This window comes from Nothobranchius furzeri, chromosome 15 (genome assembly GCF_043380555.1).
Source record: "Nothobranchius furzeri strain GRZ-AD chromosome 15, NfurGRZ-RIMD1, whole genome shotgun sequence".
Taxonomy (NCBI): Eukaryota; Metazoa; Chordata; class Actinopteri; order Cyprinodontiformes; family Nothobranchiidae; genus Nothobranchius; species Nothobranchius furzeri.
In genome coordinates this window covers 42,130,572-42,191,452 of record NC_091755.1, presented here as the reverse complement: position 1 = coordinate 42,191,452, position 60,881 = coordinate 42,130,572, and the positions used below count along the sequence as shown (strand labels likewise).

The window sequence follows — 60,881 nt, the reverse complement described above, 5'->3', positions numbered from 1 at the left end:
ACTAGAAGAACATGAACGCTCTCTAAGTTTGGGTGAAGATGAAACCAGCGACAACGATCTAAGTGTGAGGCATCATCGTTTTAATCTGCTCCAGCAGCTAAATAAACTGTTTAAGATAACGTTAGCTTGATATGTTAGCTTCCATTGCCACCGTTGTTATCAGCTAATGGTGCGTTCGCTTTCTCCTCGGAAATTCTAACTTCCCAGTAGGAAAAATCAAATGAAAAAGGACGGTAAAAGGAATGAAGATACACAGTAAATTTAGTTCACAGTAAAGATGTTTGCTTCAGTTTAATCATCAGCTTATAAAACTACAAGAACGATGTTAAAATACAAACAGTTGTATGTTATTTATCGTGATATTTATCTAATATTGTTATATATTGAGAAAAATATCTATTTAATTATAAAAGAGAATTAAAATAATAAACACTCAAAAGTATCTAAAATTGGTACCGTTAAGTACCGGTATCGATTCCTAGGTACTGGGAATTAGTACCGGATCGATTCAAATGTCAAAGGTACCCATCCCTAACAAAAGGCCATATGCAGGTCTGCAGACGCGTTTGTGCTCGGCTCTCTAAGCTCCCACTGCGGCGTTCCAGACAGGTTCAGGTCTAGACAACACCTCAAGACTGCTGCTGCTGCTGTTTGGAATCATCTTCCCACTCCATGACCCAGTTTAGTCCCAGCTCCAGCTCTCAGAAGGACTCACATTAGACTCTAGAAGACTTTGGTCTACAGACGAGTTCATGGTGCCCATGTCATCAACCCTCCACTACCGTGTCGACGTTTAACCAGGCATGACTCTGTGCATTATGGGTAAACATCTCTACACTGGTCTCATCTGCCTAAAGGACCTTCTTTTAGTCTTGTAGTTCATTCAGACACATCTTTGTGCACCTAAGGCCCGATTCAAGGGCAGGATTCAAAACATGAGGTCACACACACGGTGATAGAGAAAGCCACAGGTGTTACAGGTGTTGTCCAACAAGAAAACACTGATTTCACACACGAACACGCTGCGATTTCAGGCCAGGACAGTCCAACGTGTTGAAATTTACAAACTTATCAGATCGGTCCTGACGTCCTTCTGAGCAGACCAGAGCACTCTAACACACCACACACAGCAGGAATAACTGATGAGATTATCTTTAGAGGTGTTACAAGAACCTGGGGTGGGGGTGTCTGAAGATGGCTGGAGGGGGAGAACTGGGCGAGCTGATCCTGACATGCTCTGCTGTGACCTTTCCCAACTAGTCCTAGGCCATCCAGGTTGATGACCTTTGACCTCCCACCTGTTAACTGGGGGTCTGTAGAGTCTGAAGTAAAGATTCAGGGATTGATCTCAGTTTGACCCTAGGGTGAACTTGACACAGCCACTCCTGGGATGTGTTCGATGACCTTTAACCCTTCTCACACCGATGGCAATGGTTCTTTTATTGCACGGTTAACACACAGCTGTATGCTCCAGACCAGCACACTGCCTAAACTCCTGCTTCTGGCACCTACCCTCCTACATCCTGTAGATACAGTGTGTGTGTGTGTGTGTGTGTGTGTGTTTTAGTTTCATAACTCTGGTGTATTTTTTACAGCTCAGCGGAGAAGTGAATCGTTTCAGAACCTGGTAAAGTACCAGGGGTCTTATTTAGAAGACATTGCGTAGAATCCTTACTAAAACCGTACTTAAGCTCAGCAAAAACGCCAAGTAGGTTTGTGATCCATCAAACATGGAGTACGCACAGCTGCACGCAATCGCCACTTCATAAATCAGAAACTGTCTAGAAAGGTTCTCAGCTGCTTTTTAGTCGCATCCCGCCCTCACCACGCCCACTTACTGCCATAAATAGTCAAAGTGCCCTGTGGAGCTCATGCATTTAGGTAAGCCGGCTGTTGCAGCGCTCCGCCAGTGACGATAGCGACCGTAGATCAAGGCAGATCAAGGAAGCGTTATTTCACACAAGCAGAAGTTGAGGTACCTGTGGGTGAGGTGGAGAAATGTAAGGAAGTACTTTTGCAAAACAAATAAGAGAAAATCCACAGAGTGGCACAGCGTTGCTGAAGCCGTCTATGCTGAGCTCTTCATAGAGATCTGTGGCGGAGATAACAAAACGGTCCAATCGGGATTCGATCCCCAGACTCCCAGGTGAAAGTCACGTGCACTAACCAGTCACCCAAACAGAGATCTTCCCTGTACAAGTAGCCAGGGCGCATGATCAATCGGGTCACAGTGACAGGACACACACACCGTCACAGACACATGATGTTCTGTCTCACTCTGCCCCCCTGCTGATATTCTGCACTTCAGGCTGTGTGCGTGGGGGGTCTTGTTCGGAGTGTGCACGAAGCGGTACAAGTGATAATGCTGCAATATTTCATAATTGTATCTTCTCAGCAGCAGCACTGCAGGTGCTCTCCATGTCCAACATGTGTGTAAGCCAGGCCCTTAGTCAACTTAAAGTTGTGCACATGTTTCCGCTAAGCTTTCTTTCATAAATCCCAAAGTTTACGTGGAAAGTTGCTTACGCAGTTTTCCAACCCCGTTTTGTGTGTAAGCAAGCCTGATAAATGAGGCCCCAGGTTGTTTTTATTACGGCCGATTTTTAAAAATGCTAAATCCAAAGAAGGAGGACGGTCGTTCCCCCTTACCGAGTCCTTTCATAGCCCCGAGCAAAAAGCAGCTGATTCACACCGAAGGAGAAGACGTAGAACTGAACACACATTTTATCAACAACTCCCATGTAACACACACACACACACACACACACCTTTGTGATTTCTGGAGAAGAGGTTTGAGTCAAACTATAAACTGGTGTAAAACGATGAAAGGTGATAGATGTCAAACAAAGAGATTATGTGAAGTATAGGAGTTCTGTTTCCAGGTGTGTGTGTGTGTGTGTGTGTGTGTGTATCACAGTAATTTGAGCTTATTCTTTAGAAACCAAAAGCAGCAGCTTCTATTTCTGCCAGGGGTTTGCCTGCAGCACACTGGTGCCATTTTCCGCTCAGATCCCACAGCAGGTAGAGGGGAGCCTACAGGAGCAGCTCAGGGAGACCACAGGGGCAACTGGAAGGCTGCTTACCCACGCAGGCCCCTTGTCTGAAAGACATGAGGGGGCAGAAAATGCTGTGAATGTGCTGAGATCCATGTTGGATGGGGAAGCTTCTCTTCAGCTGGAGTGTTCCTTCGTTGTCTACCACCCTGCCGACATGAATGTGGTACAACAAATGAAATAAGGGTGTGTGCATGTTTTCGTGGACAGCAGTAGTGAGCAGACCCACCTGTACAGAAGCAGCTTGTTGGAGCAGGCGTTGACCAGCAGCGACGGGTCTCTGGCCTCCCGGCTGATCCAGGACCGAGCAGATATGCTGCAGATGGAGCTGCCTTCATTCACCACCAGTCGCTTGGCCTTGGTAAGCTTCCCTGCAGGGGGGGGGGGGGGGGGGTGGCATCAAAAGGCCAACAGCAACACATCAGCTGTGTTCTCCCTCATTATTCAGTGAAAAGTCCATTAGAGTTTGTAATGTAGTCTGCAGACACTCTGGCCTCGTCCAAATGGAAATGTTCAGGCTGTACCTGTCGCCATGTCGAAGAGGAAGGAAAAGATGCTCCCCCTGTCATCTCCAGCCCACAGGATCCTCCCCGGAGCATCAAAGGAGAGAGACAGCACGCAGCCTGTCAGCTTACTGGAGCCCCCCTTCACCTTCTTCCCAGTGGAGATGTTAACCACCTGCAGGTGGTGCTTGCTGTTCCCCACCTGGAGCAGAGGACCAGGAGTGAAGACCTTCATCACTTCCACAGTGAATCAGAGAAGCCAACTGCTGAAATTTAAACGCACGTGTGTGTGTGTGTGTGTGTGTGTTTTCATAAGGTGTGAACTCTGATGAGTGAAGAACAGCCAAGCAGGTTCAGTCAAAACCCATCCACACGTTTGCTGCTTCAGCGTTTGTGTCCACAGCTGACATTTAATTCACCCACTCGTGAACACATGAGGTTATCTCGCTCTGCGTGCTTGTAGGTACACCTCACTCGCAGGAATATTAAATAATTACAAAATAAAACACGTTACAATTCATGCCCATGCTAACTTCCATCTAACCCTCCAGCATTGTTAATGGGGTCGGATGGACCTCTGGTGTGTTTTTATTTTAATATTTTTTAAGGGATGCATCACTTCACCCCTGCCAAGGCGTAAACATTAAACCCCGTTTAACCCCCCCCCCTGTCCTGGCGGGGTCAGCTGATACAGGGTAACTGCAGGTTTAAGGGAGCCAATTTTAAGACTTTTTAAGACCTTTTTTAAGGCCATTTTGACCAAATGTAAGCAATTTTTTTTAATTAAAATTTTGCTATAATTTCCAGCTATTGCCTGGAACCGGTGCTAACCACGTCGCCAACGTGGGATTAGCCATCCAGTTACCATTAAACTTTCACTTCCCCATGGCGCAAGCTCCCACTAGCTTAACCAGCTAATGTGCTCATCTAAAAACAGTCCCCTTTCACAACCAACTGAACGTGTATGGTTCTGCTTACGCCAACATCGTACACAACAATGCTGAACACTAACTAGAAATTTATGAAAATTTTATAGAAATAAAATAATCTTGTTTATTGGGGCTTTGGACATTTAAGACCTTTGGAAACTGTATTTAAGGATTATTTGTCATTTTTAAGGCCTTAAATTTGGAAAAGCAAATTTAAGACTTTTTAAGGACCCGCGGATACCCTGTGATAGGAAAGTGGCAGGGTGAAGATGACATTTCTGTGGGATCCAAAACCAATAACAGGCAGCATACGCTTACTCTTTAGTGACTAAATGAGAAGAGCCCGTGCGTACAGGACGGGTCCCCGTCTGACACAACCCCTGTTGGATGTTTTATGATAAACTCTGGAGCTGAACCACTTCTGGAATAGAGCCCGCTTGTGTTGGAAACATTAACAGCTTCTGGGGTTTAAAAACAAAGCCAACAACAACGGCAGTACTGTGCATCCACCCTCGTGTTTCAAGCAGCCAGACGATTTCCTGACCCTTTAAAATGGTGCTGATCCGTTTAATGGAGTTAAATTTCTTTAGTCCAGTACCTGACCGCCGTCAAATCAAGTGTTTTATGCAGATTTAACCGATCGAGCATATAAAGACCCTAAACTCAAGTGAGAACCGGTGTTGTGTCAACATCTGACAGAAAACCTAAAGGTGTGGTTCACCCAAAAAACATTTTTTGACGATTCTTTCTGATTAGAATCAGTCTGAGTGTTTCATTCAGGCTCAACATGAAAATAGTCTCCTACACCCATCTCCTGCAGTAGCTTCTGATAGAAATAGGCGGTGAAACTCTAGGATTAGAAAAGCCTGACGGATCTATGTCACACTGTCACCTAAAGGACTCACCCATCTCGACGCACGACGGGGAAGGCTGTTGTTGGTTTAGCGTCCAGGAAACAGCAGAGAACGTTTATGCTAGTAGAAGCTAACCGTTAGCGTTAGCAACTCCACCACACAGCAGAACTCCTCCAGGCTTTGTGTTATTTGTGGAGATAAAACATCAACATTGAAGAGCAAACAATCAGTGATAGAGTCGTGTTGCTGTTAACCAATCAGGGGAGAGATGTTCATATATCAGGAAGTAAGACACCAGATCCTGCCGTCTGAAGCTCTCTGATCCGGCTCACTTCTAGTTCCTGAAACAGGCGCACCAGAGCTTTTGTTCCCCAGATTACGACCTTTAAGGTGTTCATTCCTACAAGAGACCACTGCAGATGTATTGGTTAAACGGGTGTTCCACACCTTTAATAACCAATCCACAGTCCAAAACAGGATCTTAAGACCCTTTGTTTTCAGACACCTGTCAAACAGACTCAATAAAAACAAGACAGGCTGATACCTAAATCATTTTAAAGTGGCAGTGTGCAGCTTTCTGACACTAGGGGGCAGTACATACATACATTTCAGGGTAGTTTTACACCATATCGTCGTGACTGCCGCTAGAATAGAAAACATTACGGTAGATGTTACCTGTGGAGCAGACCTGGTAAATGGCTTGTTGATATAGCACCTTCTAGAATCCTGGAACCCCCCAAGATGCTTCACAACACAATCAGTCATTCACCCATTGACACTCTGGTGGGGATGAGCTACGATGTAGCCACAGCTACCCTGGGGTGCAGCTGCCAAGCACAGGCGCCACCGTCTGACCAGCACCAGCAGGCAAGGTGGGTTAAGCGTCTTGCCCAAGGACACAACAACAAACTGAGCGGGGCTTGAACCTGCAACCTTCTGATTACAGGGCAAGCTCTTAACTCCTGTCCCACTATCACCCCAAAGAAAGCATGCAGACTTTGATGGCCCTTCAGTTAACTCCATGGAGAGAGCGCCATGGCGATTGTAATTTTCTGGCGCTGTACTTTCCGGATGTGCTCGGGGTCCTGCGCCTGCCGATTACATCATACTACGATAATTCTGCTCGCCCAAAATATTTTGCATTTCTAGTTCGATTCTGCTCTTTCACATAGTTTTTGGAAAGAGTTTAGCAGGTCTGTTATTACATTTGTGTTTCTTACTACTCCTGCCCACGTTTTTCAACATGGTAACGTAACTTCCACAGGTCGTACATCCAGCAAATCATCTAGTGTGTGTGACCTCAGACAGGCGTAGGGTCCAAAGCTAGCCAGAAGGAAACATAGGGCGCTTACACATTAGCGTCAGTTTCTATCCCTTCCGGGACCAGAATTTGGCTTCACACACGGGTCAGGTTTGTGTTTTCTGTTCTGAGGCGACTCTTTTTTTTCCAATCAGTGGGAACGGGAGAAGAGAGTGAGCTGTGTGTGTGTGTGTGTGTGTGTGTGTGTATGCTGTCCTCACTAAAGTTTGTTGCAGGCAACGTCATTTCAGCTATACAGCTAGTTTAACAATCTTTGTTTCCCGGCACTTCATCCTCCAAGAAACGGGCCGCTTGTTGAATTTGGCAGGATTTATTGAAGAAAACAAAGTATCTTTATCTTGTAAAACCGTACAAAAATAAGAATATAAAATACAAAGGTCATCATTCTGAGTAACACTTTAAGAGAATAACTAACAGCCACAAGCTACAAATGTTATCTGATCAAAATACAAACTTCTTTAAAAAATAATTGAAAATGGTAGCAAAACTTAACAATATAAATATTAAATGTATAAGAACTTACGGATGAAGCCGATATTGTCGACATTAAGACCAAGATTGAGGAGACTGTCACAAGATTTCCCCTGAAGGAAAGGAGCACCCTACCATCTGAAAATGGCTCCCTATGTCCCATTACTTCCTGTTATATCACTTCTTTTACCCAACATATTTTCCTTAGCTACCACTAGGTGGAAGTAAAACTTTAAATAACAAAAATCAACCTGATTACAGGACACTCCCCGCCTGGCATACTATTTGCCACACTATATACAACTAATGAACAACCCTTAGTTCACTGATGAATCACTAACCTAAGGAGAAAACAACAAAACCACCGGAGAAACAGGTCTTGAGAAGACTCTTCTGTCTGGTTACGTGTCACTTTAACTTCTACTTTTCTGACAAGGCCATCTTTGCTGGGAACAACCTTGACAATAATCCCCATAGGCCACGGATTCCTCTATGTCCGATCATCCCTCATCAGAACAATATGTCCTTCTTTGAGATTGGGTTTCTGCGATTGCCACTTGTGCTGACTCTAATGTGCTCAAGTATTCGCAGTGCCACCTAGTCCAGAAGGTATCAGCCAAGGCTTCAACTCACTTCCACCGATTCTTGAGCAAATCCACTTTTGAGCGTTCACCCACAGCCGGAGGAGGAACACCTGTCTTCTGTGTCAGCAATATGGAAGGTGTTAGAATGAAAGGAGCCTCTGGGTCAGTGGAAACCGGTATTAACGGCCTAGCATTCACAATGGTGCTCAACTCGGCCACGAACGTGGTTAAGACTTCATGAGTGAGCTTCGCATGTGCGGCCTGAAGAAGCATAGAATCCAAAATCTGTCTTGCAAATTCAATCATGCGCTCCCAAGCGCCGCCCATATGAGAGGAGTGAGGTGGGTTGAAAACCCAAGAGCATTTTTGTTGAAGAAGATAATCCTCTATGCTTTTATTGCAGGGATCCATTTTCAGTTCTTTGAATGCTCCAGTGAGATTGGTTCCACAGTCTGAACGAAGCCGTTTAGCATAGCCTCTGATGGAGAAAAATCTCCAGAGCGCATTTATGAAGCTTGAGGATGTCATCGTCTCAATAACTTCCATATGTATAGCGCGAGTGGACATACATGTGAAAAGAACTGCCCATCTTTTGCCATTTGCTCGGCCACCTCTGGTACGTTGTGTCACCACTTCCCACGGTCCAAAAACGTCGAGGCCAACAAAGGAAAATGGAGGTTCAGCCTGAAGGCACTCAGTGGGTAGATCTGACATTTGCTGCTCCTCAGTTCTTCCCCTTAGCTTCCTGCATGTCACACGCTTGTGAATAAAGCTGATGATGAGTCGTTCAACAATCCACAGTCCACTGTTACGAATGGCACCTTCGGTGAAATGCCTTCCTTGGTGCTTCGCAGACTGATGATGCCAAACAAGCAAACTCGCTACATGGTTGCGTCCTGGTATTATCAGTGGATGCGCTTCGTTACTTTAAAGTTGTCCTTGACCAATACGTCCACCTATTCTTAACATGCCTTCGCTGTCAAGAATAGGATGAAGTTTGTGCAGAGTTCTGGTTTTGGGAAAGTTGCGTTTTGTTTTAAAGCATTTCATTTCTTCTGAATACATTTAGTCTTGAACACACTTTATGATGTGGTATTGGGCTTTGACAATGTCAGCAACGGACAGCCCATTCTTGCACACATGCCATCCAACACACTTTTGATTGGAAAGTGAGAGAAACATTGAGCAATATGACTCAGATGTGCCACAGTCTTACAGAGCGAAACCCAACTGGAAAGACGCTGAAAGCGCTCTGAACCAAGCTTGTCTTTACTAACTTGGGTGGAGTGTGACGTTGCCTCAGGATGTACATCAGCATCAGCGTCTGGGTTCACAAGGTGATAACTCAATCCATTCTCATGACTGGCAGCTGGTTTTGGCACCTTGGTTAAGAATGCTGGTCCCGTTAACCATGTTAGTAAGCTCAGCAGCTGGAACAGAACGAGACTCGTGGTCTGCTGGATTTCATTCTGAGGGAGTGTAGTTCCACTGCTCTGGTAGTGTTGACTGCCGAATGCGTTGCACTCTGTTGTTCACATACACATAAAACCTCCTAGTCTCATTGTGTATGTATCCCAATACGAGAATTTCACTGACTTGAGATCCAGGTCAAGCTCCCTAATCACTAGGTCAGCTATCTCAACAGCCATGACAGCAGCACACAACTCTAATCTTGGAATCGTAAGCTCTGGGTTGGGCGCAAGCTTGGATGTTCCAATGACAAAGCCCACTTCTTGGAGACCCTGTTCATTTACTGCCTTGAGGTAAGCAACTGCAGATATTGCTTTGACTGAAGGGTCACAGAAAACCACTAGTTCAGTGTGTTGTGCTTTGGAAACAGAGAAAGTTGCAGATGTTCGTGGAACATTAAGGCTCTTTAGCGCCGACAGTGATTCATTCCGTCTCTTCCAATCTTCTTTTATAGACTCGGGGAGATCGGTGTCCCAGTCTGCGTTCTCAAATGTTAACTCTCTAAGAATCAGTCTGCCGTTCACAGTAACAGGAGCTATGAACCCAAGAGGATCAAACTGTTTACTGTTGACAAAACGCCACGACGTGTAAATGGCTTCTGATTTTCAGGAATACTGAATGCAAAAGTAGTCATTATGTTCCAGATGACTCCAAGACTGCGCCGGACTGGTAAGCCATCCACAAAGAGATTTAGGTTTTGTATATTGTCTGCTCTTTGATCTGAATGAAATGCGTTAATCACCTCTGCTCGATCTGCTGTGTTCGATGCAGAACATCAGCGGCCTCAACTACAGTAGCAAAAGATCGGAGGCCATCATCTACATAAAAGTCTCTTTCGACAAAATGCTTTGCATCACTATCATAGTTATCTTCCTGGTGCTCTGCTGCTTTCCTCAGAACAAAGATTGCCACTGCAGGTGATGGACTATTTCCAAAAACATGCGCACGCATGCGATAATCCACCACATCCTTAGTGAGATCATTATCCTGATACCACAGAAAACGGAGGAAATCTCTGCAGTCTTCACGAACAACAAAACAGTAGAACATCTGTTGAATATCTGCTGTTATGGCCACAGGTTCTTTTCTGAATCTAAGGAGCGCACACCAACAAGACTATTGTTAAGGTCTGGTCCAGAAAGCAGCACCTCATTCAGTGAGACGCCATCACACCGGGCACTGGAGTCAAATACCACTCGAATCTTGTTTGGTTTTTGGGGATGGTAAACACCAAACATGGGCAGATACCAACATTCTGGCCCTTCCTGGAGTGGTGGTGCAAGCTCAGCATGTCCTTCGTCTAACATCGCTTGTATGAACTCTGTGAAATGCATTTTCATTTCAGGCTTCTTATCTAAAGTTTTCCTCAGTGACATCAGACGGCGACGTGCATAGCATCTGTTATTTGGCAAATGTTTACGTGGGTCTCGGAAAGGACGAGGAGCAACCCAGCCGTTTGTCTCATCTTGGAAGAATTCCTGTTCCGTGATCTGTAGAAGGACTGTCCTCAATAGAGGGTGCAAGCTGATGGTCCTTTTTGTGGTGCTGAAGACCGTTTCTCCAGGTTTTGTCACTGTTGTTACATTAGTGAGGTCTATGTAAGGAGTAGTTCTCTTTCCATTATCTTTGACTCATATCTTATTTTCACACGAGGCTAAGTGACTTGGTCTGCCATTTTCTAGAGTGCAGGTTTTCATGGCACTAACTGTCGTATTGTGTGCACCTCCTTTACACACCTCTCCAACAATGACCCAGCCCAGGTCCAAGCGTTGAGCATATGGAGCATTTAGTGGGCCATCGAACTGGTCTCGCACCTTATGAGCCCAGATAATGTCTCTCCCCAATAAAAGAAGGATGTTTGCATCGGGGTCGAGTGATGGAATCCTGTCTGCTACTCTTTTAAGATGATGGTGGTAATACGCAGCTTCTGGTGTCGGTATCTCGGACCTGTTGTTTGGGATTTCATTGCACTCTATAGGTGCACGCAAGGGCATGGTCACTTTTCCATCCAATGACTTCATTGTAAAATTGTGGGCCCTTCTTCCAGATGCTTCTGCAGTACCTACACAGGTTTTTAGCGTGCATTACATGGACTCTCCCTTGAGACCTAACGTGTAAAAAAAACTCAGATCTGGCAAGCGAGACATTACTTTGGTCATATAAAATCACCTTTTTCTGCTTATCTCACTATGACCATGTGGATACACACTAACAAGACAAACTCTAAACCCCTCCCTGCATACCTGTGCATACCGGATGTGACACTTGGCAGCTCTGCGTCAGACCTCTCCCTGCTGTTCTCTGTCGAGGCATCGGGAACGGTCTCTGTATGTGCTGCTGGTCCAGGGTGCAGAGCACATTCTGCACATTTAATGGTGGCTTCACAAGATTTGGCTTGGTGAGCAGTGGAGGAGCAACAGCGAAAACATATGTTGTGTTCCTTTAGGAACCGTTTCCTCTCTTCCAAAGGCGTTCTTCGAAAACCTCTGCATTTTTGAAGAGAATGAGGTTTGATGTGCGTGGGGCACAAGTTCTCTGGATTTCCTGTTTTTGCCTCTGAAGCTACTGAGATGTTTGTCTTGTGAACAGAAACAGGTCACCTGGATGTGACTTGACTTTTCTTTTCTGTAAGAATTTGTGGAGATTTGGAAAGTTAAAACTAGGGTCGCTTCTCTCATCAGCCTCTCTGCAGATGAACTCCCTAAAATATGAGAAAAGAAGAAACGCAACACAATAATCTCTCTCGTGTTTGCACCCATGGGACAGCCACTTGTCTTGGAGATATAAGCGGAGCTTTTCCACGATTGGCTGCACACCTCTTGCCGTATCAAGGTAGCCCAGTCCCAGCAGGTGTCCTTCTTGTTTAGCAACATCAAGATCAGTAAGCAGGTCTGCCAGCTCCTGCAGTTTTTGACCATCTCTGTTATGGAATTTTGGAAAACTCTCAAGTTTACCAAATAGAGCTCTTTCTATTACTTCTGAGGCACCATATTTTTTATTTAGTCTTGCCCAAATCATTCTAAGTCCAACAGCCGGAGGTCTGATATTTACAGATCGTATTCTGATGGCATGTTCACCAGATTTTTGATCAGCAGGTCCATTTCTTCACTCGCCGTTAGACCTAGGGCTTCGATTGCGCTGATGAAGGTTTCTCTCCACCAAACCCTTACACTCATAATGTTCAGGTAAATCGTCAAACTGTCAGACCTGAAGAAACCAGCTGGGATTTGGCGAGAAACTTTGAAGATCTGTTGACAAATCAATATTATTACAACAGCTTGGACGTAACTGCTTGTCAGGTGAGCTCACTTGCTGGCGGCAATCATCTTCTTGCTGTTGAAAGTTTGCACGAAGTGGCTGAGCGTCATTATGAGGTAAATTGGTCTTGTTGTTTATTAGCCGAGGCTGTTCATTCGGATTTTAATCTGGAAGAAGAGTGAATGTTGGAGGTAAAGTTGAATCATTCTCTCCTTTAAGGTTGCAGTGACTGCTGTGTGACGTAGGGATCGGTTCTTTTTGAGGAGTTTTCTGGAAACGGTAAGAAGTCAAATTCTTTGTTGTTGAGTTCACGGATGTCTCCAGCAGCTGCTTCCAACACCTCAGCTTCAACTAGGGCAGCTTCAGCTTCTCTTTGCTGTTTAATATAATCAACTTTGGCTTCTAATTTGGCTTTCTCAACTTTCAGCTGATCTTCTTTTTCAGTGAAGGCCAGTCTGGTTTGGCTCGAGCTCTGGCGGCATCATAGCTTACTCTGGAGCTTGTTGATGAGCGTGTCAAGCTTTTGAACTGCAGCGGGAGGAAACAGAGTCTGATTCTTTATCATCTTGAAAGCCTACGTTACGACAAAGCACCGCCGCTGCATGGCGCATGGAAAGAAAGAAAGAAAACGATTTTTATAAAGCGCCTCTCAACATAAAAAGCACGCGGCGCTTTAACGCAGCGGTCGAAGAAGCCACCGGTGGCTGACAAAGATGGCAGTCGCATCCATACTTTGTAAAGAAGCGCATCAGAGCTACCTGTAAGTGGTCTTTTATGTGATCGAAGTTCTTGAGTGTTGCTGGGCGGTTATAATAAGTGAAGTGTTTGCTTAAGGGAGCCTTTTTCGACCCGTGTTATATCCATGGGCCATGCAGCGGCGGCTTACAGCGGTGCTTTGTCGTAACGTAGTCCCAAGCCTAAATCGGCCCCTGGAATAATACTTCTTACCTTTCATTTATTTTGTATTTGAATCAGAAACATCCGTCAGAATTTATTGTTATTATTAATTCAGCAACATTCCTTTGTTAGAAAGGGGGTCGGCTGAAGTATAAACTTATATATCCCCACACATTCTTATGTAATATCCGTTTCTTGTGCCTTATGTCGTAATATCACACTAAATAAATAAAAATCTAAAACTCACCCCATCCAAAAAAACAAACTCACTTCTCAATCATCTACCGACAAACGATAATCAGAACACAGCTTCCTCAGAATAGGAGCAAACACACATCTGTTGTCTTCATTCTAATAATTTAAAATATGCGTTTGATCATTTTTTAAAACTGCTTTATGTTTGTACTTTTGTTTCCTCTTCTAAGCTATTCCCTAATTTAACTCCTAATACTGCTGTACCCATACTCTTTAGTGTTGTTCTAACCCTATGTATCTTTAGACTGGGTTACATCCATGCAGAGAATCTCTGTATATTGTTGGTAGTATGTATTTATTCCTAGCTTCATCTATAATTTTTGCTGTTTTATATCTAAGTTTTGAAATTTTATAGCCCTTGTTTTAAAGAAAAGAGCTCATTTGTGTGGTCCATATATCCTGCGTATGTTATTAATTTGACCGCCTTTGCAGTCGACATGATTACTGAGCTCACCAGGAATAATTGGTATTGTTACTGAGTAGGGATGTAAGAAAATATCGATATGGCAATATATCGTGATATTGTGTCCTGCAATATTATATCGATATTCAAAAGCCGTGTATCGACTTTTGGGAAGAATTCGCATGCAAGCATTTGTGTATTTTCATTTCCTTTGGTGCAATTCAAACGCCGACTGCAGTGGGTTTTGCTTCCACTATTGAAATGTAAATCTCTTTATTATGGTTCAGATACATCACGATAAACATGTTAAGTATCAGTTTGGACAGTTTATTGAAATTTCCTACAATAGATTCAGTCAAAAAAAAAAAATCGCTACTATTGTCTGGCTGAATGTATCGCAATATATTGTGATATATTGTATTGTCTCCCCCGTATCGTGATGCATATTGTATTGCCAGGATTTCACCAATACACATCCCTATTACTGAGTAATTTTAATCACTTTTGCACACAAATTGCTAGTTTCTGCTATTCACTTCCATTGTTTATGCTAAGCTAAAGCAGACGGACGGCCGCCAGACCCGGAGAATTGTTTTTTCTCACTTACCTAACTCTGGGGAATACGGCAAGACAAGCTTTCACTTAGGGGTGTAATTTCCCTTTAAGGTGAATAGATCGCAACATCACTGCACAAATTAGTCCGGTGTGACATTTTGGGCCACTGTCCTCTCTCAGACCAGGACTGTGTTGTTATATCAGCAGAATCAGGAAGAGTTTCCTGCCACAATTAACCACTGAACTTACTGAAAATGCTACATTTGGCTCAGTTTTGTTCCAGCAGGTCATATTTACACTTACGGATAACCAGAGAATACAACGTACAGCAAAAAGTGATGGCAGTTTAAATATGAATGAACCAATGGCACGGGTCGCTAGGACACGTCGGAGATTAGAGGCTTCTTAGGAGGTAGCAGGGTCCGAAATTAACACTCGCCACTCGCCAAATTGCTCCATTTGGCGAGTAAATTTTTGAGCTCTACCTGCCACCTGGCGAGTAAATGTTTGCACCAAATTAGTTATGTTTATCAGTCATCTTCCACGGATTTCTGATACTCCTCCCGCCTGCATGCAACGTACACAAACGTACGCGAAACGTGAGCGCCGCATCCAACGTCATTTCCACCTATCCCATTCAATCAGTTTATCAAGTTAGCCGTTAGCTTCGTGTTAAAACTAGCGGTGAAATGTGGCGGTTTTTAACTGGAGTCAGCCAGCCTTCCAAAAGAAAACTCGTCAAACTGGAAGAAAAACCACCAGGACCAGTGGCAACCAGAAGATTTTGTGAAAAGTGGCGAACTGGAGACGGCGGTGTCGTGAGACAGGCTACGTTATAATGGCCACGTAGCGTTGCTGCCTTTCACAGACAACTGTCCCTCGGCATTCTTCAAATATCCACAAAATGCCCGTACTTCCCACTTTGTCTTCGTTGAGGAATAAAAAATGTCCCGAGTGCTGCCGTCTCCTCTGGCCATTATTTCAGCTTTAGCTTCAAGAAAGTTTTGGTCGTAAACAACAAAGTGCGCATGTGCCGCCGGCAACTTCAGCAGATGAAGACGGTTATTATTATTATTGTCAACTTTTTTACCGGGGTTTACCGCTACACCGGTTACCGTGACAACCCTAGCCCTGACACACTTTCAGATATTCTCATGCTGCAGCTGTGTTCTCCAGAGATCAAGGACTAGGACCCAAATGAGGCTGTAATGCTTTGGCACAAAGACGGTGTCAGAAGCAGGAGGCCAGACTTCATGGACAGAGAAAACAAGGAGTCTGACTAGATTTCAATGAAAGAGTTCATAAAAACATCTCTAAAAATAAATAAATTGTAAAAATGACAAAAGAGTTGTTTTTCTTATTAATTGATGTTTTAATTATTTTGTCACTCTGTTTGGAATCAACATAATATAGAATTACATGCTTTAGGTGGATCTAAATCATTTAGGATTTTGGCCGGTAAAAAATATGCTTGGCCGGTAGATTTTCATCATCTACCGGCCAACTTGGCCGGTGAGTAAAAAATTTAATTTCGGACCCTGGGAGGTAGAAATGACCTTTGATCTACAGTCAAACTAGCTGCCAGCACAACAGTCCTGAAGAACAAAAACTTCAGTTTTCTGAATGGAAACTGTCCAGGAAGCAAAATATACCTAAAATAATAATTATTTCAAAAATGTAATGGGTCAGGCCAACAGTATAGTTGAGTTTTGGCCACAAGCACAACAAATATTAGTGTGTGACTGAAAGGGACTCACCACCGTAAGGTTGTTGTTCATTGGCTGGAAGGTGCAGCAGAGCAGCTCGCTGGATTCTGGGTCTCGGACTTCCCGAATACACCGACCGTCTTCCGTGTTCCAGATGCGAAGAGTCCCATCTAATGATGTAGACACAATGATGTCGTTGCTCAGCGACCAGGCGAAGTCTGTGACGGGACCCCCGTGTCCTTTCAGGATCACCTTCACACTGGGAGGAGGTGGGGACAGTGTCATGATGGACAGGGTGCCATCCAATGAGCAGCAGGCAAGGAGGTGCTTATCATCATTAGCAAACTGTAACCGTGGAACTTAAAAACGAGAGGAAGACAAAGTGGGAGATGAGTTCACTTCAAAAGGCACAAATTAAAACTAAAAGTAAATATTTATATACCAGCAGAGTCAACATGTTGATCAAATATGTGGTGCATGCCAGCAAAAGCATAATTTTCACTGAGCGTTGTGTCCCCTGCCATGGCACGACTGGCCTCTGCAACCGAGGTGGGCACCAGACTGCCCGGAGGCCTGCAGACAGAGCGAAAACACCCAAGAAAGACTTCAGACCTCTTTTTACGCTGGACACTTTATCTCAGGGATCATTAATGACAGGGTTTAAGAGAGGCGGTGACAAAACATGACAGCTTATGGGGTAAACGACTCAAGGAGCTTTGAAACAAGACAACAACAGTTTTTTGCAAACCTCTCATCATAAACTGCTCTGTTCATCTGGGCCTGTAGCTGATAGGAGCCCCTGCTGACAGAGCGGCGGTGGCCACGAGCCCCCTGGGCGCGAGGATCCTCCTCAAAGTCCTGGGGGAGGGGATGCACAGAGGAAGAGGAGGTGAAGGTGGAAACCAGCCAACAAATAACTGAAACAAGCATTTCTTCACATTTACAGCTAACTGGCACTAGCATGCATTGTGGATGCAGCACCGGCCATTTCAACCAAGCTGCCCAGCATTGTATGTCTAGCAACTAAAGAGATGTTCGCCTTGCTTTTGTGTTTCAAGTTCCAAATCTCTTCAAACACCTCCACCAGTTTCTCCCTGTCCTTTCTGTTTCTCTGAGTCTGACCTCCATGCGGTCCAGTGTGGTTCTGGAGCTGCGCACACTGCTGGCCCTGAAGCTGCTCTGCTCGGACAGGGGCCCGTAGCGCAGGGCCAACAGCTGGCTGCGCAGCCTCAGGTACTGCCTGCGCAGACCTGGCTCAAAGCCACCCTTGGCGTTCTCTCTGAGCAGCTGGCTGCGTCTGCGGATGTACTGAGTTCGAAACTGTGGGAACGTAGGCGTGCGGTAAGCATTGTACCTGGAGAGGAATAAAAATGACACACATAAATAAGTTCTTTATCATTCTGACAACAGGAGGTGTCCGTCTCACAGAGTCTCACCCACCTTGCGTCCACTGCCAACACCTGCTGCCAGACTGCTGCCATTCCACAATCACGCTGGGAAGAGAGAGCCACGCCAGAGTCCTGGCCAAACGCACACAAATTCATCTTTCAACAAACGGATGCATCTTCACCCCAAACCTCCTGTTCTTACGTAGCACTACAGAAGTAACGAAGCAGCACCCTGCACCACTGGAAAGATGTGAAGTTGATCGGTTTAGTCCTACGCTGCGCGTTTAAAAGGGATAGAATATTACTAAAATGTTTACTGAAATTGTCAAATGACGCACAATAAATGTGTCGGCGTGTATTAATTTTCCATTAAATCCCAGAATAGACGCCACCTACCTTAATAAAACAGTCGGAAAGCTAACTAGCGTCAGCTAGCAATAAGCAAGAGAAATTTTGCGTTTCATATAAGTGAAGCCTTTCGGTATAAACATGTTTGCCTTTAAGGCCCCAGCTAGATATGAAGTAACTTTATATGACATATCAAGTTCACATTGCTGTATTATATCGATTAGATATGCTAATATTCATTTGAAAGAGGCTCACCTTCCTTAGCTTTCCTCCATCGCTGCGTTTCCTGGCCAGTCACGTGACCACGGTGACCAATCAGCTCAATGATGCAAATGACTTCTCGTGACGACAGCACAGTTTATTCTTCACTGCTCCAGGGACATCAATACATACATTTTATATATGTATTAATATATATGTGTATATTAATACATATACATGTATGTATATATATATATACAAATATATATACATACATATATATATTAATACATATATATACACACACATATATATATATATATATATATATATATATATATGTATATATATATATATATATATATATACATATATATATATATATATATATATATATACATATATATACATATATATATATATATATATATGTTTATATATATATATATATGTTTATATATATATATATATGTTTATATATATATATATATATATATATATATATATATAAACATATATATATGTGTGTATATATATATACAAATATATATACATACATATATATATTAATACATATATATACACACATATATATATGTTTATATATAAACATATACATATATATATATATATATATGTTTATACATATTAGTTTTACAGTATTAATGCGTCAGGCTAACGCTAACCTCCCTGGAGCTCACATTATTGGGGAAAATTAATTGAAGTGATGAAAGAAGAAATAAAATGTTAAACAATCTTACCGTAATATTCTATTTTTATTTCCCATTGATGGAAATGATCAGACATGGACTTAAGACTACGTTTTCGTCAAAAAGTATAAACTACTATTGAAACATGAACAAAATGCAACACGCACGAGAAACCCATCTTGTAATCGTTGTAAAACAGTTGTGATGTTTTTGATCTTCATTTTAAGACAGTCAGAACAAAAATAAAAAGGTGTATGCTTTATATGACCAGTGATCCTGTTGTGTGTCCAAACTTTACTTTTAAGTCAAGCATCACATGGAAGACGTTGCTGTGGTCTACCTTTGATTGTTAGATTTTATAGTAAAATGAGGACGAGGAGTTAATAACTTTCTATGAATTGAGTTAGATCTTATTTAAGATATTTACTTGTGGTAATTTGGTTATAAAATCCCATTACTAGTGATCCACTTCCAGCCTTATAAATCTATAACAAGTCATCTCCAGAATAATAACTGGTTGGCCACCATGTGTTTTTTTGCTCAAACACTAGAAAACAAAAAAAATGTCCAAAATGAAATTACTTTTTTTAGGTTTTGGGCAACAAACCAATTTTATCTCATGTTATTTGATTAGAACTAATGTTACAAGAACAAATTAAAATTGAACAAAAATAAAACTGATATCCTCCTTTCCCAAACCATAAATGCTTTCTTGTCATGAACAAAAGGTGAACACGCAGTTCCAGTAAGTTCACAATGGCAGTGTTACAAGGTCAGCTCTGAGGTTTCGCCTGGCTCAGCAAAGACCCGCTGAGCTGACGGGGCTCTTTGCTTGTTCAGGGTGCTCTTGCTCGAAGGGGCCCCCGTGGCTGAACCATTCAGAAGCTCTGGCCATAAATGCCACAGGCAAGCAGCACGTTACGCACTGCATTTTCCCAAAAGAGCATCAACTTTGGATAACAGTCAAAATGCCAGGAACGAAAGGTAAGAAAATAGATTGTTGATTTGTCCAGATGTCTTGTGACATCACGAGCATCTAAATGAAGCTGAAGATGACCAAATAAACAGCAAAAGAAGTCGTAGCTGTTTGACAAACATATTTGACTATTTTCAGGTAATAAATCGGACAAGAAGTCAGCTACCAAGGTAGGAAAAGAATCTCTGCTGCACCAGTAAGAAACTTTATCCTTGTTTGTTACCTCATTCATTTTGCTTTTACTTCGCAGCAACCTCAGAGTCCTAAAGAACAGCCAAAGAAAGGTGATCAGAAAGGAGATGATAACAAGAAGCAAGGAGGTAAGCCTTTAATCGGACCCTGTGAACACCGCCTGTGGGACCTAGGACCGAATAACGTTAAAAGAGCTGCTGTTGATGTGAAGTGCGACGGCCGTGGTCCCAGTGAAGGTATCTGTGTGTTTTCTCCCTAAGCAGGACAGCCGAAGGGAGAGAAGCAGTAACTTCCAGGCCTTTGTGAAGATGGCTTTGGAGACGCTGCTAGGGTCCTGTCGTCGTAGACATGGGGGTCCCGGAGGGAGAAAGGGATGAGCGTCCCCCCCCCCCCCACCCTATGCACTTTCCCCCAGAACCAGCCGGCCGTGCTGCTGTGCAGCACATCTGCTCACCCCTCAGAAACTGATCTCCATCCATCACCATCTCTTGTTCCTCCCCATCTTCTGTCTAGCCCTGCTTCAACCCTTCCTCATCCTACTGTGGAAAAACTTGTTTTGTAAATAATAACTCAAATAAACAACTATTTACTACAGCAGTCTGTGTCCGGACCTTTACAACCTAGTTCCTCTTGTTCACGTGTGTCTGGCTGTGTCCGTTATGGATCTTCATGAAACCCTTCCTTTCATAATTAGTTTGCTTCTGGAGACCACACATGTCAAGATGGCCGCCAGCCACCAATAATCATCAACTGAGACTCGGGGTGTTTCTCAATGCCAAGGAACCTCGCCTTGATGTCTTGGCCCCGCCCCGGTTGCCTAGGAGATACGTCATCAGGAGCCGCCAAGACGTGTTCCAATGTTCATGTTCTACCGAGGCGTCTGTTCTCTGTTGGTTAGCCGTTTAGCTAGCTGAGCAAGGACACACGGGAGGTGTCTTGTAGCCTAGGCTTGGTCAAAAATTACCCACAATACACCACGGTATTTTAAAAGTAAGTCAGCTAATTTAAAATGTTTATTTTTTTTTAGATCTAAAGAAGTTATCTGTGGTTGGTTAGTCGGTGGCTAGCGGGTAGTAACTGGCTTATATTTTTCATTTAATAAACATGTACACAATTTAAAAAATAAACTCGTTATATATTTATATTGAAACTAATACGCATAAAATATAACGTTATCTCCCGTGTCACATGACCGCTGTGGAAGCCGCGGTCACGTGATGCAAGTCTGTTCCATTTGACCGTTTTCTTTGACCAAGGAAGGACAGCGTCCTCGTAAGCAAGGCGCCTGGCCTCGCAAGACATCGCCTCGCCAGGCCAGGCGCCTTGACATTGAGAAACACCAACAAACTTATATTTGGTGTTATTTAATGATGAGTCAGACGATTTGAGCAATGGTGGCTCAGGGGTTAGGAGTTCGCTCTGTAATCTGAGGGTTGCAGGTTTCATACCCAGACTCAAGCCGTCATGTCAGTTGGCGTGTCCTTGGGCAAGTCACTTCATCCGCTGGTGGTGGTTGGAGCGACCGGTGGTGCCTGTGTACAACAACCGCCAGGACAGCTGTGGCTACGACGTAGCTCATCACCATCGGAGTGGATGAGCAAAGCGCTTTGGAGATCTCTCTCTCTGAAAGGCGCTACACAAGCCGAGGTCTCCAAAGCGCTTTGCTATTGTAGCCACAGCTGCCCTGAGGCGCACTGACAGAGGTGAGGCTGCCAAACACCGGCGCCACCAGTCCCTCCGACCACCACCAGCAAGCAGGCAGGGTTTAAGTGTCTTGCTCAAGGACACAACAGCAGCATTCTCTGCCAGGATCAGTCCTACAACCCTCCGATTACCGGACAACCCGCTCTATCTCCTGCTGCTGCCCCCACTAAATGAGGGATGTGATAAGCTGATCCAACTTCATCACACTCGTGCAAATCAAGACTGCATGAAGAACGGATTTTAATTAAACTGGTGAACATTACATCTCATCAACTTTTACAGTCGGCCCAATTCAAGACCGCCACCACAGAAGAATGGCTATGGAGTCAGTTTTTGACCCTAAAACCCCTGCATGGAAGGCAGTGGGTGACACTGATCCCTCCGAGGAACGCTAGGCTTTCGACACAACGGTTATCTGTAAAATTTTATTTTTAAAAAGTTCACAGGAGCGTCAGAGCTTCACATTTACAGGGATGAAACAACGAAAAAGCACAAATCTGAGGAGGGTATTTACAACAGCTTTTGTATTGAGTGGTATCCGTGCGCGCCTGCAGACACGGAGCACATGAGCTAACAGGTGAGCTCTAGAAGCTCACTTCCACCAGGAAACACACTCATGTTCTTAATGATCACACTTTATCCCCTAAAAGCAGCTGTGTAGTAAAAACCCGTAGTCTTTTACGTCACATACTGTACTAATTCATTCTGTACAAAATGTAGGTTTAGTACCTTTGCTATGCAGTAATACGTGTTCAATACCCCGATTTTAAGAGTAAAAATACAAATGGGATATATTTTTAAGGAAATAAGTTCATATTTTAAGAAATTATCAATATAGCACATGACAAAATCCAAACACTAGGATACCGCACTACAAAAGTCTGTTTAGGTTTCTAAAAATCACAGAATGTAATTCATTACAGTAACATTTCTGCCTCACAGCCGGCTTCCTTCTCAGTCTTTTCTTCACGTTTGTCTTCCCGATGAGAAGAATCTGCCACAAAGAGCTGTAAACGGAACGAAGCACCAAACCAGGTCGCCGGGTACCGGCAGAGCTCAGGTGCTACTTCTACACACACGATCCAGACTCACAATAAGGTTTCTTTATTCCTCCTTCGCTCACGCTCCACCTGTCTAGCAGCGTTGACAAAATCCAATATCACGACTTTTGATTTGGCTTTCTCAAAGAATGACAAACAAGCAGCTGAGGTGAAATACTCTGGATGTCAGAATGGAACACGTAGACAAGACGGGCGGAAACCATCAGACGGTACTGAGGGACAAACAATGGCAATTATTGATTTTGGTCGTTCAAGTGGATTTGCTGCCTGTGAGACTTCAGACAGCCATCAGTGTGCCATCCTTCAAACATAAGTGTGACTACACACAGAGATGAGAGGAGCAGCACATCTGGAGAACATCTGCAGAGGAGCGGGCCACCTCCACTGCACTGATAGCTATTGATGGTGAGTCACCGAGACAACAGGAGGGCTCCACAAGTGTGGCTCGGATTAAAAGAATTTGAAATGGAGAAAAGACGATCAGAAAGACGCAACAGGTCCCAGAGCAGGTTAGAAGGACCATGCCGATAACTGATGCAGCCTGAGCTCTGCAGGTAGCTTCATTAGACTGACGCAGGGTAAAGTCACAGTGCAGAAGTGGAAAACCTGCTCCTTGTTATTGCTTCCTCCTCCTCTTCTGCTCTCCGTTATTAGAGAACGAGCCGGTAGAACACCCAGCATCCAAATGTGACCCAGTGGCTCGTCCAGCTCAGCTCCGACCACTTCTGAATGGTGTGATGGGTGATATCGTCCTGCAGAGGAAACCATGTCACTTATAACACTGGCAACATGACGCACAACAGCTAGAGGACCAGATATTATCTAGAGCTCCTATAGCACATATGTCAGACTCAAGGCCCACGGAGCATTTTTATGTGGCCCGCGAGATAAATATCAAAAATATATTAAAACTGGCCCGCTGGCCGATTTTACCGCAAAGACTTCAACTCCCATGATGCTTTGCGGCGTCAGCGCGGAGCCGACGCGCCCCCTCCTTTGTGTTTTTTCCAGCGCCTGCTGCCGGGTGTCTGCAGCTCCGCTGTCTCGGACAAACTACACTCCTCTCACTCAGCGCCGAGTTCACTCAGCTGTTTTCTGACGTTGAAGCCCAGAAACGGAGATTCTAGCTGCTCAGTAATGTGTTCACGACTTAAAGAGAAAGTTTTCCAACTAACGTCCAGACAGAGCCGATATAACTCCAGCGAGCAGCGACACGCTCAAGTCAGCACGACTCTGTGGCTGCTGTAGTTGTTATTTTTCCTCCCCGACACACAACAACGCGGTCAAGCTGCTCAGACATGTTCATCAGCACAAACCTATGTGAGCACCTGTTGTCATCTAATGTTGTCATTATTATGATGAAGATGAACAAAACAACAGGAGTCTCCTCCTCAGCTCAGATCAACCCCATGATGCAGGTATCTGGCTGGAACAGGTGAGCATCACAGTAAACCAGTGGAGCAAACTGAGCTTTAAATATGTTGGTTTTATGCTCGTTTTCTGCTCCAAAACGTGAAAGTTAACAGGTGAGATGTTGCATTTTCATTTAAGATAAAATGATATTTTTATTTTGTTGTTGGCCCGTGAGAGAAGATTTAAAAGATTTTAAAAATGCTGATTATACCACAAGTAATGAATACCACTGATGTGTTTTATTTAAAACTGACTTGCTCGTGTGTAATTTGGTTATTCCACATTCAGTGTTAATGCAGAAATAAGTTTGTTTCCAAATTAAAAGGTTCAAAATTGCATATATGTTGATAAAGAAAATGTGCAAATTTGCCGTCACTTTTTCAAAAAATATTAAGTTTGGCCCTCGACTCCGTCCCAGAGTTTCATTTCGGCCCCGTGTGAGTTTGAGATTGACACCCCTGTCCTATAGGAATGTTTTGTACATTCTGAAAAGTGTTTCCGTGATCAGGGCTGTGCAATTAATCCCTTTAGTATTTCAGCACTAAACCACTGAAATCACATGCTTCTTGTGGTAGGTAGGGTTTTACAGGCAGTAAAGAGGGCAGAACAAGGGCAAAACACACAGACACCATGGGATGCATCAAGATTTGACTTGATTATTTTGAGTCCTCATGCTCTTGGACACAGGGTTCAGCCATAAAGTTGTCAACAAATTACTCCCTGCTTGGACATGCAGGTTTCCATAGCAACCCTCCCCTGCCTTAATAACAGCACCACTTGTCTTTGTTTTATTTTAATTTTCAATAAGTGAATTATCAGGTTTAACTAATTGGTGTCAACATATGTTTGAAACTACTGTTTAAAAGCTACAAAATACCTTTATCAGAATCAGAAGGTTTTATAGCCACATGTGTGAGAAATCACAACATTAGGAAGTTGCTGCGGTACTTGGTGCAAAAAGACAGAAAAACAAGAGATAAGCAAATATATAAAATAAGAATATAATCATGATCAAATAATAATATGAAGTGGCAATACTTAGAGAAACAGCTACTATATATACAAGACAGGTACTGATCAGAGCAGATCAGTTCAGGTACAAACACAACACAGGGTCATGGGACGGTCCTACTATTGTTGTTCATGATCATAGATAGGTCTGGTCTGGTCTTAGGCATCTATGGTGGTTTATGAAATGTAACTGTGACAAATGACAGCTAACATTAATCCACTGTCCTAATGGGTGTGACCCCGCGAGGAAAGTTGATGGTTTATCCCTTGGGTCCACATGGCAGGGGTGAGGAGTGAGCACCACCTCACTCCTGCCACGTGGACCTCAAGGGATAAACCATCAACTTTCCTCGCGGGGTCACCCATAAAGACTGGGAGGGTTAAAATGTGAACTCTGGACAGCGCTCCATCTGAGTGTAACCGGTTATTTGAAAGGTAAAAAAAAAAATAACCACAATGTTTTTTCTATGATCAAGCAGCTCTATAGCCTACACACAGTCATCTGAATGGCCTCTGTTTAGATAGATAGTGTCTCTATATGACTGACGAGGTTACTGTGGTTATTTAGTGTGGGGATGCTTTCACACCAGACAGTCCAGGAAGAGCAGGCAGAAAACCTGATCTCTGTTTTAATTATCCACACGTACCCACCTACTGCCTCCAAATCTGTTGGTCAATAATCCCTGCTTCTCCAAGCGTTGTCCTTGTTCTCCTTTCACACTGTGAGCGAAGCACTCCGTGTTTTCAGGAGGACCAGCGATGACTCGTTTGGTCCGTACCAAAGTTCAGGGAGCTTTCACAGCATCCTACATGAGGCCGTGAAAGCTCCCTAAATGTCACCACCAGCAGCAACACGTAGAACTTCTGGTGCTTTTCAGGCTTTTCTACCCAAAAATCCTCAAAAGTCAAATTTGTGGCAACAGTGTATAAAAAGTGGAGATTGGAAGGCGGCAGATATTTGGCCTAGCCTTTAGCTTATCATTCCTGAAGGACTCAAACTTTATTTCCCATTAAAGAGGCAAAAGGAAAGTTTTTCTGAGAGATTAAAACATGCAGTTACGGCTTATGCCTGATGTTTTCGACCCGACAGACGTCTCATCTCACCTCCTCCTCCTCCGTGTAGTCCACGCTGGAGTTGAACACCGAGCCCAGGTATGTCAGGTGAAGTACTGCCAAAGCGCTAAATGCTATGTTGATCAGATACACCCACCGTTTCTGAGGGTAAAGAAAGGATAATAGTTGAATACATAATCTAGACTGAACAGGATGGGACTCCTGATAAACATTTAACCCAGCCTCCAAAGCTCGGAGAGATAAACGCAGAAAATATGAAACTGCAATAAAACGGTTTCATGCAGCCTGATCTTCACTCCCTGCTGCTCTGATGTGTGGAACCAACGCCCAAGATTTGGTTTCCAAACATATCATTTAAAGGGACTTTACAGAGTTTTGAATTTTTATGCTCGCCATTGCCCCCTCAGGCCAAAAGCGTAACAGCAGCTTCAAAAGTAGGCTCGTGCACGAGGCGTGCATGCTGTACGTGCACACTCCTTAACGAAAATAACAGCTGAGACAGTCCTGTGTGTGTGTGTGTGTGTGTGTGTGTGTGTGTGTGTGTGTGTGTGTGTGTGTGTGTGTGTGTGTGTGTGGCCCGGAGGACAGAGGACAGGAGAACACGCAGCTAATTAATGAAATAATGTGGTTCTGTACCTTTCTCTTCAGCACAGCCGACAAAGGTTTATGATGGGTCAGTCCTCCTGCATGCTCAGATCATTCCCTTCCCTTGCTTGAAAAATTGTTCCAAAATGAAAGTTGAACCCACATCTTTTTTATCTGTGAATTCAATGTCGTTCGGCGAATCTCAAATAAAAATTTGGGCATCTTACTGTAAAAAAAATATACCATTAATGTAAAAAATGAACTCTAAATAAACTATGTTCACACCCAGAATCAAACCCGGGTCTTCCACACGGGAGTCCGTCTTCTAAGTGAGCTAAAGCGCCGGTAACGTCTTTCGTATCTGTAACATTTATATCCTTGATGACAGCTGAAACGTCAAACCAAAGAACGGTTCGGAGTGAAAATGGCTATTTTGTTGCTAATTAGCAGGAAATATCTAGAAGAAAGTTCTACAGAAAGTAGCTAAGGGTCCTCAGAAATGTAGCTAGCTTTGTCACTAGGCGTTAGGAACAGCGACAAAGTGGCACTGCCTCTCTCTCTGCTGCTAAAGCTACGGATAGCAAATGCTACGGGCGATGCCTGAGCGTGAACGCGCATGAAGCAGCCTGCTCGACCCGAGCATCTCTCTTTTTCTGTGATTTTACAGAAAAACAGGCAATCACAGTAAAAATGCCAGGGCTCATTCTACAGGACCAGGGCATTGCAGGAGAACGTATGAAGAAGACATTTAATATTTCTATACATGTTTTGGCTGTCACACTTCCATAATGCCCCTTTAACAACCTGAACATAAGGCTGCTGTTTAACTGAAGCAGATGTGTAGATATTAAAAAATAAGCTCCATGTTTCCTTAGTGACACCAAACGTAAAAGGTCTCATCGTTCCCAGTCAACCGGGTATTATTATGGTTTCACTAAATAAAAAATACTTGTTTGAAAAAAACTTCCAGCTGTGACAGGAATTGCCTAAAATTAATTGTAAAATAAAATAGTTGAAAAGAAAAACAAAATCACAGCTTGTGGTTGGAATTGGAATTTCTTTCTTGCACAGCGGGACCGCCGGTTCTGTCCCAAAAAGCACGCCAAGGCAAAAGTAAGAACAGGAGAGGATAAAACACAAAACGGAAGAAGCAGGAATGACGTCTAATTAAGCTTTGGCTACATGGCAAGAAGGTCATTAATTCAACAATCAGATTTATTTCAGTTATCAGTCCAAAAACACACAGTGTCAACAGGCCTAGTGTGTGTGTGTGTGTGTGTGTGGTCTCTGTAACCGACCCTGTGACCCTGTACAGGGTCCAGCAGGGACAGATGGCAGGTTTTAGGACATTCCTACCTAGAGACTGAACTCCACAGAGTCTCCACACTCAGATGAAAAACAACAGATGACCTCCCCTTCATATGAGGGTAAGATGTATGAAATATTAAGTGTTAACCAGTTTTGCCGAACTGCTTCTTTCTGTGAATTTATCCCATAACCCTCATTACCTTTTTGTTTTGGTGACTGCAGCCTGGAGGACACTTCCTAGACAGAATGCAGGCACTAAAAATAACGGCAAGCCTCTTACGCAAAACTGAAACACAAAAGAAGGACACGGCGTTGGAATTAGAGGAATGAAGGGCATTCGTTCCAACCAAGAAAATTAAAATCACTGCAGTGAACAGAAACAGCGTGTCAGAGGGGGGTGCAATTAAGCATTACTGCTGAGATCAGCGCTTTCTCCGGATGGAAAGGTTCTAATGTGGGATAACAGAAGGAGCATTAGGAAGACCCGTACCGTGCTCGATGTAAGTAATGAAACCCAGAGATATCAGCACTGCGCCCAGATGAAAACTCAAACCCTGAAATCAGCCAAAACGTGATTCAAAACAAAACACTTGCTGATAAGAGAGCATTTAGTTTTAAGAATAAACATAAGAGCGCTCACATGGAGGAGGGCGCTGGCTGCGTACGTCACCATGACGGCGGAGAACACCCCAAACCTGAGCGCGCTCCTAAACACATCTGAGAGACGAGAGCATCAGCTTGCATCAGACTCAGAGGAAATCAGCTTTACCAATCCGAGCTGCTCCTGAGCACCGTTACAACTCACAGGTGTGCAGAAAGCGAGACATGGGGAGATTCCAGGAGGTCACCACCTCCACCATGGAGCGAGGAAACTCCACACAGAGAGGCTTCGTTACGCTCATATCCCTGAGAAGAGAAAAGGTCAACAGGCCGGTTAGAAATGTGGAAAACAAGAGGATGATGTTAAAGATGCATGCGTCACGCTGACCATTTCAGGTTTTCTTTCTCCTCTGTGAAGCCTGCTCCAGCAAGCGTAGCTGTAGTCTCGCTCAAGTAGCCAACAAAGTAGTTGCTGAAGTGGAAAGACATGGTGTTCTCGTACGCCAGCAGCCACCTGAAGCAGGGACAGCACAACAGGAAGTCTCAGTGCGGTGCAGCTCTAGTCTAAGGCCCTGTCCACACGTAGCCGGGGATATTTTTCTACGTTTTGGCCTGTCATCCACACGAAAACGGAGTTTTTTCACACGAAAACGGATCTTTTTAAAAACTCCGGCCAAAGTGAAGATCTGCGTTTTCTCCGTTATGGGTGTCTGCGTGTGGACGGACAAAACCGGAGTTTTAAGGTCCGCAACGTCACTTTCCGCGACAAAAAAATGCTGACATCACGTGTGCGACCTGTGTTTACACTAGCTGACATCATGGACGCCCTCAGAGCTGCGCTCGCTTTATCAATCGTCCAAGCGCTTTTTGCTTGTTTGTTTTTGCAAGCGGAATTACTGCTCCTTGCGGAAGACCACAGACGAAGGACGAGGTTAAGAACGGGGGAAGTACTGCCGCCTACAGGTCTGGCATGTCCTTAACAACGTATTTATCCGGGTACGTGTGGACAGAGTTTTGTTTTAAAACGAGGTGGTGTGGATGCAAGTTTTTGGAGGGGCGGATATTTGTTTTAAAAAAAAACCAGCTACGTGTGGACTAGACCTGAGTGTATTCCAGCTAAAATACCTACTTTGACAGCATTCCTCTGAGAAGCAACGAGATAAAGAAAACATACGTTACACTTCCACACGTTTTACTCACTACTGCAGATGAACGTCTCACCCGGATGTTCGGTGTGATGAAATGGTGAATGTGAGGGTGAGAAATGTGTCCCGCTGCACAGAAAGGGAGGGGAAGGATGCATATGCACACACACACACACACACACACACACACACACACACACACACACACACACACACACACACACACACACACACACACACACACACACAGGAAACAAGCATGCTGCAGCAGAGGGGTGAGGATCAATGTTTACGGACATGGATACGTTCAGGGTCGTTTCAGATCGTTACTCACTTGATTTTCCGCCGTTTTCTGCTGCGAATAAAACAGACGTGAGGTGTTACCTCCCAAGCCTCAAACAGGGGTTAGTTTGGTGCTCTCTCTGAACTCCATTCACCTTCGTAGCAGCTTGTCTCCATAGACGGGTATGAAGTAAGGGAAGAGGTAAGGAGCCACACAGTTGGAAATGACAAGGCAGACCTGGCTCTTCACCCAGCTCACAGACACTTTCCAAAGCCACGCTAAGCTCTGACAGAGAGAAAGACAAATGCGGCGTTAAAAGCTTGTCTCGGGATCTGCTCGTTCTTTTTCCATATCCCCTCATTCCTGGTCAGTCGTGAGGGACTCGGGAAAAAAACTTGAACAGGTCTGTCTCAGGACAAACTCAGCGTCAGGAAGTCACCCCTATGTGACTACATCACACCTACCAGCTTACGTCCCTCCAGAGCTTCTTTGTAGCTGTTGAAGCTGATCCAAGGTCCGAAGATCACAGTGCCCACAAAGTAAATATAGCCCATGAACTCAATGGGCGAGGGAACGCTGGCCACAACTCCCCTGTCCAAATCGAAGGCTAAAGAGATGGCTTTCATGGCGACCACCATCTGTGAGCCTGGATGATGGAGAATCCACATTAGGACTAGAAATATCAGACCAGAGCAGCTGCATGAGAGGTGGAGTTAGGACCCACCTCTCATCTTGTGCCAGTTGGTGGTATCCATCATATGAAGCTCTCTGATCAAAACAGACAGGAACATTTACATCTTCATGTAGAGTTTTAATAGCCACCAAGCAGACTGTGAAGACTTCAGTGGTGTGATTTCTCTCTCTTACCCCAGAAGCAAATAGATGAGCACAGTAATGGAGAGGAAGGTGCCTCGGATGGTGGAATGGCGGCACAGGAAGAGGAAGAGGTAGCAGAGAAGGCTGAGAAGGACCACCCAGATCATATGGAGCTCAAAGAATAGGTAGAGGGTGTAGAAGCCTCCAGCCACTGTGCTCAAGTGTTTCACAAATGAAGGGAGACCTGATGAGGCAAGATCAGAAAAAAACACCTTGCAGTTTGTTTAGGCTGGACAACAAGACAGGCAAGGTAACCCCAACATAACGGAGCTCCTACCCAACATCCAAAGTAGTCGACACAGCAGGCAGATCACCAGCAGCTGCCACACCTGCTCCAGGCCCTGCTGGGCTGTAGGCAGCAGGCAGCCGTGAGGGAGCTCCTGGAAAAACCTCTGTCGGCTGAAAGCCCCCATCACTGGGAGGAGAAGGCAACTCCTGCATTACCATGGTTACCACGGTTATCTGACACATGCAGATGAATGAGCACCAATCACAACATGCAATATCTCCACGCTGTAGTATTCAAACGTCAAGTCCCAGCATGCAATGTGTCTGACAGGCATATCTCTCGAATACACGTTTGGTAAACAAAAGATAATTATTGTTTTGATTTAAAAACAGCTGACAGAACATTTGAGTTATGGGTATAAACGTGAGAAGGCGACAGCTCAACGTGACAAAATCACCTCTAGATAAAATCCTTAGACCAGCTCTGTCCGCAACGCAGTCGGCCCACCACGAGCACGATTAGCAGGCAGCTGCACTTCCGGCGCACTTCAATGTTTAATGTGACGACAGGTCAGAAAGGAAGCATACGTCTTCATTAACTGAGGGGTACTACCTGCTTTCACAACAGCCTTGTCACCCCCCACCCACCAACCCCGCACTCGCCGGGCCTGTCGGTGTTTCCGGGGTCAGACTTACTCTGGCCACGCAGCGGAGGGTTCCTCCTCGTGTCTTTGTCCGGCTGCCTCTACGTCCCTTCTGTCACACTCAGGTTAGACGACGCCCTCTTGGAAGATTTCCATTGTCACAGCATCAGCACCACTAGCTTATCGGCTATGAAGGAACGCGAGGAATCGAGGATATGTCAGCTAACCTGAAGCAACGCTCCAGAGAAGTCAGCCAATCACAGGGTTGAACGCTTTAGAGTGACCGCTAGAGCGTCCAATCAGAAGCGCCGCCCACATCTACCGGCGTAACTGGACCAATGGGACGTGTACAGCGTTCAGATGCTGCTGCTGAGGAGGAATGCCCTCTCCAGGCATCAGTAATAACTACGATCTTTGTAATGATAACATGCCACTGAAAGAACGTATTTAAACCATGTCAGGAGTTAAAGCTCATTGTTCTACTTTCACCACATTATCCAGTGTTTAAAAGTAAATGGTACTGTATGTGATATAGCGCCTTCCATGGACGTAATTTTCACTTTAGAAGTGGGGGGGACACGAGGGGGGTATCTTTACAGTAATGGGAAACAAGCCTCAACACAAACGGTTGTTTTCCGCTTGGTCCTAGAGCTCAACCAGTGTCAATTTAATATAGATGGTGCAGCTGTGGTCGGGGCTTTGACTGGACCATGACCATACAGGCGGATTGGTTCGGCATCTGCAGTGATGCGGACGCTGAGCCGATCTGTCGTGGGGAAGAGGGAGCTGAGCCAGAAAGCCAGGCTCTCGATTTACCGGTCCATCTACGTCCCAATCCTCACCTATGGTCATGAGCTTTGGGTAATGACCGAAAGAACGAGATCGCGGATACAAGCGGCCGAAATGAGTTTCCTCCGTAGGGTGGCCGGGCTCAGCCTTAGAGATAGGGTGAGGAGCTCGGACATTCGGGAGGGACTCGGAGTAGAACCGCTGCTCCTCCGGATCGAAAGGAGCCAGTTGAGGTGGTTTGGGCATCTGGTCAGGATGCCTCCTGGACGCCTCCCCGGGGAGGTGTTTCGGGCATGTCCTGCCGGCAGAAGGCCCCCGGGTTGACCCAGGACACGTTGGAGAGGTTACATCTCCAATCTGGTCCGGGAACGCCTTGGGGTCCTGCCGGAGGAGCTGGTGGACAAGGCCGGGGAGAGGACGGCCTGGAGCTCCCTAATTGGGATGCTGCCCCCGCGACCCGGACCCGGATAAGCGGAGGAAGACGAAGACGACGAAGATTGTTTTTGGATGGTAAAAAGTGCAGGGGTCAAAACTTGAATTTGGAAAGGGGGGGGGGGGGGGGGGGGCAAAACATTTACGTCCATGGCGCCTTCTAAAGTACTGGAATCCCCCAAGGCGCTTTACAACACAATCAGTCATTAACCCATTCACACCCTGGTGGTGATGTGCTACAGTGTGGCCACAGCTGCCTTAGGGTGCACTGACAGAGGCGAGTCCGCTGTACATGGGCGCTTCGAACACCACCAGCAGGCAAGGTGGGTTAAGTGTCTTGCCCATGGACACAACGGCAGCCACTGACCAGCAACCTTTCGATTACAGGGAGAGCACTTAACTCCTGTGCCAGCGTCGCAGCAATGTAAAAAGATGGTGCAGCTGTGGTCGGGGCTTTGACTGGACCATGACCTTGATTTCTTTTGCACTAGTTCTGTTGTAGAAGACCAATTATGTTTAGGTTCATTGTTCTGCTTTAAGACCCAATTTGGTCCAAAGTTCTGCTGTGTCACTCTACAGTACTTTGGTATCCAGAGGTCATGATCATGACCTCCTCTGGATACCAAAGGAGTGGACCATAAGTCATCGTCCACTCGATGATTGCAAGGTGCTCAGGCTCTGTGCCTGCAGAACAAGTTCAGACCATCAGCCTCCCACTCACTAGCTGGCATACGTCAGGTGTTTGTGCAGATATAGATTTGGTTTCCTCCACAGTAAGTTATGCGCATTATGGGTAATCATCTCAACTTAAGCCTCATCTACCCAATGACTTTTGCTCCAACTTTCTTCTGATTAATTTAGATCCAGCTTTGCATACCTAAGTTGTGTTGGCTTGTCCTCCTCAGAGAGGCAGAGCTTTCTCCTGAAATCCTTCCAAACAATCCTGACTTGATTAGGCTGGTTCTAATTGTCCTGTCATGAACCTTTACCTGCTAACCGAGGCCTGTAGAGTTTGAGGACTTTAGGCGTTTCGACAGTTTCTCCAAGTAATGCATGTGACCTTGGATTGAGTTTGTTGACACATCCACGCCTACAAAAACTGTCTTCTTTTTAATAATCTCTCTTTTGAGTCGTGGACTCCATAAATTGTTCGGATACGACCATAAATCCTTCCCAGACTGATGGACAGCAACTTGACATAAGCCTTTCTTCAGTTCAGAACACAGTTTAGGAAAAGCAGACAAGAACTACACAAGCCAAGATGCATCTTGCAAATATAGTTTTTATTTCAGTGTAGATTTGTTAGGAATATAAACTATAACACAATGCACAACTCATTTATTTCATGTTCCAATGGCCTTTCGAAAGTCAGTGAAGTTGTAGAAAGTAGGGTTAGCTTATTTGTACTCTAGCAGGCTTATTTTTTAGGATGTAGGCAGCTAATGAGACACAAAAACAAGATATTTAAGATAATAGCTCTGGTAGCTGTATCCTGTACAAGAATAAAGGTGACGGTCAAGATACAAGATTTATAAAAACAAAATAACTAGCAGCAACAAACACATCCAAAATAAAATGGTGACCAAGCTACTGTCAGAATAAAAAAGTTCAGTTAACAACGGTAGAAGACAGAACAGTCAAGGAAGTCGGTGGGTCAACAGCAGTCACAATACAAGCTACACATGTCTGAATGACAGTCTCTCCTTCCAATGCCATTGCTGTCTTTTGCACCGCAACACAACAAAAATAAATCTACAATGTTTGTACTAAATACAAAAGAAGTAGCAAGTTAGTGCACAATATGCATAGATCAAGTCCAAATGTAGCAAACCTGTGTAAACAAGCAAATGATTCCTATTAGCTGAGGTAGAAAAACTCCAATCAAAGGTAACTTGTATGATAAATGAAGTCATCGTTAGGTGTCCTCTAAAGATTTTTCCCTCGAAATGCAACAGTGGTGGAGGGGTTGTTGAGATGTATTTCACATGCTACCAATTAGCCAAACGGTGGGGACGAAAAGTTCTAAGCTAACTAAGATATGAGTCACCCATCACAGGTGAAGAGAGAAGTAAAATCCAACTAAAGCAGAGAATACCAGTGAGTTTGAGCTAAATCTTATCACTAAAAGTTCCAAACACCTGCAGCGCGCGCGCACACGCGCACGCACACACACACACACACCCTACAATGAGATGGATCAAGACTTCATTCAAAGGCTCATCTTGGTATTCCAGTACTATCAAAATGTAACCAAGAGACAGTGATTTCTTGTCTGCTTTTGCATAATAAGCACCTGTCCTACGATGAAGTATTTCAAAAAATGTACATCAGTGACTCGGTGAGTGGAGTGAAACTGCAGCAGTTTTATCAGCAACACTTAGATCATGGTTTGCATCACAAGATTATCTCCAGGTCATAAGCAATTTTTTCCCCTTTAGCCGGCTTCACCGGTGTCACAACTGGACAAATGAACACTGGTTCATCCGGGTCCTCTGGTTCCTCCTCGACAACGTTCTCAACCTGAACAGTCTTTGCCCTGTTTAAAATATATTCATAATTTCTCTCGACATCAAGCAGCGCTGAGGTGAGGTACTGAGGTGAAAAGACTTTCAGCGCAGATGGGAGTTCTTGATGATGAGGTAGACCGTATAGTCCTAAATCAGGTGTGTCGTTGGGCATCGACGTACATTCAGTTGAGCTGTCTCTGTTTGTCTGGAATGTGGAGACTAGAGGTGGTGGGCAGGGTGCAGGAGGGGGTTGCACTGACACCAGGGAAGGCTTTATGATTTCTGGTAACTTACAGGAGGTAGTCAGTACAAGTTCAGGGTCTGAGACCAAAGACTTATCAGTGGACGGAACTGGTGGTTGAGTTTCGGCTGTTTCTGACATCTTTAAGACTTGTTCAGGGACTAAGACTGAAGGCTCATCAGTGGACGGAACTGGTGGTTGAGTTTCAGCTGTTTCCGACATCTTTAAGACTTGTTCAGGGACTAAGACTGAAGGCTCATCAGTGGACGGAACTGGTGGTTGAGTTTCAGCTGTTTCTGATACCTTTGGGACTTGTTCAGGGACAATCACTGAAGGCTCATCAGTGGACGGAACTGGTGGTTGAGTTTCGGCTGTTTCTGACATCTTTGGGACTTGTTCAGGGACTAAGACTGAAGGCTCATCAGTGGACGGAACTGGTGGTTGAGTTTCGGCTGTTTCTGACATCTTTAAGACTTGTTCAGAGGCTAAGACTGAAGGCTCATTAGAAAGAGAAGTTGGTGGTTGTGTCTCAGCAGTTTTGGACATCTTTGGTGTGAGTTCAGAGACTACAACAGCATGTTTATCAGTGAAAGAAACTGTTTCAGCCATTTCTGACGACTGATCAGGCTCCATCTTTTTAGGACTGTGGTCTAAACTGTCCGCCTCAGCACTCAAAGAGTCTTTTTGAACCAAGGTTTTCAGCTCGGATCGTGGCCAAAACAAAAAATGGTTGTGGCGTCGACAGAACATAGTACCACACCGGAGGCACTTCCTGCAGTCTTTAACATGAAGCAGTTTGTGACGCTTGAGGTTGCGACTTGTCGTAAAAAATTGATCGCACATGTTACAGGGAAAAGATGGCTCCTGGTTAGGGACGGGATGGGGCTCAGTCAAACCTGCTTCACTGGAATCAGAGGACTTAGGTTCTTCATGCTGCCGTCTGTGTTTCACAAGCTGTGACGCACTGGCGAAGGTTTCATTACACAGGTCACAACGAAAAGCACCATTTTGCATAATGAGAGGCTTTAGGGTCACAACAGGATACATTTCAATTACTGGTAAAATGCCTTTTGGTTGTTCTGGTAATGTTTTATTTATAATGGATGTTTCCTGCATTTCCATGTTTTCGATTTCTGGCACAACTTCTTTGGTCAATGCTTCTTCCTAAATGACAGGAACAGAACATGTAAGTAAGACCAGGGATTACATGTTATCTGAACTGTTAACAAATAGGAGCTGCTACCTTTGGCTTTGACGGTGACAGGCATGGTGTTTCTCCTGAAATCTCAATCTCCATCAAAACAGGGGGGTTGGGGTCAACAGGAGGCTTAGCTTCAGGTGCTTCAGGAGAAAATGGTTTCTCCTCCAGTTCGTCCTTTTCTCTTAGACCTCTTGAGCGACCCCTTCTAAGACCATTCCTTTGGGAGAAAAAAGGTCAGCCCATTTATCTGGTAACTAGATGAATAATTAGTCTTTCAACCCAACATAACAAACCTCTATCAATAATGTAGCATACCAAATGGCCAGAAGTTAACTTATGGGCCAAACTTCTTCATACAGGTCAATCTGACACTGCGGTGTCAATATGATGTCTATGAACTTGAGCCAATGTTCTTAACTTATCCTCTAGTAAGTCATGAGTCCTCGAGGCTGCAAGAGACGCAGGACCTCTTATCTTTCCTCTTTGAATAAAGCTCGTCTTCCCTGGCTCATAAATGACTATAATTTCATATGTGTTATATAATCATATTTTGTTGAATGAACATTATGTTTAAATCCAAAGTGTTCAATAATGTGTCCTATCCCTTACATTAATGAATGATAGGTAAGCAAGTTATTCCTGTAACCATTTATTTCAGATCTTAAATTACACCAGATAAGCCTTTGTTGATTTTAATCTTTTAGTATGAACACAATAATATCCCCTTATTATCATGAATGGTTAAAACCTTTTTACTTCACACTAAGAATAACCTCTCTAAGTATCTGGGAGAAGGAGTGATTGTCTGAGGTAGTTTGGCAACACCTTTAAACTTGGCAAATTCTGATTTGTCTAAATCTGTAAACAGTAGTTAATATAGGCTAGCTCACTAGGCTAGTCAGTTCTTAGCCAGCTTACTTGGTAGGCTGACCGGGTGAGCAGGCACTTGGGACCATCCTCTCTTTTGACCTCAAGGTCAAAGCCTCTCTGCAACGCTTGCGAGTGGTATCAGACGCTACAACACCCCAGACGTGGAACATCTAACTAGCAGGCCCTGGTATCATCTTATGGCCGGTGACAAGTGAATCCAAATGGAGCTGCGACTGAGATTCCAGGAGCCACTGCGTTCGGAGACCTCACCGCCCTGGCTGCCTCTCCTCTGGACCGCCAAGAGCTACCGTCCAACACAAGGGTATCGTAGAGCTGCACACTGGCATCGGATGGGTTTATGAATAATCTACAGCTTGTTAAACCATACAGTCAAACTGAAGTCTCAGATACTTAATAAGGTTTTGCTACAAAACATCTTAGCTTTTCTATCATTTCATTCATTGTCTGTTATCTTGTCTAACACCATTCATCATAATTTGTCTTGTATAATCATTAGTTTAGAAATATAGAATTAGAGAGTAGGGTTGTCACGGTAACCGGTATAGCGGTAAACCCCGGTAAAAAAGTTGACAATAAAAATAACTGTCCAGTTTTTTAAAAACTAAATTATCTCGGTGGGTTTACCGTGGCGGCGGTTTAGGCGCGGTGACCCTTACCAGCCACCGTCGCTTCAGCTGAAGTTCCCGCGCACACGCACTTTTTAGTTTGCAACCAAAACTTTGAAGCTGAAATAATGGCCGAAGGAAGAGACGGCAGCGCCCAGGACATCCATCAGCCCTCAAAGAAGACTAAATCGGAAGTATGGGCATATTTTGGATTTCTGAAAAGTGCTGAGGGACAGTTAATAGAAGACTGCTATCCCGTTTGCAGAACGTGCAGGAAACAGTGTCTGCAAAAGGCAGCATCACTTCGAATCTAAAGGCACATCTGTGTGACCATCACCCACGGCTCTACAGCCAGTGCAAGGTAAGTTAACATTAGCATTTTAGCTTAAATGCATGACGTGAGGACTTCTGGTTGAGGGAGAATGCAACGAGTCACTACATACTGCAGCCGCAGCGCCCTCTGCCAGCATTTAAACCATGTCACGGACACCCTGTTGCTGCATGAAGCATCTTATTTGTTGATAATGAAGAGAAATATGCAATTAGTTCCTTGTCATTGATTTGTTTACTTATTCAATGCCATTTATACTTGAACATTTGGATATGATTACATAGTGTAGTAGTTATTTTAGTAATTTGTTTAAAGTGGATATTTATTTTAAATACATCTTTTTTAAGGTTGACTTGTACAGCGCTCAAGTCAAGTGTGGACTGGAGTTTTAGATTTTCATTTTGATAATGAAGAAAACAAGTGGTGTTTCTTTGATTTGTTTACATATTGTTTATGTTTTGAATGTTTGGATTTGTATCATTTAAACCTGCACTGACTACTGTAACATGTTCCAGAAAAAGAAGCTATTTGTTCCTTTACTTGTGAAAAGTTGCACTTTTGCTAAGGCTTTGTGTTATTTTAGGTTTAATAAACACTGTTAAACCTTTTCAAAACTATTTCGGTTTGTGTAGAACAGGACTATCAATGCTTTCTGAACATATGCAACACCGTTTAAAAAATACCGCGATAATACCGAAAACCGTGATAATTTTGGTCACAATAACCGTGAGGTTAAATTTTCATACCGTGACAACCCTATTAGAGAGAGAAAAGAAAAAAGGGATGATGATATGTATTTTTCCTGTTTGTGTTATTTTTTTTTTAATTATGTACGTTTCCTTTGTTTGAAATAAACTAAATAAATAAATAAATTCATGTTTATAAACTATATAATTGACTCTGTTTGAATTAATATGAAGTATGTGTTCCCTAAAAAGTCCAAAGACCCAAAGGCAATATTAAATCAAATATTCAAAGACCAATCAGACTGATAATTCATATTTATATGGAATTTCACATCTTATTGATCCTTTAATGAGTGTAGCTACATCCATCGTGCTACAATAACAAAGGGAGAACGTAAGTTAAACTGCCTCTCCCTTAAGTGGTATAACATTTAGCACCATACAGAAAACATCTTAGCTTGTAAATGATAAAACGTCCCACATTTAAATTTCCTAGCATGAAAATAATGAGATGAGCCTCAAACATGCCTTGAGGGAGAAAACAACCTGATAACCATCGCGGAAAACAAGAAAACAAACAAAAGCTGCTTCAACAAGTGGCTTGTCTCCAACAGTCCAGATTATCAACAAATAGCGCTGCGGGGGTAACGGAGGCAAATGTTTCACATAAAAAGTGTGGCTGGTAGGGCTGCACAATATATCGTAAATATATCGTTATCGCGATATCAGCATGCACAATATGCATATCGCAAAGATCAGATAAATATTGTAATGAATGGTCAGCTCAAATGTTTGCCACACATGACGCTAGAGCTGAAACAACTAATCGATTTAATCGATTATAATCGATTATTAAAATAGTTAACAACTTTTTTAGTCATCGATTAGTTGTTTAATAATCATATTTTACCGCATAAAGTCTATTTTTTACCACAATCTGACATCGGTTACAATCTGTTAAATTTGCCACCAGTGTGTGGCAGTAATGAGCCACTGATCTACCAGTGGGGCCGTAGAAGAAGAAATTAGCCAATAAGTGCCCTCGGTTTTCATGACGTATCACGTTACTGACGCGCATCTTGCTGTGAGAGATGGCGGATCAACAACAAATACGGAAGAAAAATAGAAGCGACAAAACAAGAGAAACCCCGGACAAAAACCTCACGAGTATGGGAGCACTTCACTCTAGATGCCTTGAAAAGACGGGTGACCTGCAAAATATGCAAAAACCATCTAGCATGGCACGACGGAAGCACGACGTCCCTAAGTGAACATTTGAGATGAAAACATGGGGGCTGATGCAGCAGAGGAAAGTCCGGTAAGTAACAGAAAATAAACAAGCTAACGCAGATCACATTTGGGACTTAGTGTTAGCTGAGTTCGTTATAGTGGATGTTAAACATGTTTTTTTTTTTGCCGCGTCAGTTTACGGTGTTCTACTTCTGATTGACTAGATGCAATCGTGAATCTCCTCCGTGTTGTGAATCATGCACTTGCCAAATTTAGCACGTCTGTTTATAAGAATGTTCTCGTTAAGAGAAAAACGGCACAAACCCATAACTGTGTTCCTCATTCAAAAAAGGACAACTCCGCGGAGAAAAATATACAGACGAGCTGTGTCCAGGTGAATATAACGCGGCATAGTTGTACGCTTTCAATTTTTAAATACAGGAGAAATTCAGAAAGTCCTTTTTTTAACTATTAAAAGGCTGTTTTACTATCTAACGCTGTAAAACGCCTCACAACACATTTTTGTCAAAATAAATGATCACTGTATATTGTTAATTAATTCAAATAATGTAATATTGATTTAGTGTTGTAGTGTGTGTGCTGCTTTATTTTATATGTGTACTTAATTCAGTTTATTTGTGTTTCTTATGCAGAAAAAAACAAGCAACGATGGACAACTACATGGGGAACAAGACACTCACCCCCAGCAATGCATACCACTTACAAACTCTATTCTAGATTCTACATTATTTTTTATGGAATTTACCTCTTATATTTTGATGCCAAAAAATTATTCTGGACTGATATTTTGCACTGTTTAGCTCATTTTACACTGCTGACTGTGGTCATGTGCAATAAAATAGATTGCAGTCAACTGCACAATTCTCTTATGTTTTTCTTTTTCTTAACTGAAATGTATTCATCACTTGTATAGGTTAAATAGCTAAACAATAACAAACCGATTAATCGAAAAAATAATCGACAGATTAATCGATTATGAAAATAATCGTTAGTTGCAGCCCTACATGACGCATGCTGTCAGTCAAACAGAAGCGTGATGTTTTTTTTTAAACACATCAAATAGAGCTTTTCACCCATTTGGCCAATTGGGTGGGTTCTCATAGGCCAGAGTACCGCCCACGGGGCGGACGGCACCTAATTTTGATGGTTAGCAAACACCTGAGTTAGCTTTGTTCTGCTCTTTCTGCTGATTCTGCTTTTCCCGGGATCCACCGATCGCCTTTTCTTGTTCATTTTCTTTTCCCTTTCCTCACATATTTTGCTTTTCTCATTTTTATGTTTTTTTTATTTCTTTGTTTTTGATTATTTTTGTTCCTAGGTTAAGTTTTTATTTATCGCAACTAATATCGTCATCGCAATATTAATCATTGTCATCGAATATTGCAGGTTTTCCTAATATCGTGCAGCCCTAGCGGCTGGTAAAACGTTTGAATGGCTGGTACAAACTTTTCTCTAACAGACACTGTGGCTGGGAGAAAAATTTTTATTTCCACCCCTGTTGCTCTGTAAGATTTAGGCAGATCTAACGACTTGAAGTTAAATCAGGCAATGGAAGCACAAAAGGAGCTGCTGGTTCTGGGAGGACCAAAGGTAAAAAATAATAAATAAATAAATAAACTGACGAAAAAGATTATATTTGTAAAGAAAAATATATTTTTAAAACCCAAATAACACACTCAATAGTATAATCACAACAGTGTATGAGAGTTATAACTGTATAAAGTTTGTTTCACTTTTAATGTGTGTTTGGCGTTAGAAGGTGGGGTTGGGAGACCTCAAAGTAAAAAGGTAATAAACCGCTGACTTAAAGAGGTCCTTTACTTGTTTTTTTAGTGCATGAACAGTGGTCCATAGTAGGAATGAATGCCTTGTAAGTTGTACTCTGGGGAAATGAGAATTCAGGTGGAGGAGAATGAGGATGTTTTATCTCCACAAATAACACAAATCTGAAGGAGTTCTGCTGTGTGGTGGAGTGTTTATGTTTATGTGCTTAGCAGACGCTTTTACCCAAAGCGACTTACAATTTTTTAACCTATAGGGCATGTTGTGGAGTGTGGACAGCCAAGTTTTCCCCGTCGTGAGTCAAGATGAATCAGAAGGTTTTATTGCCATATGTGCCAGAATCACAACAGTAGGAAACTGCTGCGGTACTTGGTGCAACAAAAATAAATGAGAAGCAAAATGAGAATTAGGAAATAAACACAATGAAATAATAATAATATAGGGAGACAGTAATTAGAGAAGCAGCTACTTTATGTGACTGAAACAAAGCAGCTGGAGCGGGCTGGTCTACGTTTGTCATTCATGAGTCTGACCGCAGAGGATAGAAACTGTTTTTGTGGAAAGAAGTTCTGGTCCGAATGGATCGGAGCCTCCTGCCAGATGGGAGCGAGTCGTAGAGACTGTCCAGGGTGACACGGGTCAGCTGTGATCCGACCTGCACGACTCAATGTCCTGGAGGTGTACAGGTCCTGTGTGGAGGGGGGTATGCAGCCAATGACCTTCTCAGCAGAGCGTACGACATGCTGCAGGTGGGCGAGTCCATTAAAGTTAAGCGACAGGGTGACGTAGATCTGTCAGGGTTCTCTAATCCTGAAGTTTCACCGTCTATTCTCTATCAGAAGATCGTGCGGGAGATAGATGTAAGAGACTATTTTCATGTTCCGCCTGCATGATTATAATCAGAAATGATCATTAAAAAATGGTTTTTCAGTGAAGGACCTCTTTAAAATAGGGCTGGGCGATACGACGATTTTAGACCGTTTTACGATCTACACATCTGACGGTCTGTCATTGTTGAGAGACCTTTTTATCACGATTCACAGCTCTGCTGTTGAATTTCTGCCTCTGAATGAAAAGGGAACTTACCCCAGGCGAATGACACGCCTTTGTTTGACCCTTAACCAATCAGAGTGAGTCATAGTAATATATTAGTGCCCCGCTTGTTTTCGCCTGTGTGTGAACAAACATGGCTTCGGCCGCGGCTGAGAGCGACAACGAGGTTTTCGTTCCGAAGAGGAACGCAGGGTTTCCTTAGCGCGCGGCGCTAACAACTTAGCGACGTGACATGTCTCGGAGAAAGCGTAAAAACACGTTGGACGCTTCTTCTGAAGCAGGAAAATAACACCGCTTCTTAAGCAGAGCACGACGTCGCCTCGGCTCGTCCACCCTCTGCCGAGCCGGTGTCGGTACCGGACTGAGCTCGGTCACTGGGTCGCTGGAGCTGCCCCGTGACTGCCTGATGGAAAACCAGCGGGTTTCATCAGACTCGTAGTTTCTTGTTTTTGCTGGGGACCCCCTGTATTTTACCGCTCCCTCCTGCAGTCTTCCCCTATTAACATTTAAAATGATTCTGTAAATCCGTGTATCAATAGAAACAATCTCTGCCTCTGCCAGCTGCAGTAAATGTAGTTTATAAATAATAAGAGGTGCATTCATCTGTGTATCTCCTTTGATCCGCATTAGTGATATTCTCAGCACCAGAACAGGGAAGCAAAGAAAGATTCCTGAGTTTGTTTGTAATTTTATTTATTAGGTGCATCTGACCTGTTCTATTTTTCTCTGAAGTGAGATCAGATCAGTGCTTCTATGGGTTGTCTCCAATCTGCACTGGAAAATGTTACTTTATTTAGAGACTTGTTGCAGAAAATATTCAGAATGCGCAGTTTTTTGCTACCACAAGCGATCTCTGGTCCAGCCGCACATCAGAGCCGTATTTGAGCTTAACTATCCACTACATGAGCAACTGGGAGCTACATAGTATTTTGAACAAGTTAATGTTTGCACAATACGTTTGCAATTGACATGTTTGCACTTTAAATATGTTTACGATTTTAATTTATGTTAAGTTACTTGAAAAACGAGAAAAACTGATTTTTGTAATTGTTTCTCTCAGGGCTTTTATCATCTCTGGTGTGAGTTTAAAATATAAGTGTGTTAGCACTGTGTTGATTATCCCTAATATGAATAAATGTTTATTTATTCAATGTTTCTCTTCTTTAATACGCAATTGAAGTTATGCTATTCATGGATAAAAAATCGTGATAAAATAGAAATCGTGATAAAATATTGGAAAAATCGTGATATTCTATTTTTGCCATATCGCCCAGCCCTACTTTAAAATACTGTAGTATGTTTAACTTGCAGGTGTCTCTGCTAGAGTACATTAAAGCTGATTTTTCAAGCTCCATAGCAACCCATTCACCGTCATCACTAACAGCTCGAGAGAATGCAGCAACAAAAACATCCATTCATTGGTTTGAACAAAGAATTGATCATACCTTTAAGATGTAATTGCTGACAAATGTTGTAACTTGTCATTTTGCAGTACTTTAAATGTCATTCCCATTAATTACCTTGAGACACCATGTCTGACGATAATGAAAAGCAACAATCGAAGACATAGCGACAAATCTCCGCCCCTATTTGATTTCCAACATCAACGTTAATAACGACTGAAGAACAAGACGGGTAACAAGAAGATAACTCTGTTAGCTTTTTTTCAAGTTCCACCTAAATTTGCTATTTGGAAACTTTCAGTGTCAAAGATGAAAATTCCTTATTATCTCCTTAAATAGAAAAGTGTTTACAGCAAATCTGTGTGAGGCTACAGCAGATATAGACCAAACCTATGACGCTGTTGGTTAATATGGGCATCACACTTAAAGTAACTGGCCAGAGACAAGTTTCCTTTGACTGACGTGAGTAAGAAAGCCTTTAAAATCTCAGCTGAAAAAAAAAAGTTTGGATTTTAAAGAGCAAGTCACCCCTTACAAGAAGCGTACCTCACTCCCACTTCATGTTTGAAAAATGCGACAAATGCTGTTGCCTAGCAGACCGAGAGGGTGGAGCCACTAACAAATACACACACTCACGACATTGTGACATCATAATGTTCCAGTTTACATCATAGCATACCTCTTAGCCAATAGCGGTAGCAGATTTAAATTCAAATGCAGTGAAGAGTTTTTACCCGACAACGGCACAACACTGACAGTTTCAGGCAGAAAATTTCAATTTTAACTAAAATGCACTAAAGTGCAAAACTATTGACTACACGTGTCTGCAGCACGATTAGACACGCATTTATATAGTTTATCAGAAAAAAATGTTGATTTGAGGGTGACTTGCTCTTTAAGAAAATTGGATGTTTTTAAAAAGCGCAGAAAAAATATCAGAATTTCCAGTCTGAGCGCTCACCCGCTGCTTACGACATACCAGGTATTCCCTCTGGAAGCTAATGTAAACAGCCGCTAGCTCCGTATTTATTTTTTGTTAGCATTTTGGCAGACGACAATGTTAAATCAGTCAGATGTAGCTTCTGAAACCTCTGTTAGTCGGTCAGTTTATTTACTTTTATTGTGTATTTTGTTTTATTTCTGTGCTGTTCTGGGCTTCACACAGCATCTCGAGCTCTCAGCTGCATCAGGCTGTGTCAGTATAATTCAATAAGTATTAAGTATTATGATTCTCCCGGTGTGTACTGGCACACAGCAAAACTCGCAAGTAAACCGTTTTGCTCCCAGTCCACGACGCTGATGCCTCCAGTGTGAAGATGGGATAAGACATTGTTGAGTGACGCCTGCAAAAGACAGTTCTTCACTGATTAGGGGGGAATTTGGATTTTCTATAATGATTTGACAAACTTACTCAACAATAATAATAATAATAATAATAACTTAAACCACTGGTAAAGTAGCTCCACCGAATTTCTACTATTTTCAGCAGTCTGGTCAATACCTTTAAATCTTGCAAACCCTTGCACTTTGAACTGTTCAAGCATCAGAACAGTTTCATGCAGGATGATTTTGCTGAAAACAAACAAAATGAAAGGCTGCCTCTCTAAAAGGGCCTGTAACAAACTAACATCGCCTTAAACGAGCTGCGAGGAGCAGTGCCCCTGCAGTTTCAACCACAACATGCATAAATGTTACGTCACGTTTTCTATACCAAGATTAAAATAACGACTAGTGTTGATCTTGGGTGAGACACTTGCAAGTGCGTTCTGTGGAAATCCCCCAAATGAATGTTTGTAATGAATAAAAACCCCTAGGGGGAAGTCGTGGTGGTTTTGGTGAACCTAAAAGATTAGCCAAACGTTTTCTAACCCACCAACCAGACTAGATAGTTGAACAAAAGCTGTACTCCACATCATCTGCTTACTGATTCTGTCTTTGAATGCTGTTTGGAAACACGGAGGGCACAAAATCCGGGCTCTCGTTGTCCAAGGAAAGTTCTCCTGTAGATAAAGAAACGAGGAGCTTCATTACACATCTCATACTTTCTTTTCTCTGTCTGTATTAAATGACGGATTAAAACTAAAGCTACCGGAGATAAAATGAGCCCCGCAAATCCGAGCATGTCCTGAGAAATCGTAGTCTTTCCCGTTCGCCTGCTTGATCGCTTTTATCCACAAACGCCTCCGGTTGACTTGGAGAGGCCGGCTTCCACACGGGATCCGGTAGAATTTAATGCTGCTGCTGGGGGAATAACGGTTTCTACAGCCAACCACGCAGCAACTCGTCATTTCGGCTCAAAATAACGAGTAGCCGTATTAGGGTCACTTCGGGGAAAACAACGGAAGAAACAAATGCCACTTCCGTCGCCTGAAAGCGCGCGCTTATCCTGCGGGATGACGTCATTGCCATGGACGTAGCGTTATGAATAGGGAGCTCCAAATCTCTCCCTAACTTTTGCGTTTTCTTAAATGACTTCCATTCATATGTTAACACCATAAAGTTAATTGTAAATAAGAAGGCAGAACTCACTTTAATGAGTCTTCAACGTTTATTTCTGATTGACCCTGTATGACAAAAACAATTTAAAAAAGTACCTTTTGGAAGGTTGTATTATCTGTTATGTGCCTCTTGTCGATTAATGAGCTGGTGTCTGTTCGTGTGTATATTTGATGTATGTTTGTTAGTGTGACTATGTATTTGTGACAAAAACAAATAAAGTTTGTTAAAAAAAATAAAAAATAGGGAGCTTCCATATGCTTCATATGAGGAGACCTACGCAGAGCCTTCCTACGAGGGATATAATAATTACTACAGTCAACAGGCTGCTCTCAGACACAGAGTATTATGATTACGGACACGGCGAGGCCCAGGATGCAGCATACGAAGCTTACGGGCAGGGGGAATGGGAAGTCGCGGCAGACGAGAGCATCCATATGGGAGACGCTGAACTGGACTGGTAGAGTTGCTTTGGCAGCTGTCTCCGACTGTAACTCACTTAACTTTTCTAAAGAAATTTTTCGTTTTATTTGTTCCATTTTTTATTATATATATATATATATATATATATATATATATATATATATATATATATATATTGGTTTTTAAAAATTCGAGACCTTTTGCTGGATGTATGAGAGCACCAGAGGAAAAACGCAAAACTTTTCCCATTGTTTATCTGTTTCCATTTAATGTTTCAGTTAAGGTCGTTGTGGCATAAACCTAACAAAAAGAGACATGCCATTTTATTGGTATTTGATATTTTTTTAGTTAATGGTTTATTGAACAAACTGTGATTGTGGCGATACATTATTTTTTCCTGTAGGCTGCATTTTCAAAAGTCCTTCATGCCTGGACACAAATTGCTAGCCTGGCCTGCCAGACTCCTCCTCTGTTTAATTCTGCACTGAGAAAGGCTCTGGGAACTCTCCTATTCAAATAACCCCGCCCCCTGAGAATTCTAACCGAGCCAATCAGCTCTGAGCAGCGTACGTCACACACCTAAACGCCGAGTTTGTCATAAACATGGCGACTGAAGCGGAGTTTGCTGCGGCTCTTTCCTCTGTTCTAAATGACTTGGACACGTCTTTAAAACAACAAGTGGAAGCGCTAAAAGCCTTTATTCTAAAGAAAAATGTTTTCGCCGTCGCCAGACGCCATTTTTGACTACAGCTCTAAAACTACAGCATTGCGCGGTACATTCAGCATTTCTTTTTTCTGATTGGTTATTTTTGAGCTGCCTAGTCCCGCCCCTCATGTGCCTCCCTGCCTGTGAGTTACCAGACTCTCTCTCTCTCTGTGCAGTAGTGATGGGATTTCCGGCTCTTTTTAGAGAGCCGGTTCTTTTGGCTCAGCTCACCAAGAAGAGCCGGCTCTTTCGGCTCCCAAGTGGCTCCTCAGATTTTCTGTTGCGTAAAGTACATTTAAAACGAAAATAATGCAAAACTATGTGTAAAATGATTTACTAATGTAAAAAAAATACTATATATCAAATATTTATCTTTTCTATGGATTTAATAACTGAACGCTTTCAGAAATCTCCACTTTCCGACTGCTGGCGCTCATTTTCTCACCATCTTCGTCGCACTCTCCTCTCTCTCGCTCGCCTTTTTCCTCCTCCTCATTCCCTCTCGTCTCCCTCCTCCCACATGTGCTCTGCTGTGTGTCTGAGTCTGATCCTCCCTCTTCCCCGCCCCTACTTCTCTGTGTGTGGACAGTCTGGACACGCAGTTACACATGCTGACCAATCACCTGCGGCTTTCACCAAAGCAAAAGGGGAGGGGGGAGGGGAGGGGACGGCTCCCAATGACGAGCCGGCTCCCGTCGTTCACTTCAAAGAGCCGGCTCTTAGAGCCGGTTCGTTCGCGACCGACACATCACTAGTGTGCAGAACTAAACAGAGGACGAGTCTGGCAGGCTAGGCTAACAAATTGCTCCCTAACTCTTTGCTGTGACTTTCTCGTAAATAAATCAATTTAGTTGAAATTCAGCCATGAAGTATTTTGATTAGTAGCAAACGTCTTAATAATTGTTGTTAACGTTGCAAATGTAGTTAGTTGTATCAAAATCCAAAAATAGCTTTGTTTACAATCTAAACTGGTTTGATTGTAGCTGTAGCCGTGCTCGGGGAACGCAAATAATCACTGACACTTGGGACATGAAACTCCAAAGGCCCCCGACTGGGAGGCGCCAGGGCCCAAAGGAAAAAAAGCCTATAGGGCCTAAAGGGTTAATATTAGTAGAATTTTTAATAGTGTTAATTGTCTGACCTAATTTGTGAATATAGATAAGAATGGCTCTGGCTCCAGTTTCCTTGAGAGAGGTTGGACACTACAAACCACCGTGGAACCCTGGTGTCACCATGGATTTTATTCATTCATTCATTTATTTATTTTTGACTGCCAGATTTTTAATAACACAGATGTAGCTATTTACTTTTCCTTTTTTTTCAACCTTTACTTAATTAAATAAAAACAACACTGAGATCAAGACGAGCCCTCTTTTTCAAGAGTGGCCTGGCAAAGAAGGCGTCAACACGTCATTTTACAGCCAAGACAACAAAATTAACAACTAAAAACAAGTGTTAGAATAAAACAAATAGTCAGACAGGAAACGTGCTGGAACCAGACTGCAGCCCCGGGCACATCAGCTCAATATTTTAGATGTCCCAACAGGCCAGACCAGTGTTCCGACTGTCTGTGCTACTCGTCGATACGTGCTACTTTGATTTACATTTCAGCCCCAACATGTCCGTGTTGCTAGGGCCATTCCGCAGAGTGGGTGAGGCTGCAGCTCTAGTGATGACCAGATTATTCCGGCCCAAGGAGGCTCCACGTTCAGAGTTCACAGCGCTGGTATTCACTGTCATTCTTCAGAATTTTCAGAGGCTACAAGCTTGTCGGTTCACCAGCTAAGCGCTAGGTGTTTAGCAATAAAAGTTAAATAAAAATCCATCCATCCATTTTCTTCTGCTTATCCGGAGTCGGGTCGGGGGGGGGGGGGGCCAACAGGCTAAAGGTTGGTTTATGCTTGACGCGTCCGCGAGGTCGCTAGATGTGTTCAACACTCGTGTGCTTGTACCTTTTCCCTCACATGAGAAGAAGTAAGTGAATGATGCTATCGGGATGTAAAGTAGTGATGTGTCGGTCGCGAACGAACCGGCTCTAAGAGCCGGCTCTTTGAAGTGAACGACCGGAGCCGGCTCGTCATTGGGAGCCGTCCCCTCCTGCTTTGGTGAAAGCTACAGGCGATAGGTCAGCATGTGTAACTGCATGTCCAGACTGTCCACACGCAGAGCAGTAGGGGCGGGGAAGAGGGAGGATCAGACTCAGACACACAGCAGAGCACATGCAGGTGGAGGCAGACGAGAGGGAATGAGGAGGAGGAAAAAGGCGAGTGGGAGAGAGAGGAGAGTGCGACGAAGACGGTGAGAAAATGAGCGCCAGCAGTTGGAAAGTGGAGATTTCTTAAAGTGTTCAGTTATTAAATCCATAGAAATTATAAATATTTAATATATTGCATTTTTTTTTACATTAGTAAATCATTTTACATATAGTTTAGCATTATTTTGGTTATAAATGTACTCTACGCAACAGAAAATCTGAGGAGCCACTTGGGAGCCGAAAGAGTCGGCTCTTTTTGGTGAGCTGAGCCAAAAGAACCGGCTCTCTACAAAGAGCCATAATTCCCATCACTAATGTAAAGTCAGTGGTTAAACCAGTGCAGGCTGGTCTTTTAGAAACACAACATTCACCTGCTAAATCTCACCAACAGAGGTCACTGTGGTTAAACATGTGAAATGATGACCCGAGCAGCCTTGCTACCAGTCAAACAGACAGAAGGAGAACATCACACCTTTATTCAAACGAATAGTTGAACTCTAAACCTCCTCTTTGTGTTTAATGAGAGCGGTGATTGCTTTTCTTCCTGTTTCAGTTCTTTTTTGTTCCAACAGACCACATTTCAGAACAGATTCTGTTTTTTCCTTATGAGAAATTATCTTTAGGTTACTTCCTCAGATACGTACAAGCTCACAGTCTGAAAATGAAATCTAACTGGCATTGCTGCAGAGTCCCTGTGCTCCTCCTTCGCCTCTTCCGCCTCAAGGTGACTCCTCCATCTGCACCCGCCCTGGCCCAGCCAGTCCCTCTCTGCAGCAGCCATGACTGAAATCTGGTTCCTGCTACTGAGAGCTGCTCCCGTTCCACCTGTTCTGTGGAAGTCACGGCACCACTGTGCTGCTCTCGTGTTAAACGTGGTAACAGTATTGTTCACATCGCCTGTCGCCTTTATTCTGTTCTGTTTACTGCCCCTCTTTTGTTAGTCTTTGAGGAGTAATGGAGTGAAAATATGTGGAGTCAAAGATCAACTACTTTGAGCAGGTAGGGGGCTGATCGCTGCTGCAGGTCCCTAAGCCCAACCCTAACCCTGCACCGCCGTTCTGGGATTCTCCAGTACTCAGATTACCGGTCTGCCTCTGCAGTTCAGTGATTACTTTATACACCTGCCCCCTTGTTTATGTTTGTCAGCTTGTCTGACTCTTCCCAGTGAGTGATGGCGCTGACGCAGACCGCAGCACGACAACCTCCACCAGGTAATGGGGCTTCTTCTCCCTGCCATCACACAGCTGTTCAGGACTTGACTGACTACAAGGCAGTTACACGTTCCTTTCACCCTCCTGTCGGCTAACCCACCTCCCCCCCTCCCATCGCTCCTCTCCTTTACTCCCCTCTTTCATCATCCATCCTCCATATTTTTGCAAACTCCTTTGCTACCTGCTGGTTCAAATCCCCCCTCACACCTTTAACTCCCCATGATTATTTCGTTCCCTCTCTTTTATGTTTTATCCCCGTGCACACACACATCCGTGGTGTGTGCAGAGGAACACGTAAAAGACTAGGAGCAGGGGGGAGGCAGAAGAAGACGAGAGGTGAAGTAAAAGGAGGAAGATAGTGAGAAATGTAAGAGAGAACAGTGCGAGTGGCTTGTTGAGCGAGGGGTGAAGTGGGGAGACTGGCTAATGGTGCATTGATTTGGTTGAGCCTGGAGCGAGTAGGAAGGAGTGTGTGGGAGGAGAGGAGTCACCGCTGGCAGACGTTCAGAAACACCTGCATGGGTGGGATGAGTTTTGTTTATTCTAGGTTCGCTGGCAGGAGGAGAGGCACCGTTTCTGGCATCTCGGCCTTGTTTGTTTACTCACAAACACCATTCACACCTACTGCAGCTCCTGCACATAGAGAAGACAATTTAGTGGAAAATGCGTTTGCATCAGAGGAGAACAAAAGGCTCAGCCATCAGAGCTCTGCCCCCGACTGGAGTGATATCAAAGCTCGTGGCTGTAAAAGCAGCATTTAGAGCCGGGCCGGGCATCGGGGATCACATTAGGTGAGATCCTCCAGGGTCTGAGGCTGGCTGTTTGGGATGTACAGGGATAACGCAGACTTAATTATATTTTGTGTGTTTTCTCTTAATAATGCATCCTGTGTGTCCCGAGGGCAAACGGGAAAGAGATGTTGATTATTAAATGCGCTTCTGGATGAGTCTTCATTCACCGTGAAGAAGCTGACGGGAGGAAAAACGGAAGGAATGTGAAACGTCATGGATGGGATCTGTTCCAGAGCCAGCAGGGTCATGGTTTTAAACCAGACGGAAACATGTTCATTTAGAAAATGAATTCAGCGCAAAGCGAGGCTATGTTAATTGAATTTATGGGTGTGCTGCGCCGGCTGAGCTGACGCGATGCGTTTTTGCCCTGTTATTATCTGAGTTCATGTGTGAGGCAGGCTGGAACAGCTAGTCAGTCAGGCGTCACAGACATGGAAGCCAATTTAATTAGGTTCCTCCATTTTCTCTCCTCCTATGTCAAACCTCACCATCACCACCGTCCTCTCTCCACTCCAGCTGTTTACTAACTCTGTCCAGCTCCTTGTTTTTTGAAACCGATGCCTTCTACAAGGCCGGATCCACGTTGAGAAGATGGTCCAGAGGAACGTAAACATGTTTTCTTTTACAGCCCCCTTAAACACCTCCTCCTCCATGAGAGGAGGAGGAGGAGCAGGAGACGATTGGGAATACGTGAAGTCTTGGATGAGTGAGGGTTTGATTGGGTGGCATCAGGGATAAGCCACCATCCCTCTGATTAACAAGAAAAGCTATTAATTTGTCTGAGAGGACTTACAAGCCCCAGAAGAATGGTGTCAGATTCACTTGTCTGCACTGCTCAGCATCCTGCCTCGTAACTAAACGATGACATGAATGCTCGTCTCCACCTCAGAGCGTCTCATTCGGGTCGGGTTCTGCAGAAGAGGTCGGGTTAAACCAGGAGGAAGGCGTTGCGGATTAGCAACGTTAAAACCTACCTGGTTACTCCACGTACGTATGTCACGAGCATTTTTTAACTCAGAAGTTCCCCTGAAGGACTTAGTTGTTCGTCCTTTTATCACAACTTATTTTGAGCCTGAGAGGGTTAACCTAAACTAGGATTCTTGTTTGATAGATGGATGGATTCAATTCAATTCAAGTTTATTTGTAAAGCGCCAAATCACGACAAGAGTCGTCTCAAGGACCTTCACACAGTAAACACTCCAATTCAGGTCAGATCATTAAGCCAATCAGTCAAAAGTTTCCTACATAAGGAACCCAGCAGGTTGCATCGAGTCACTGACTAGTGCCAGAGTCTTTACAGCAATCCTCATACTAAGCAAGCATGCAGCGACAGTGGAGAGGAAAACTCCCTTTTAACAGGAAGAAACCTCCAGAGAATCCTGGCTCAGTATAAGCAGCCATCCTCCACGACTCACTGGGGATGGAGAAGACAGAGCACACACACACACACACACACACACACACACACACGCACGCACGCACGCACGCACGCACGCACGCACGTACGCACGCACGTACGCACGCACGCACGTACGCACACACGTACGCACGTACACACAAGCAAAATATACTTGTTTTCAATTACATTTATTGGGCCCACCCACAAATGAGTTTCTGGCTACGCTAATGGTGACATATGACAGACTTCTCTGAGCTCCGCAGCCATTACACTTTTCACCTCGCGCACCCCCTAGTGGCAGCACCACACTTAGGGAATCCCTGTCCTAGATGAACAAGTCATGTTTAATAACTGGCCGTAGCAGGGTTGGTTTTTAACCGTGTTGTTTACTTTGAAGCTGGTTAACTTTCAGCAACATTCAGGTTCTCTCACACAAACACTAATGAGGTTCCTCAGTCCTGATGGCCCACTGACCTGCTTTGTGTAGAGGGAGGTAGCTTGTATTCAGTGTCTCCATGATGAATGGTGTCCAGAGGCTGGAGGTTAGCAGCAGCAGAGTGTCTCCGTAACTCAGCCAAGCAGACTGGAAAGACTGGGCGGAGGAATGAGGTCTCCTTCAAAATAAAAGCACTGCAGTGGATGAGCTCCAAGTAGATGTTATTAATGTGATCGTTGTCCTGTTAATGACTGTAGGTGTTTTTAGATGAGGACAAATCAGTGCGGAGCTGTGAACGAATGAATAAAAACCTCTAAAAGCATTGTGTGAAAGATCAAATGAAACGTTGAGACTTTCAGCTGATCTTCTGATTAAACGAACCAAACATGCACACACACACTGGTGGTAGTACCGTTCCTCCAGAGACTGAGCCATCCCCCTGCAGGCCTTCAGCGCTCAGACTGGAGTTTTGATTTGTAGTTTTAATCTTCTCACGGGCATTTCTCACCGTCGGCAACGCGGCCCTGACTTAACCTCTTTCCTTCTTGTTGATAACAAGTTCCTGTCATGATACAAAAAAGTTTACATTATAAATATTTTATTCATCGTCGCAATGATGATGTTTATTTATAAATTCATAAGAATGGCTGTGAACGTAACACTAAAACACTTGTCAGCATCATGAATACTAGATTTATTTCATCTTTCCTGTTCGTGTCAGCAACAGAAATGTGCAGCTCAGGTCAGCATAAATAAATAAATAAACAAACAAATAAATAAATAAATAAACAAATAAATAAATTAATACATTTACGTCATTAAAACATATTTAGACAAAAGATCATGAGCCTCAGCCTCAGGAGGAAACTTGTTCAGCCAATGATGATCCATACTTTTTAGATAAATACACAATCATCACTTTGACAGCACCCAGAGCCAATACGCTTCTATATCCTCATGAATAGATGCATATGAGCATGAAGAGCACATCAAGCATGCTTCTCCTGCTGCGTGCTCCACCAGTTTTCCCTTTGCAGCAGTAAATAAATAATGAGGAACGCTGTTAAAATTCCTTTCGCTTTGCTGCGATCTGCCTCCTGCTTCAATCTAAAGAGAAGCGATGCCTCGGTGAAAAGAAATGGGCTGTTTTTTTCTTTTGTTTTTACACCCCCCCCCCACCCCCACCCCCGCGCTTTAGTCTCCCATGTGTCCCCCCCCACCCCATGCCTCTTTCCATCTTCCTTCCCTTGAAAAACTTTCCTGTGCCGAGCCTCAAACACTCCTTTAGCTATACATGCACACATCACGCTTTCCATTAAAGCTTTTGTGAGATAAAAGCCCCATTCCTCCCTATCTCAGAAGTGGGATTGAGTGCGGCTCGTATAGTTTTGTTGTGGGATGCAAATGTGGACGGATAAAAAAACAAAAAGAAGGGAGACATGCAGTGTGTTTACATGCAGCCGGTAACCCTTTTAAAACCCGAATATTCGCAATAACCCGGTTCTGCATGGCCATGTAAACACCGCCAAAAACCCGGTTACTACACCTGGGGTAACCCTTTTCTAACCGGGATATCCCCATCAAAGCGTGTGTTCTGCACATGCTCTGTTCGCAAGGAATCTTGGTCTTTTGAGTAGCGAGACGTCTTGTATGCGCCAGAACTCCGGAAGTAAACAACAAGTTGGGAGCAACGTGGCGAGTCGCGGCACAGCAACACACTTTGAGTGACGAGGAAACTAAAGCGCAAACAAACGCGGTCGCTATCTCTTCCGAACTGGGAAACATGTTGTTGTTTTCACGGATACCGGAACGAGAAGAACCGGAAATATTGCGTCAGGACGTAGTCCACACGTCCTGACGCTACCCCAACGTCCGCATTTAAATCGGGTTATGCAAGTTAGGGGTAACTCTTTCTATTTGTGCTTGTAAACGGGTTATTCTGATCAACTCAGAAACCCGAATACCGACCTTAACCCGATCATAACCTGGTTATTGGCTGCATGTAAACGTACTCCATGAAAGCGTTTCAGCTTTTATCACCTTCGCCAAACGCGAGGCCATGTGTGTAGGTCGGTCATTAGTTAAACACTCCTGAAAAAAACCAAACTGGTTTTTAGGAAACTCTCAGAGAGAGTTTGTGAAATGTGTGTCTAGCTGATGAACTTTTGGAGTCACATCCAAAGGAGATGTTTTAAGACATTTTTAATAAGTTATTATTGTCCTGTGGTCGATTCAAAACATGTTCTTTACACTAAATCTCTCTCACATGAAGCAATTTCAGCAGCTTCCAAGATGAGCCAATACAGGGCTCTGTCACTTTAAGAAAACAAGCTGGTGTAGGCCACGCCCACATATCCTCTGATTGGCCGCTGTGAGATGAGAAGTTCAGATAGGGAGGGGTTTGAAGTAGAGTTGCTGCTTGTCCAGCCTCCACAGGGGTGGGGGTGTTCTGTGCTTATTTCCCTGATTGTGACATCACAATTGGGAGACTTTTCCAAGTGGCTCGTTTTAGGTAATTCCTGAAATTAAACACTGACAGAAAGGTGATGGAATTTTTTTTATGTATATTCCAGTGGAGACCTTCGTGGCAGCACAAAAGGATGCAAAAGGTAAGTTTAGCATAACAGGCCCCCTCTTAAACACACCAACGCATCAGGTGAATCCGACAGATAGTCCTGGAGTCGTCCGAAACACGCTCTCCTCCACAAGGGGAGCTGGGATGAGGCATTCCTGTAAGGAATGCTAGGTGGCTCTTTAATTGGCTCAGCGTTTATTTTTGACATTTACGATGAGGTCAAAAGGCCCAGCGATGTCAGGACCAAAGAGACGTAAACGTCGCTGACCTCTGGGTTCGCTGGCTTTTATCCAGGTGGGAGAGTGAATAAATGTGAAATGACAAGCAGCGACATTTCTGTGAGCAGATGTGCCTTTTCAGATGTGACGGTCTTGATTTAAAGGACGTAACAGTCTGGTCGTTTGTGCTGATGCAAGTAAAGCTGACAGACGGGGATGTGGGTGCATTCAGGAACAGGTGTAAGCCCGTCCAACCGCACAGCGCCGCCGTGAAATCCTGTTTCAGCCCAGAAAATACCACCATCAGGAGAGAGTGTGTGTGTGTGTGTGTGTGTGTGTGTGTGTGTGTGTGTGTGTGTGTGTGTGTGTGTGTGTGTGTGTGTGTGTGTGTGTGTGTGTGTGTGTGTGTGAGAGAGAGAGAGAGAGAGAGAGAGAGAGAGAGAGAGAGAGAGAGAGAGAGAGAGAGAGAGAGAGAGAGAGAGAGAGAGAGAGAGAGAGATTAACAACAGTAGGAGGCCAGGTGATGAATGCCTTTGTCTGACGTGGCAGAGAGAGTGTTTTAGACAAAATTGGGCTCTTTTTTCTCCTTCTTTCCTTCATGGACCTCCTTCCCTCTGGAGCCTGGAGGCGTTTGGCAGAAGCTCTGCAGTCAGTGTGCCACCAAACGGGGAATTAGCAAGTGGGGTTCTGGGTGTGTCTGCAGAGCTGCAGCAGTAAATCCTGAGTGAATCACTTTTATTCATAAATATCTCCCCAGTTGTGCAGACTCTCTCTCTCTCTCTCTCTCTCTCTCTCTCTCTCTCTCTCTCTCTCTCTCTCTCAAAATCTCTCTCTCTCTCAAAATCTCTCTCTCTCTCAAATCTCTCTCTCTCTCAAAATCTCTCAAAATCTCTCTCTCTCTCAAAATCTCTCTCTCTCTCTCTCTCTCTCTCTCTCTCTCTCTCTCTCTCTCTCTCTCTCTCTCTCTCTCTCTCTCTCTCTCTCTCTCTCTCTCTCTCTCTCTCTCTCTCTCTCTCTCTCTCTCTCTCTCTCTCTCTCTCTCTCTCTCTCTCTCTCTCTCTCTCTCTCTCTCTCTCTCTCTCTCTCTCTCTCTCTCTCTCTCTCTCTCTCTCTCTCTCTCTCTCTCTCTCTCTCTCTCTCTCTCTCTCTCTCTCTCTCTCTCTCTCTCTCTCTCTCTCTCTCTCTCTCTCTCTCGCCTGCAGACAAGCAGAGATAGAGGCAGGAAAGAGTAAAGGAGGGGCGAGAGGATGGCAAATGAGGTGTGGGTAAAAATTATGGAGGGACTGGGGAAGATTGCAGTAGCCCAGCCCTGAATGTGGAGCCAAGGCGGGTGGGGGAGAAATCATTAGTGTATAAATCCAGAAGACTCAGATTCAGTGGTAGAGTAGATCTGCATCCACCTTCGCCACTGGAAAAAAGCATCTTTTGTGTTTCCCCCTTTCTCTCTGCAGTGGGGGGGAGTGTGTTTTCCGTTGTGTCCAGAGGGAGACGGCAGGAAGAGTCCTCCAATCAGCTGTTAGTAACTCCTCTGATCTTGTGAAGCTGCTGATGACCATTTATCACTGAGCTGAGACAGGCGCTGCACCGCTCTCCAGCCACCTGGACGACTCACAAAGCTGTTTCTCTCTCCTCCCACGTTTAAAAACTGGATGATCCAAACTGAACTGCCAGGGCACAACAGGAGGAATCCAGTGGATCCATTCGTATTCTCCCTGCAGCAGATGGAAGATGGACTAACTTCTACTCTTGCGTTTGGGCAACACGAGGCACCAATGCATTATTTATAACGCCGCGCCACATTTTATTCTGAAAGCGTGGAAGGCATCCCGGCCGCTCCAGTCATGTGAGGCCGACACACGCAGGGAGACGGGCAGAGGAGACGGAGGAACAGGGTGACGGTTGGAGCACACCTGCCTGCTGAGCGTGTCTGACGCCTCGCTTGCTGTCTGATTGGCCGCCCGCTCTCTGGAGTTTGACTACCAGGCTGTTTCCTTTAAGTTCTCATGCTGCTCATTAAGCAGGGCTAGCTCCCTGCATGTGTGTGACTGTTAATGTGTCGAGGCGCCGTTTTGGGATTTGCACAGCCTCCACCAAACGAAGCAGGCGTGGTGAGGCTCTGAGTGAGGATTAGCTGATGGACTTTTCAGACAAGACTCTCCAGCTGCGACCTCCTCGCTGGAGGATTAAAGAAAGAGAAAGGTTTCACCTACATGAGGAGACTCTCGGGGGACTCTCTGAAGGACGCAAACTGGGTTCAGCTGGACACGGACACGTCTAAAGCCCGGAGCCTTCGTAGATGCTGGGGGAAAAGAAACTTTGGAGTGACCAGATAAGCCAGAAAGCACAAACTGATCCATGAGCTTGTTTTATATTGATTTTTCTCAGCATCCAAGAATCTTGTCTGACCACTGCTGGAGAGGTCGCTAATCTAATCAGAATCCATCATTTGTGCCCCGCAGAGCAGGTGGAGTGGTGCGAGAACGAAGCAGGAAATCAATACAGCAGCATTTGTTTTGGTATCTGGGATGAGGCAGAGTATACAGATGTTGCACATGAGTTTGTCGTTCCGTTTCTGACCCTGTGTGTGTGTGTGTGTGTGTGTGTGTGTTCTGTTATCTTAGCTGCACAGCAAGGACTTACAGCTTCTGGGTGTCATGAGCACCAGTTCTGTGCCCTTTCAGTGAAGTTACGTTAGGAATTAGCTCCAAGCAAGGACTGATCCTTCACCAGATGACCAGAGCAGGAGAGTGTGCTGACGGGGGGCTCTCAGGGGGAAGCGTTATCTCAGCAGACACACACTCACCACAACCTGGAAAGCTGCGAGCGTAGCAGGTGGGAAGCAGGGAGTGGGAGTGAGGAGCCGTGGGATAGTTGCATTGTTTGGATGTTGTGAGTGTGGGGGGTGTAGCAGAGCTCCTCCGAAGAGGAAAGCTGCAGCTGAGCAAAACAAGTACAAGAGCACAAGAGCTCCGACTGGGAAAAAGACGCCTGAGACCGGCGCCGGGTGTACTGGTGAAGCACAATCGAGCAGGTTCCAGAACGTCAGGGAAACGCTGGCCTGGTGTCGGGTCTGCAGCAAGCACACAAGTTTGAGCAGAATCTCTGTCTGCCTGAAGCAGAAATCATCGCAGCGCTCTGGTTTTTACCGGACCTGTGCAGAGGAGACAGAGGGAAAGGGTGACAGTTGGAGCGCC

General features: G+C 44.1%; 4 protein-coding genes and 2 long non-coding RNA genes across 14 annotated transcripts in view; 3 read left to right on the top strand and 3 right to left on the bottom strand.

The window, feature by feature from the left end:
* wdr13 (WD repeat domain 13) overlaps window positions 1-18,351 on the bottom strand; it is a 19,695-nt gene extending 1,344 nt beyond the window's left edge. The window contains exons 1-9 of the mRNA XM_015967271.2: window positions 18,251-18,351; window positions 17,700-17,779; window positions 17,382-17,613; window positions 17,008-17,117; window positions 16,702-16,832; window positions 16,311-16,618; window positions 3,578-3,758; window positions 3,283-3,424; window positions 3,084-3,202 (exon numbers count right to left, since the gene is read on the bottom strand). Coding sequence (XP_015822757.1) covers window positions 3,084-3,202; window positions 3,283-3,424; window positions 3,578-3,758; window positions 16,311-16,618; window positions 16,702-16,832; window positions 17,008-17,117; window positions 17,382-17,613; window positions 17,700-17,740 — 1,264 coding nt within the window. The 5' untranslated portion in view covers window positions 17,741-17,779; window positions 18,251-18,351. The remainder of the gene's footprint in view (window positions 1-3,083; window positions 3,203-3,282; window positions 3,425-3,577; window positions 3,759-16,310; window positions 16,619-16,701; window positions 16,833-17,007; window positions 17,118-17,381; window positions 17,614-17,699; window positions 17,780-18,250) is intronic.
* Window positions 18,352-19,786: 1,435 nt separating this feature from the next.
* LOC107390511 (uncharacterized) lies at window positions 19,787-20,668 on the top strand. The gene is made up of 4 exons (XR_001573534.3): window positions 19,787-19,890; window positions 20,021-20,052; window positions 20,133-20,202; window positions 20,335-20,668. It is a non-coding gene; the product is annotated as an uncharacterized lncRNA (long non-coding RNA).
* Window positions 20,669-22,189: 1,521 nt separating this feature from the next.
* LOC107390509 (porcupine O-acyltransferase) lies at window positions 22,190-32,563 on the bottom strand. Of its 9 annotated transcripts, XM_054745646.2 has the most exons (16): window positions 32,059-32,563; window positions 31,821-31,908; window positions 31,412-31,549; window positions 31,126-31,318; window positions 30,983-31,026; window positions 30,723-30,904; window positions 30,413-30,543; window positions 30,310-30,330; window positions 30,052-30,237; window positions 29,219-29,344; window positions 29,036-29,136; window positions 28,871-28,947; window positions 28,721-28,784; window positions 28,431-28,516; window positions 26,368-26,478; window positions 22,190-23,591 (listed from the first exon to the last, which is right to left on the bottom strand). In XM_054745646.2, the coding sequence occupies exons 3-16, from the start codon at window positions 31,545-31,547 to the stop codon at window positions 23,490-23,492; spliced, it is 1,560 nt and encodes a 519-aa protein (XP_054601621.1). In that variant the 5' UTR covers window positions 31,548-31,549; window positions 31,821-31,908; window positions 32,059-32,563; the 3' UTR covers window positions 22,190-23,489. The 9 variants fall into 9 exon arrangements, with proteins under 9 accessions (XP_054601621.1, XP_054601618.1, XP_054601620.1 ...); XM_054745643.2 differs by lacking the exon at window positions 31,821-31,908 and having other exon boundaries at window positions 31,412-31,596; XM_054745645.2 differs by lacking the exon at window positions 31,821-31,908 and having other exon boundaries at window positions 31,412-31,569.
* A 1,928-nt stretch (window positions 32,564-34,491) lies between these two features.
* On the bottom strand, window positions 34,492-47,611 carry LOC107390508 (protein SON). The gene is made up of 4 exons (XM_015967264.3): window positions 47,268-47,611; window positions 47,103-47,178; window positions 37,219-37,393; window positions 34,492-37,139 (listed from the first exon to the last, which is right to left on the bottom strand). The coding sequence occupies exons 1-4, from the start codon at window positions 47,464-47,466 to the stop codon at window positions 35,622-35,624; spliced, it is 1,968 nt and encodes a 655-aa protein (XP_015822750.1). The 5' UTR covers window positions 47,467-47,611; the 3' UTR covers window positions 34,492-35,621.
* LOC129164703 (uncharacterized) lies at window positions 40,927-41,801 on the top strand. Its single transcript, XR_008564205.2, has 2 exons — window positions 40,927-41,007; window positions 41,573-41,801. It is a non-coding gene; the product is annotated as an uncharacterized lncRNA (long non-coding RNA).
* A 13,248-nt stretch (window positions 47,612-60,859) lies between the features above and the next one.
* The window catches only part of LOC107390507 (PDZ domain-containing protein 4), a 14,950-nt gene continuing 14,928 nt past the window's right edge, over window positions 60,860-60,881 (top strand). The window contains exon 1 of the mRNA XM_015967263.3: window positions 60,860-60,881. This exon is cut by the window's right edge and continues 234 nt beyond it. The gene's annotated coding sequence lies outside the window, so the exon portion shown is untranslated.

Bases quoted from the DNA above. Each gene is read 5' to 3' on its own strand.
- LOC107390508 (XM_015967264.3), bottom strand. From the start codon at position 47,466: ATGACGAGTTGCTGCGTGGTTGGCTGTAGAAACCGTTATTCCCCCAGC. The intron at 37,394-47,102 runs GTAAGCAGATGA...TTTCTCCCAAAG, and splicing joins AGCATTCAAAGACAGAATCA to GAATGGTCTTAGAAGGGGTC. The intron at 37,140-37,218 runs GTAGCAGCTCCT...CCTGTCATTTAG, and splicing joins TGTCACCGTCAAAGCCAAAG to GAAGAAGCATTGACCAAAGA.
- LOC107390509 (XM_054745642.2), bottom strand. The intron at 30,905-30,982 runs GTGGGTCCTAAC...TCCATCATCCAG, and splicing joins CAACTGGCACAAGATGAGAG to GCTCACAGATGGTGGTCGCC. The intron at 29,137-29,218 runs GTCAGCGTGACG...TTCTCTTCTCAG, and splicing joins GAGAAAGAAAACCTGAAATG to GGATATGAGCGTAACGAAGC.